This window comes from Trifolium pratense, linkage group LG1, assembly GCF_020283565.1.
Source record: "Trifolium pratense cultivar HEN17-A07 linkage group LG1, ARS_RC_1.1, whole genome shotgun sequence".
Classification (NCBI taxonomy): Eukaryota; Viridiplantae; Streptophyta; class Magnoliopsida; order Fabales; family Fabaceae; genus Trifolium; species Trifolium pratense.
The window spans coordinates 44,782,199-44,851,646 of record NC_060059.1 but is presented as its reverse complement, the minus strand read 5'-3'; the positions used below and the strand labels follow the sequence as shown (position 1 = coordinate 44,851,646).

General features: G+C 34.3%; 10 protein-coding genes and 2 long non-coding RNA genes across 18 annotated transcripts in view; 8 read left to right on the top strand and 4 right to left on the bottom strand.

Moving 5' to 3' along the window:
- LOC123921202 (importin subunit alpha-9) overlaps positions 1-2,732 on the bottom strand; it is a 6,532-nt gene extending 3,800 nt beyond the window's left edge. The window contains exons 1-5 of the mRNA XM_045973642.1: positions 2,548-2,732; positions 2,158-2,374; positions 564-717; positions 342-444; positions 1-56 (exon numbers count right to left, since the gene is read on the bottom strand). The exon at positions 1-56 is cut by the window's left edge and continues 129 nt beyond it. Of these exons, the coding sequence (XP_045829598.1) occupies positions 1-56; positions 342-444; positions 564-717; positions 2,158-2,374; positions 2,548-2,599 (582 nt within the window). The 5' untranslated portion in view covers positions 2,600-2,732. The remainder of the gene's footprint in view (positions 57-341; positions 445-563; positions 718-2,157; positions 2,375-2,547) is intronic.
- An 8,313-nt stretch (positions 2,733-11,045) lies between these two features.
- Positions 11,046-13,042, top strand: LOC123894870. The gene is made up of 2 exons (XM_045944954.1): positions 11,046-11,223; positions 11,337-13,042. The coding sequence occupies exons 1-2, from the start codon at positions 11,046-11,048 to the stop codon at positions 13,040-13,042; spliced, it is 1,884 nt and encodes a 627-aa protein (XP_045800910.1).
- A 3,386-nt stretch (positions 13,043-16,428) lies between these two features.
- On the top strand, positions 16,429-20,845 carry LOC123898764 (lipid phosphate phosphatase gamma). The gene is made up of 2 exons (XM_045949780.1): positions 16,429-17,243; positions 20,544-20,845. Exon 1 carries the CDS (start codon positions 16,559-16,561, stop codon positions 17,234-17,236), a length of 678 nt encoding a protein of 225 aa, XP_045805736.1. The 5' UTR covers positions 16,429-16,558; the 3' UTR covers positions 17,237-17,243; positions 20,544-20,845.
- Positions 20,846-24,462: 3,617 nt separating this feature from the next.
- On the top strand, positions 24,463-33,603 carry LOC123912717 (protein IQ-DOMAIN 2-like). Of its 2 annotated transcripts, XM_045963282.1 has the most exons (5): positions 24,463-24,876; positions 24,976-25,107; positions 29,476-29,694; positions 29,821-29,940; positions 32,617-33,603. In XM_045963282.1, exons 2-5 carry the CDS (start codon positions 25,030-25,032, stop codon positions 33,265-33,267), a joined length of 1,068 nt encoding a protein of 355 aa, XP_045819238.1. In that variant the 5' UTR covers positions 24,463-24,876; positions 24,976-25,029; the 3' UTR covers positions 33,268-33,603. The 2 variants fall into 2 exon arrangements, with proteins under 2 accessions (XP_045819238.1, XP_045819232.1); XM_045963276.1 differs by lacking the exons at positions 24,463-24,876; positions 24,976-25,107 and adding an exon at positions 28,811-29,179.
- On the top strand, positions 30,663-32,193 carry LOC123912733. The gene is made up of 2 exons (XR_006811455.1): positions 30,663-31,795; positions 31,892-32,193. It is a non-coding gene; the product is annotated as an uncharacterized LOC123912733 (long non-coding RNA).
- A 1,572-nt stretch (positions 33,604-35,175) lies between the features above and the next one.
- LOC123885773 (mitochondrial import inner membrane translocase subunit TIM14-3-like) lies at positions 35,176-38,753 on the top strand. Its single transcript, XM_045935095.1, has 3 exons — positions 35,176-35,369; positions 35,940-36,136; positions 38,261-38,753. The coding sequence occupies exons 1-3, from the start codon at positions 35,367-35,369 to the stop codon at positions 38,415-38,417; spliced, it is 357 nt and encodes a 118-aa protein (XP_045791051.1). The 5' UTR covers positions 35,176-35,366; the 3' UTR covers positions 38,418-38,753.
- A 576-nt stretch (positions 38,754-39,329) lies between these two features.
- On the top strand, positions 39,330-42,988 carry LOC123885748 (interactor of constitutive active ROPs 2, chloroplastic-like). 4 transcript variants are annotated; one of them, XM_045935079.1, is made up of 5 exons: positions 39,332-39,375; positions 39,904-39,957; positions 40,093-40,189; positions 40,885-41,059; positions 41,256-42,988. In XM_045935079.1, exons 3-5 carry the CDS (start codon positions 40,170-40,172, stop codon positions 42,819-42,821), a joined length of 1,761 nt encoding a protein of 586 aa, XP_045791035.1. In that variant the 5' UTR covers positions 39,332-39,375; positions 39,904-39,957; positions 40,093-40,169; the 3' UTR covers positions 42,822-42,988. The 4 variants fall into 4 exon arrangements, with proteins under 4 accessions (XP_045791018.1, XP_045791035.1, XP_045791041.1 ...); XM_045935085.1 differs by lacking the exon at positions 39,332-39,375 and adding an exon at positions 39,409-39,789; XM_045935062.1 differs by having other exon boundaries at positions 39,330-39,375; positions 40,093-41,059.
- Positions 42,989-44,548: 1,560 nt separating this feature from the next.
- Positions 44,549-46,232, top strand: LOC123899542 (40S ribosomal protein S23). Its single transcript, XM_045950710.1, has 4 exons — positions 44,549-44,701; positions 45,454-45,609; positions 45,704-45,830; positions 45,959-46,232. The coding sequence occupies exons 1-4, from the start codon at positions 44,697-44,699 to the stop codon at positions 46,097-46,099; spliced, it is 429 nt and encodes a 142-aa protein (XP_045806666.1). The 5' UTR covers positions 44,549-44,696; the 3' UTR covers positions 46,100-46,232.
- A 2,587-nt stretch (positions 46,233-48,819) lies between these two features.
- On the bottom strand, positions 48,820-53,251 carry LOC123894867 (ankyrin repeat domain-containing protein 17-like). The gene is made up of 9 exons (XM_045944952.1): positions 53,116-53,251; positions 52,812-52,967; positions 51,881-52,150; positions 51,262-51,293; positions 51,086-51,172; positions 50,780-50,933; positions 50,033-50,676; positions 49,513-49,809; positions 48,820-49,275 (listed from the first exon to the last, which is right to left on the bottom strand). Exons 1-9 carry the CDS (start codon positions 53,249-53,251, stop codon positions 48,820-48,822), a joined length of 2,232 nt encoding a protein of 743 aa, XP_045800908.1.
- A 2,938-nt stretch (positions 53,252-56,189) lies between these two features.
- On the bottom strand, positions 56,190-56,845 carry LOC123902290 (PWWP domain-containing protein 5-like). The gene has a single exon (XM_045951978.1). It carries the CDS (start codon positions 56,831-56,833, stop codon positions 56,393-56,395), a length of 441 nt encoding a protein of 146 aa, XP_045807934.1. The 5' UTR covers positions 56,834-56,845; the 3' UTR covers positions 56,190-56,392.
- Positions 56,846-59,901: 3,056 nt separating this feature from the next.
- LOC123902289 (PWWP domain-containing protein 5-like) lies at positions 59,902-63,470 on the bottom strand. Of its 2 annotated transcripts, none has more exons than XM_045951976.1 (2): positions 63,249-63,470; positions 59,902-63,129 (listed from the first exon to the last, which is right to left on the bottom strand). In XM_045951976.1, exon 2 carries the CDS (start codon positions 63,114-63,116, stop codon positions 60,504-60,506), a length of 2,613 nt encoding a protein of 870 aa, XP_045807932.1. In that variant the 5' UTR covers positions 63,117-63,129; positions 63,249-63,470; the 3' UTR covers positions 59,902-60,503. The 2 variants fall into 2 exon arrangements, with proteins under 2 accessions (XP_045807932.1, XP_045807933.1); XM_045951977.1 differs by having other exon boundaries at positions 60,203-63,122; positions 63,249-63,429.
- A 1,532-nt stretch (positions 63,471-65,002) lies between these two features.
- On the top strand, positions 65,003-68,967 carry LOC123902964. 2 transcript variants are annotated; one of them, XR_006807788.1, is made up of 5 exons: positions 65,036-65,326; positions 66,459-66,549; positions 66,642-66,757; positions 68,070-68,185; positions 68,803-68,967. It is a non-coding gene; the product is annotated as an uncharacterized LOC123902964 (long non-coding RNA). The 2 variants fall into 2 exon arrangements; XR_006807789.1 differs by having other exon boundaries at positions 65,003-66,549.
- Positions 68,968-69,448: the final 481 nt, after the last annotated feature.

The following is a 69,448-nucleotide window of genomic DNA, read 5'->3' as shown; positions in this document are numbered from 1 at the left end:
AGCCACATTTCCTAGTGCCCAAGCACACTGTTCGGCAACAGGTGAGGAACTCTTTTCTGCATTTTAAAGGTAAAATTATCAAATAGTTTTAACTTTCAAGAATTTTGTTATAACGCTGGATATAGTTGCAAAATTTATGAAGGTGGACATTTTGGATAAAAGAACGAGATGCCAGTAGGTCCAAGTTCCCTCCATCTCATTCTTTCCATAGATAATAGATATCTTGCAATGCTTTAACAATTAAGGTTATCAAAATTCCTCTAAAATAATTTATACAAATATCAGTCAAAAATATTATTTAATTTCTTGAATACAAAAGGAATCTCAAAGTGATCACTCACCCCCGAGGTGAGCAATAAGCAAAGGCAATGCAGGAAGCAAAGCTTTTGTTTCTTCTGGATTCCCTGCAGCAATATTTGTAAGACACCAGGCAGCTTCAAGCAACTGCAGGAGACATTTGACGACAAAAAATGAAAAATAGTAGGAAAGTTTCTTGCCAGTGATGATTAATGATTCCATAAGTACTGCATAACATGCACAGTCACAGATATATGTGGTCAGACCTGTTCATCTGGAGAACCAAATGAAAGACATTGTGCTAGTATGGCAACAGCTCCAGCTTTAAGAGCAGACTCAACAGGAGGGAATTCAGATCTTGACAGTAAACGCCTTAATTTTTGAAGGGCGCCTACTCTTTTCTGCATTGCACCCTTCCCCCTGTCAATTAAAAATATATATAGTGTAACAGTTATGCCAAAGTTAATGAATATGTGAAGTTGCAATTGACATAATTGAAGATCCAGTCTGTGCAGAAAATATGGTCAATACATTGCCAAAGATTTAAGTGAAAACACTATTCTAAGATGATCAAAGAAGAAAACAACATAAATCTTGGTGCCTCATCAGAAGATCCTGCATCTGAAAGCATGTGAAATTATCACATGGTTAAGAACTTCCCCTTCTAAATCGGAAGATTCAGAACTCTTGGTGACTTATTTTTCCTCAAACCAGCAAAATAATCTGATATTCGTATGTCAAATATGGTTGTAAAATAGAAATTGATATGAACTGCACAATTTCAATTGAACAACTCTTCAAAGGATTATACAACTATGCCTCCATTTGCTAGCAATAGTCATCTAATCTTTGTTCATCATAAACTAAAAATGTTTTGCTGGAAATCTGTTTTACCCACAGCCAACTAGTCTAATAGAGCAGCCATGAAGTTCAGATTCCGGTAGAGCGTGTTATGTACTAGACCGCCAGCATTTATTTAACGACCTAAACCACCAGCAAGTTAAACAGGAAACAAATGAGGTCCAAGATAGGATATTATTAGTTCAAATCATGAGAGATCTTAGCAACAGGGAGTAAATTCAAAAGGGGTACTGGAGTTCAAATTCTAGGGTTTTGTGAAATTGAGAACCAAGTAGAAGAGTAAAAGAATGTGCCGATGATTTCATTAGAATGGGAAATCTAATTTACATGAACACGACACCAGTATTTATATTATAGCGACACAAGTAGCTTGCTTAACACACTAACAAGTAACTGAACTCCAATAAAACTGCTCAAGTCAAGAGTTAGTTAAACCTACTAACTGATTCTAATACATGAGAAGCTACATTATAGCAGCAACACACACTATGATCCAATTTCGATTGGCCTCTAGCCTATAGGGGAGAAAAACTTATAAGCTCATAGATGTTTAGAAAGAAGTTAAATGAAAAAACCTATAAAAACAAATGAACACTATGACCCAATTTGGATTGGCCTCTAGCTGATGGGATCTTCACCTACCGGAGAAAAAAAAACCTTATACACTCATAGATGTTTATAGAGAAGTTAAATGAATAAAACTATAAAAGCAAATGAGATGCTTAAGCTGGTTTCAACTTATACAAGAAACTGTTTGGATTGACTTATTCTAGTGTATCTACTGGTATAAGCATTGGAGAGACTATCTAGGAGAGTTTTGGACAACTTACGACATGTCCATAAGTTGTTTCCAGCTAATTCCATAAACTCTCCAAGATAACTTATGAAAACAACTTATAGCTTATATCAAAACAGTTTGACTTTATTTTATATATTATTAAAGAAATACTGGTAGCTTATGCATAAGCTGTTTATTCAACCAGGAACAGAACAACTTACTGATAAGCAAGAGCAGATTTCAAATTTTGAACTGCCAATGAAGTTTGAGACTCCAAAATAGATTGTTCTTCATCAATCATCATATCACTTTCAACATCAACTTCAACATCACTAATTCCAACCCTACAAAGTCGTTTTGCCCGAACCAATGATTCCCTCCTTTCTTTCCCAACTGTAACTGCATGTTCCCGTCTTCTTATACCCGCAGCATTCCCAACTGAAAACAAAACACGAAATTGAATCCATATAGCTTCCAAAAGCATAAACCTATATAGCTAAGTTGTAGTTCCATCTAGTTCTATCAAATTGAATAGATATAAGAAATTGATTACAGTATGAAATGAATGAAAATTGAAAACACGGTGGCTACAGTGTTGGATAGAAGTGTACCAGATGATTTAATTGGGTCCCTTTTGGTGCTAGAGAAGCCGGGATCGGCCATTGAAGATGAAGAGAAGGTGAGACGAATGCAAGTGTTCGGAGACGCTGAAAGAAGTTCTAGATTTTATCACGGTACAGCAAAATGGGATCGACGGCGGTATTCATCATATGTATGAATCTGCTCCGGTATTCATATGCTACAGCTTTCTGGGTTTTTTTTTATGGATGAGTGACACGTTGAAAAAAATAATCAACGGTTCAGATTTAAGGGAACGTTTTCAGTTTAAAATGTATTACAAAAAAATAAATAATAATAAATAGTCCAAAAATTCTTATTCAACTAGCAGAAATGTCAAAATTGTTAGTATGGATAGATATTTTATGGCTTATCATTTCGTCTATCTACAAAAAAAACTAACGAGGCAGACATCATAGCCCCAAATATCGTTGTATGCTTCATTTGCCACACCCCTCACTTTCTCAATAATGTTTGGCAATTGAGCTTTTATGCAATGTTATCATTGAGATTTTGATGAGTTTGTTATTTCTAAAAACTAAATGGGTTTTGTGATTTGAATATATTATCTATTAAAATCGAATTAAGATAAAGGTTTTGAAATTCTTATTGAAATAACATCAAAATAAAATTATAGAATAAGAAACGGAGCCAACGACTTGCGACGGAGTGGTGTGCTTTCACGACGGCGGCGAGCCAACGCTAAAGAAACAAGATGGTATGTTGAAGGGAGAAGTATGTTGGTTGTCAATGGGGAAAGGAATAACTTTCATTGATAGAAGAAAAATTGAGGGTGTTGTTTAGATCAAGATGAATTCATTCCCTATTCCTATTTGATAATATGGCGTTATATTTTCTTGCAACTATTTTTATTATCACAACAGGTTAACCCTGATACGGTGAAATGTGCTTTCGTATATTAAAACACTTTATGCAACAGAAGACATTGACCATCAACACCAATAAAAAATCATGCAAGCATTAATTTTGTGAATGTTCCTTTGCAATTATTTCTATTGTTTTTTATTTTTATACATAGATCATATTTTTATTTTGTTCATTTTTATTGATAGAGTAAAATTACAATTAACTATATATAACTTAAAATACTATTAAAATTGGTGAGATAAATTACTTGGTAGTAGGGTTGGGAACAAGCCAGACCTTGATAGGCCTGAGCCTGGCCTACGATTTTTCTTTAGGTCTGAGCCTGACCTACGACCTATCAAATGTTATTTTTTTTGGCCTGGCCTGAGCCTTTTAAAAGCCTGGCATGGCCTTGTAGCCTATTTAAAAGTCTGTTACATTAAAGCTTCTCTATATAGTCTTTTTAAATAGGCTAAACAGACCTTAAAAAGTTCACATTTAATTTTTTATAGTTTCTACAACATTAAGAAAAAACTAATAATATGATTAGCACAATAATTAAAAACTACTAAAATAACAAATACGATTACGACAAAGTCGCCATAATACAAATTGTTTGCTAAGTGTAGTCAGCAACAAGCTAACAACCAAAATATAGGATGAGTTGCTACTTGCTCGAGAGAATGAGAGATGGAATGGAGATAGGATTTCTACTTTTAATTTATATGCATGAAATATAAAAACAAATATATTTTCTCTGTTTTGTTAAAAAAAAAATATTTTCTCTAATATTTTGTATTTATATAAATAATATTTTTTTATAAGATATAAATAATAATTATTATAAACAGGCCGGCCTATCAGGCTTCGTAGGCCTTTTTAGAAGCCTAAGTCTGGCCTATTTATGTAAACAGGTCGTTTTCAAAGCCTAAGCCTGACATTTTTAATAATCAGGTCAGGCCAGACCAGGCTTATACAGGCCAGGCCGAAAGCCCCTGTAGGCTGTTTGGCCTATTCCCAACCCTACTTGGTAGTAATAGTTGTATAGAAGTAGATGTATACTTTCTAAATATTTTTTTTAAAAAAAGAAGAAATAGATGTATAATATATGTGTATATATATTCACACATTTCTAAATATATACCCTTTTTGATGATGTATGTATCCGGCGTAGGGTTGGGAATAGGCCAGGCGGCCTACAGGGGCCTTCGGCCTGGCCTGTATAAGCCTGACCTGATTATTAAAAATGTCAGGCTTAGGCTTTGAAAACGGCCTGTTTACATAAATAGGCCAGACTTAGGCTTCTAAAAAGGCCTACGAAGCCTGATAGGCCGGCTTGTTTATAATAATTATTATTTATATCTTATAAAAAAATATTATTTATATAAATACAAAATATTAGAGAAAATATTTTTTGTTGGGTTTTGAAGATTGGCTACAATTTTGCAAAAACATCATAAGCCAACTGTTGTACCTAGATGCTGCAGAATGCCTGTACAGCATGTGTCTCTAGGAAAACAGAACGCGCTATAATTACGTTTTCATATCTTTTGAAGATTTGATCTACAAATATGATTGTGCTTATCCAGCTAGCCAAAACGCGTTTGTTACTAAAAGATATTAAAAAAGGCGGTTTGTTTTATTTGTTACAAAAATATATTTCAATATTTTTGTTTCAAATCTTTTTATTGAAGAAATGTTTTTTTTTGGAGTAAATCTTTTCTCTAAAATATATTTTTGGGATTGAAGAGTTTGTTGAAGATTTATTTTTCCAGCAAATCTTGCGAGCTGTCATTGAAGATTTGATCAAATAATTATGAAGATTTAACTTGAAGACCAAGGTTATTGAAGACTATAAATACATAGGACTAAACGATGTATTCTTTATGTATTCTAAACCGTGTTCTACAAAGTGTGAGTGTTAGGGTTTAGAGAGTTGTTAATTGTGAGCCTTTCTTGTGTCACATTGATGCAAGCTTAGGACTAGTTTAAGTTGTAAGTTGTGTACTTACTCCGAAGCTTTTAAGCAAGGAGGTAAGGTACGATTTAAAGATTCAACCTTAAGCTTTTAAGCACGGGTTGTTATCGTTTGTGTCTTGAAGGGTGACTTCGCCATCGTTGCAGTTTGTATACTATCACAGGTTGTGTGGTAGTGAAAAGGGAGTGAGCAGTAACTCATATCTAGGAGTTCCTAGGTAGAATATAGCACGGGTAGTCGCTAGGTGATAAGTCGTAAACTTGAGAGTTTGCTGAGGGCTTAGAACTAGGACTATTATAGTGGATTCCTCCTGGATTGGTATCCCCCAGATTAGGTGTGTTTACACTGAACTGGGTTAACAAACCTATTGTGTTCATCTTTAAATTCTGCACTTTATTACTCTGTTTTGTCTGCTGTGAGATACAGACAACTGCTGCAACATCTGTTATAGCACTTGTCCACTACGTGCCAGGAATTTCAATTGGCATCAGAGCAGGCACCCTGTTCTGTTTGGGTGAGCTCCAGGGAAGATATTGCTGGCAATATGGACAAGGAAGGAGGAATTGTGAGCAGGCCACCCCTGTTGACTGGTACCAACTATGACTATTGGAAGCCACGTATGGTAGCTTTCCTAAAATCAATTGATAGCAGGACTTGGAAAGCCATACTAACAGGTTGGGATCACCCCAAGATAAAAGATGCTAATGGAGCTGATACAGAGGAATTAAAACCAGAAGAAACCTGGACTACTGTAGAGGATACAACAGCTCTTGGAAATTCTAAAGCCTTGAATGCCCTGTTCAATGGAGTTGATCAACACATGTTCAAACTACTCAAAAATTGTACTGTGGCAAAGAATGCTTGGAATATTTTGAAAACCACCTATGAAGGAACTGCCAAAGTAAAAATCTCCAAACTGCAGATGCTAACCAGAAAATTTGAGAATCTCTCAATGAAGGAAGATGAGAGTATTCATGACTTCTATATGACAGTAATGGAATATGCCAATGACTTTGACATGCTAGGAGAAAAGCTAGATGATGAAAAACTAGTCAGGAATATTCTTAGATCACTCACTAAGAAGTTTGATATGAAAGTTACTGCTATAGAAGAAGCTCAAGACATCTCCAGTATGAAGGTTGATGAACTGCTGGGTTCACTGCAGACTTATGAAGCATCAATCAATGAAAGGATGGAAAAGAAGAATAAAAGCATTGCTTTTATGTCTAATGCTGATGAAGAAGAAACTGAAATTGATATAGATTCCACTGATAGCATATCTGAAGCTATAGTTCTACTTGGAAGACAGTTTAATAAAGTTCTAAAGAAGATGGACAGGAGGCCAAAATCCAATAGTAGAAACTTTACTCAAGATATCAGAAAGGGTTTAGGAATTCCTAGAAAGCCAAAAACTGATGACAAACCTAGTCATAGCAAAGGGATTCAATGTCATGAGTGTGAAGGTTATGGGCATGTGCGAGCAGAATGTGCCACATATCTGAAGAACCAAAAGAAAAGCTTGACTGTCTCTTGGTCTGATGATGAACTTTCAGACAATGAAGAAGGAATTGAATCAGCAAAGCAGATTACAGCCCTAACCGGAATATGTGCTTCTGAGACAGATTCCCGCGAAGAAGAGCTGACCTATGATGGATTAGCTGACTCCTACAGAGAACTGTGCTTGAAAAGTGAAGAGGTGTGCAGAACTCTTGAAAGACAAAAGGAAACTATCTCCAAACTTCAGACAGAGAAGCGTGACAACATATCAAAAATAAATGCACTACAGGAGAAGGTAAATTATCTTACCTCTGATCTAGAAGAAGCTAAAGATGTGATAGACAAACTAAACACAGATAATTCAAGATTAAGGAAATTTTCTGATATGCTATATAAAGACGATAATCACATAGAAGGTCTTCACAAAGCAGATGAAAGGTTAGAAGAGATTCTGGAGAAAAATGTGTTAAAACCTAGACACATTGGTCTGAGCTATGAGAAAGTCAACAAGCTTAAAGGATATGATCCCAATCTCATGTATACCCAGCCAAAAGGTACACAGACTGTAAAAGTATTTAAGCAAAAGTTCTCCCATTCCAAGCAGCATCAGGGAAACAGGTCTAGAGGAAGAACTCATCATTGGGTATGTCACTATTGTGGTAGAAGAGGTCACATCAGACCATTCTGTTATAAGCTGTATGGATATCCTGAAAGAAAGTCTCAACCAAGACCTGTACCTATTCAAAAGAAAGAATGGAAGCCTAAGAGTGAAGATGCTGAGGTAATACCAAAGAAAAATGAAGTCTGTCAAATAGCTCATACCTCACTTAGAGTCTCATCAAAAGAAGATTGGTATTTTGATAGTGGGTGCTCTAGGCACATGACTGGTGCTGACAAAATGCTGGCAAATATAAGATCTTACTCAACCAGCTATGTAACGTTTGGTGATGGAGCAAAGGGGGAAATTGTTGGTATAGGAAAGTTAATCAATAAAGACTTACCTAAACTGGACAATGTTTTGCTTATGAAAGGGTTGACAGCAAATCTCATCAGTATTAGCCAGCTATGTGATCAAGGAATGAAGATCAACTTCACTCAATCTGAGTGCTTAGTCACTGATGATAGAGGTGATCTAGTAATGAGAGGTTCAAGGTCAAAGGACAACTGTTACCTTTGGGTACCACAAGAAGAAACCAATCTATCCATCTGTCTCATAACTAAAGAAGATGAAGTTAAGTTATGGCACCAAAAATTGGGACATCTGAACCTAAGAAGCATGAAAAAGGCCATATCAGAAGAAGCTGTCAGAGGGATACCAAAGCTCAATATTGGAGAAGGCAACATCTGTGGTGACTGTCAAATTGGTAAACAGACTAGAGTGCCACACCAGAAGCTGCAACACCTGACTACAACCAGAGTCCTTGAACTTCTACACATGGATCTCATGGGTCCAATACAGGTTGAAAGTCTAGGAGGAAAGAGGTACGCCTATGTTGTGGTTGATGATTTCTCAAGATACACATGGATAAACTTCATTAGAGAAAAATCTGAAACTTTTGACGTGTTCAAAGATCTATGTACTCAACTACAAAGAGAAAAATACAATGTTGTTCTGAGGATTAGGAGTGACCATGGAAAGGAATTTGAAAACTCAAAGTTCTCAGATTTCTGTGCATCTGAAGGAATTGTTCATGAATTTTCTTCCCCTATAACACCCCAACAAAATGGTGTTGTTGAGAGGAAAAATAGAACTTTGCAAGAATCAGCCAGGGTGATGCTACACGCTAAGAAACTTCCTTATATGTTTTGGGCAGAGGCCATGAGTACTGCTTGTTACATCCATAACAGAGTGACACTAAGGGCTAATACAACTACTACTCTGTATGAACTATGGAAAGGGAAGAAACCTACTGTCAAGCACTTCCATGTATTTAGAAGCAAATGCTACATCTTGGCAGATAGAGAACCAAGAAGGAAGTTGGATCCTAAGAGCGAGGAAGGAATTTTCTTAGGTTATGCAACAAATAGCAAAGCCTATAGAGTGTATAACTCCAGAACTAAAACTATGATGGAATCTATTAATGTGGTTGTAGATGATTCAACAGAAGACAAGACGACAGATGTGGCAGATGATGCTATAGCATCTGACTTACCAAGTGTTGAGACTGTAGAAGTAAAAGAATCAGAATCAGATACTGAAGCTTCTATTCCAGAACCAACTAAAACACCAAAGAAAGGTCCTTCAATCAGAATTCAGAAGAATCATCCTATAGATCTAATTATTGGTAATCCAGATCAAGGAATAGCTACTAGAAGGACAAATGATGTTATAACTAATTCTTGCTTTGTGTTAAAGGTAGAACCCAAAAATGTGAAGGAAGCTCTGACTGATGAATATTGGATTAATGCTATGCAAGAAGAGTTGGGACAGTTCAAAAGGAATGAAGTTTGGGACTTGGTGCCTAGACCAGAGAATGCTAATGTGATTGGTACAAAGTGGGTTTTCAAGAACAAGTCTGATGAAAAAGGCAATATTACTAGAAACAAGGCCAGACTTGTTGCTCAAGGATATGCTCAGATTGAAGGAATAGACTTTGATGAGACATTTGCTCCTGTTGCTCGTCTTGAATCCATAAGGCTGCTACTAGGAGTTGCTTGCATTCTAAAGTTCAAACTGTTTCAAATGGATGTGAAAAGTGCCTTTCTGAATGGGTACTTAAATGAAGAAGTCTATGTGGAGCAACCCAAAGAATTTGTGGATCCTAATCTCCCAAATCATGTGTACAAATTGAAAAAGGCTCTATATGGCTTGAAGCAAGCCCCTAGAGCTTGGTACGAAAGGCTTACTGACTTTCTTGTCAAGAATGGTTACAAAAAGGGAGGGAATGATAAGACTCTCTTTGTAAAAGAAGAAGGAAAGAAGCTTATGATTGCTCAGATTTATGTAGATGACATAGTTTTTGGAGGAATGTCTGACCAGATGGTGCAGCACTTCATACAACAAATGTACTCAGAGTTTGAGATGAGTTTAGTGGGTGAGTTAACGTTCTTTCTTGGTTTATAAGTTAAGCAGATGGAAGACTCAATCTTTATCTCTCAGAGTAAGTATGCCAAAAACATTGTCAAGAAATTTGGTATGGAAAGCTCCATTCATAAAAGAACTCTTGCAGCTACACATCTAAAACTAACTAAAGATGAAGCAGGTGTAGATGTGGATCAAATCATGTATAGAAGCATGATAGGAAGTCTTCTATATCTCACTACAAGCAGGCCAGATATTGCTTTTGCAGTTGGTGTTTGTGCTAGATATCAAGCTGCTCCAAAAATGAGCCATCTAACTCAAGTGAAGAGGATTCTTAAATATGTAAGTGGAACTTGTGATTATGGTATGATGTACTCTCATGGTGAAGGTTCTATGCTAGTAGGCTATTGTGATGCTGATTGGGCAGGTAGTGCTGATGATAGAAAAAACACTTATGGGGGTTGTTTCTTCCTTGGAAATAATTTGATTTCATGGTTTAGCAAGAAACAAAATAGTGTATCTCTCTCTACTGCTGAAGCAGAGTATATTGCAGCTGGAAGTGGTTGTTCTCAATTGCTATGGATGAAGCAAATGTTGAATGAATACAATATCAAGCAAGATGTCATGACCTTATATTGTGACAATTTAAGCACCATAAATATTTCAAAAAATCCAGTTCAACATAGTAGAACAAAGCACATTGATATAAGACATCACTTCATTAGAGAACTCGTGGAAGATCAAATTGTGACTCTAGAGCATGTTGCTACTGAAAAAAACTAGCAGATATTTTTACTAAAGCATTGGATGCAGTCCAATTTGAAAATTTGAGAGGCAAACTTGGTATTTGCCTATTTGAGGAAGTATAGCAATTAATATGTTGGAGGCGTGCAACTACTTTTCCCTCTCTCCAATTCAAATTGCACGCTATTCAAGGAAAGTTAGGATTGATTTTCCTAAAACACTACAACTTCACGCCACCAATCACTCAACCATTTTACTCTCTCCTCTACAGACCCAAAGATTACTTTCTCTCTCACACATACAAAAATCTCCCAACTCTCCGAATCCCAAATCCCTATTTCTCTGTTACTATTTTTGTTCAATCAAAGAAAATCAAGATCATCATGTCTAAATCAACAAGATCGTCCACTGCGAAGAACAATCAAGGATCACCGGCACCAGACAACGATTCATCTGCCAAAATCACTCAAGTCGATCCTATTTCAACTGTGTTCCCTCAAAAACCCAAGAAGATGAGGATAAAATCTGTTGCTGTAAGGCCTAAGAGAACTCCTATTACGCGTAAGTCTTCTACTTCCTCTTTAATGAGAATTGGAGAACAAAATCTACGGCCAATAGAGATAGGAATGTGCCTAAGAATAGTTTTAAAAGTACTGAAAACCCTAGTGAATCAGATACTGAAAATCATGGTGCTACTGATGGCACGAATAAAAATGCTGAAACCCTAGGAAAGGAAAATCCCCAAAAAGATGAATCCCTAGGAAAGTCCTGTTTGAATGTTGATGATAGTACTAATGTAAAGATGGCATCGCCTGCTGGTGGTGTATCTGAGAATTTGGCTGGTCCCTCTAGTGTCAAATTCTGGTCTGATGATGAAGATGTTGAACCTCCTGAGAATGTTGTCCATAAAACCCCTGAGGCTTATGTTGTAAGTGACAAGAATAAAACTCCTCATAATGTAATGCATGATAATGCATTTGAAACCAATACTGATGCTGACCCACCATCCAAGGATGTGCATACTGAACCAGATGTTGTGGAAGTTAATGATACTTCTGAAGAAGAAGATGGTGTGAGAATAAGTATTCCTGTTACAGATAGGTCTAAGAGACTTAGAAGTAACTCGGGCAAGGATGTGGCCACTCCTAGTCAGAAGTCCAACACACCAAAGGAAGGAAAGAAAACTTCAACCCCTGCCAAGAAAGCTGTGAAGTTTGGACCACCTAGAAGTGCCAACAAGGTCACTACTTCTGGCAAAGAAAAGAAAAACTTGAAAAGGAAAGAACCTGAGTCTAGTGAGTCTGAATTTGAAGAGGAAACTGTCAAAATCACAAGTGGTGGATCTTCAAGAAAAACTGTAAAGGGAAGAAAAGTACCATTGAATGTACCCTCTGCACCCCTTGATAATTTCTCTTTCCACTTTGAAGATGGCCCAACCAAGTGGAAATTTGTGTTTAATAGAAGACTTTCAGTAGAGAGGAATTTGAGTAACGACTTTCTACAGTGTAAGGAGCTTATGGAACTGATCAGTGCTGCAGGCTTAATGAAAACAGTGAAAGCCCTTGCGGTGTATTATGAAAAGCTAGTCAAAGAGTTCTTAGTGAACATAGGAGAAGACTGCATTGATCCTACAAGCCCTGAGTTGAGAAAAATCTTTGTTAGAGGAAGGTGTGTCAATTTTTCTCCATCTGTTATCAACCAGTACTTGAGAAGATCAATAGATGAGATTGCAGATATGGGAGTTAGTCAGGATGAGGTATGCAAGACCATTACAGGAAACTCTGTGCAAGCATGGCCAAAGAAGAACAATTTGTCTGCAACAAAACTGACTGCAAAATATGCTCTGTTGAATAAGATAGTTGCTGCTAACTGGGTGCCCACCACTCATTCAAACAGTGTGGCAACTGGTTTGGCCAGGTTCATTTATGCAGTAGGCACAAAAACCTCTTTTGCTTTTGGTTCGTACATCTTTGAGCAAACATTTAAACATGTTAAGTCACTTGCTGTACAAATGCCAATTGCTTTCCCTACTCTGCTATGTGGTATAATATTGGATCAGCATCCAGATATATGTACTCCTGCTGATGTGCCTTGTGCTAGAGAGGCAGACTTGTCTTTTGACTACAGGCTGTTTGAAGGGTCACATGCTGCAGACATTGCTGGACCATCTGGCAAGAAATCTGCTAACACCTTGAGCAAGAAGCAGATGATAGCTGATCTAAAAGAGACCAGCAAGGCTCTGGAGGAAAGGAAGCTGTCTATAGATCGTGTGATTCAGGCCTTGGAGGCTGAAGTGGCTGAGGAAGGAGGTATGGAAGGTGATGGTGCTGCTGGTGAGCAAGTGCAAGTGGAGGACTCTGATGAAAGTGCCTCTATTTGATTTGTTTTCCTTGTACTTTTAAATTTTCTGGATTTCTATGTTTCTGCGTGGGCTAGGCCCTGATTTTGGAGCACCTGCGTGTGCCACTGGTTTGTAACATGCACAATATGCTCCTTATGCTTTGATGACTCCAGGTTTTATGTGCTCTGACTTTATTTGTCAGAATTTTGAGCTAAAAAGGGGGAGTAATTCCTGATTTTGATTTTCTGATATGCATGATGTGAAGACAGATGCTACAGCATCTGACATATGCGTAGTAAGTGTGTGTGCGTACTACTATGATGAAGCATGACTTTAGGGGGAGTGATGCATGAAGTGAGGGGGAGTAGAATTTATTTTTCTACTACTCTAGTCATATGCAAAGTGTGCGCAAGTTATGTTCTATCCGCTGTCAAACGCCTCTGATTTTACTTTTCTTCTTAGCTGTGTGTTCAAGTTGACTTGAAGGAAAGGATTCTCTATATCTCTCTACAAAGATTGGTCTAAGATTGTTTTAGCCAAAATTTGCCAAAGGGGGAGATTGTTGGGTTTTGAAGATTGGCTACAATTTTGCAAAAACATCATAAGCCAACTGCTGTACCTAGATGCTGCAGAATGCCTGTACAGCATGTGTCTCCAGGAAAACAGAACGCGCTATAATTACATTTTCATATCTTTTGAAGATTTGATCTACAAATATGATTGTGCTTATCCAGCTAGCCAAAAGCGTTTGTTACTAAAAGATATTAAAAAAGGCGGTTTGTTTTATTTGTTACAAAAATATATTTCAATATTTTTGTTTCAAATCTTTTTATTGAAGAAATGTTTTTTTTTGGAGTAAATCTTTTCTCAAAAATATATTTTTGGGATTGAAGAGTTTGTTGAAGATTTATTTTTCCAGCAAATCTTGCGAGCTGTCATTGAAGATTTGATCAAATAATTCTGAAGATTTAACTTGAAGACCAAGGTTATTGAAGACTATAAATACATAGGACTAAACGATGTATTCTTTATGTATTCTAAACCGTGTTCTACAAAGTGTGAGTGTTAGGGTTTAGAGAGTTGTTAATTGTGAGCCTTTCTTGTGTCACATTGATGCAAGCTTAGGACTAGTTTAAGTTGTAAGTTGTGTACTTATTCCGAAGCTTTTAAGCAAGGAGGTAAGGTACGATTTAAAGATTCAACCTTAAGCTTTTAAGCACGGGTTGTTATCGTTTGTGTCTTGAAGGGTGACTTCGCCATCATTGCAGTTTGTATACTATCACAGGTTGTGTGGTAGTGAAAAGGGAGTGAGCAGTAACTCATATCTAGGAGTTCCTAGGTAGAATATAGCACGGGTAGTCGCTAGGTGATAAGTCGTAAACTTGAGAGTTTGCTGAGGGCTTAGAACTAGGACTATTATAGTGGATTCCTCCTGGATTGGTATCCCCCAGATTAGGTGTGTTTACACTGAACTGGGTTAACAAACCTACCGTGTTCATCTTTAAATTCTGCACTTTATTACTCTGTTCGTTTTACTCTGTTTTGTCTGCTGTGAGATACAGACAACTGCTGCAATATATGTTATAGCACTTGTCCACTACGTGCCAGAAATTTCATTTTTTTTAACAAAACAGAGAAAATATATTTGTTTTTATATTTCATGCATATAAATTAAAAGTAGCAACTCATCCTATATTTTGGTTGTTAGCTTGTTGCTGACTACACTTAGCAAACAATTTGTATTATGGCGACTTTGTCGTAATTGTATTTGTTATTTTAGTAGTTTTTAATTATTGTGCTAATCATATTATTAGTTTTTTCTTAATGTTGTAGAAACTATAAAATTTAAATGTGAACTTTTTAAGGTCTGTTTAACCTATTTAAAAAGACTATATAGAGAAGCTTTAATGTAACAGGCTTTTAAATAGGCTACAAGGCCATGCCAGACTTTTAAAAGGCTCAGGCCAAGCCAAAAAAAATGACATTTGATAGGCCGTAGGCCAGGCTCAGACCTAAAGAAAAATCGTAGGCCAGGCTCAGGCCTATCAAGGCCTGGCCTGGCCTGTTCCCAACCCTAATCCGGCGGGGTGTTTTCGCATCTATGAAGTACGAATACAGACACGGATACTAGACACAACACAGACACTGACACATCAATATCGATGAAAATTTAGAAAAATGACATAATTTAGTGTAATTATAAGTGTCGGTGTCGGTATCCAACACGGACACGCCTAATATGACGAATATGGGTGCTTCATAGGTTCGCTTAAGCTTCCCTCTTTTTGTAAAAAAAAAAAATAATAATTCAAGGGGAAATAGTCATTTTAGTCCCCGAATGTGCAACTCGCTGTCATTCTAGTCCCTGACCGAAGAAAAAATACAAAATAGTCCCTGATTCTGCAATTCGTTAGTCACTTTAGTCCCTGACGTTAAAAATGACTGTTAACTTTACGAAAAAGCTAATGTGGCATCTTTTTGGGGACACGTGCCACGCTGAGTAGACATAAATTGGACAAGTGATATGATGATATGGCTAGGGACGAAAATGACAATACAAGAGACCAAAATGACAGTATTTTTTTTTTTTCATTTCTTCATCTTCTTCCTCTCACTCCATCTTCATACATTTATCAATAAAATCCATAATTTTAAACCCAAATTTTTTAAAAAATCATCAATAAAAATTAGGTGTAAAGAAGTGATGATGAGTGATGATAATTGGTAAAGAAGTCCATGAGGTGCTCTTTCTTGTTTGTTTTGTACTTGGAAGTAGAAGATGTTGTGGCTTGTTTGGGATGATTTTAATTTGTGGGAGGGAAAAATGAAAGTGCATAAACAATTGGATGTAGTCGAGAGCAGGAAAATGAATTCGTTTGAGAAAAGAGGAAAAATCAAAGAGAATAATGAAAGTTGGAAAAGAGGAATAATATTATGATGATCTATTGTTATGTGTTTTGGGTTTGGTGGTATTTAGATGATGGTGGATACGAGAAAAGACAAAGTCGCTTTAAAATTCTGGGTTTTATTGACGAATGTATGAATATGAAAAGATGAAGAAGGATGAAAGGAAGAAAAAATGAAGAAATGGAAAAAAAAAAATATTGTCATTTTGGTTCCTCGTATTGTCGTTTTGGTCCCTCGTCATATCATCAGTCCACTTGTTCAACTAATGCCTAGTCAATGTGTCACGTGTCCCCAAAAAAAATGTCACATCAGCTTTTTTGTAAAGTTAACCAGTCATTTTTAACGCCAAGGACTAAAATGACTAACAGATTGCAGAATCAGGGACTATTTTATATTTTTTTTCCGATCAAGGACTAAAATAACAGCGAGTTGCACATTCAGAGACTAAAATGACTATTTCCCCTTAATTCAAACATAGAACCACATCCATAAAACACAATGTGCTTGTTGATCATCAATAATTCATTTCTTTAATCATCAATAATTCATTTCTCCTTAAAAAAAATATCATCCATAATTCATCACTCACCAAAAACCACCGGTGTCATCTCCGATCACCTGAGCTGAGATCTGAGATCACCTGACAGCATGACAACAACAATCCCAAATCCGCTAAAAGCCGTAACACTAACTCACGTCCGTTACGAAAGAGGCGACAAATTAGGCCACTTCTTAGCATGGATATCCCTAATCCCCGTTTTCATCAGTTTCGGCGGTTTCATTTCCCACTTCATCTTCCGTCGCGAACTTCAAGGTATCTTCTTCTTCTTAGGCTTACTCGTTTCACAGTTCATCAACGAAGTAATCAAATCCTCCGTTCAACAAGCTCGTCCTATAACATGCCAGCTTCTCGAAACGTGCGATTCACACGGTTGGCCTTCGAGTCATTGTCAATACATGTTCTTTTTCGCAACTTATTTAACGTTCTTGGCTTCTAAAGGAATTGGATTTTCCAAGAATATTGCGCTTAATGTTGTTACTTGGTCTATGGCTTTTTTGACCATGTATTCTAGGGTTTATTTGGGTTATCATACTGTTGCTCAGGTTTTTGCTGGTACTGCTTTGGGGGTTTTGATTGGTGCTGGTTGGTTTTGGATTGTTAACAATGTTTTTTTCCCTTATTTTCCTGTTATTGAAGAAAGTGTTTTTGGAAGGTTGTTTTATGTTAAGGATACTTCACATATTCCTAATGTGTTGAAGTTTGAGTATGATCAAGCTAGAGCTGCTAGAAAAAAGACCGACTCTGATGATTCTAAGTCTGATTAATTAATGGGTATGTTTAATCGGAATCATTTCCCTTTTTCATAAGGTTATTATTGTTTTCTATTTTGTGTCATTGGTGTTGTTTTGATGCAACTTCTTAGGATTGGTGGGAATATTGTTTGTAGACTTGGATTTAAAAATTGTATGAATCGAAATTGTTTTTAGAGTCATAGGAAATAACTGTGTTGTTGGTTTGTGTTATGATCTGTATTTTATAGTTTGTTTTTATTGATGATGTTAATTTGATGAAGAAACGAAGGAAAAAAATGTTCATTGTTACGATTCTAGAGACAGATGACTCAAGTAGTTCTAGAAGGATCCATGACTTGGCATTTGAATTAATCGGGTGTCTAGAAGGTTGTGAGGTGGGAAGGAATTTACCATGCTAGGTTATCTGTTAGAATTGTAGTTGTTATTCATAATTCGGTTATGCAGCATTGAGAGGCGGATGTTCCATCAATGCCTGTATAAACCTGTATTTCTTATGAGTATCGATGAATGAAGAAATTAGTCACTTTCCTTCTCTTATTATCTCCCTAGGAAGGTTTTGTGCCTTGAAGTACAGTTTCCCATTTTCCCACTCCTAGCATTCATGGTTGTCATTCTGATTTGTTTGTGTGACATGACAGGATTCATTGATTTTGTGAATGTTTTACATTTTAATCGGATTTACTTTTAATTTTGGGAATACTGATATGGTAGAGGAAGTAATTGAGAGGCGAGTATCATTTTGCTATTGTGCTTTTTTTACATTGGCAAAGTGTCCGTTTCTGTTATAAGCAAGTATCTCTGTCTTGTGTTATTCAAGCGTAATGTGATCCGTAAATTGAGTAAACTACATGTTAACGTGTCAAAGTAAAGGCAAAAAATCTTGTGAACTGGAGCTCTAGGTTATTTGATTACGAATTACTACAATCCTCCTTCTTCCAATTTAATTTTGTGACAATGACACCTTAGTTAATCATGATGCGCTCCTTGTCAAGAAATGACTAGAATGATGAAATTTATTGAGTATGTTTCTAATTTATATTTGTGATATCGATTTTTTTGAATACTTGTTGAAACATTTGGGATCAATTGCACGGCATAAAATAGGAACTTGATGTGGTGGTTTGGTTCTCACTTCTCAATAATGTGTCCTGACACTTCATTATCCATTCTTATCATCCTCTTTTTGAATATTTGCCTCAATTATTTGAAGTCACCAGCCTGTCCTGTCATCTATGATAGGTTTATCAGACTGAAACTTCAATTAGACAGTAGGGCATACATATTTCTGGGTTTGGAGTTCTGCTCGTGGCATGTAATTGTTTCTTAGAATAGGCTAGTGTTGAATTGGAGAAAAAATATATGGGGTAAATCTATGCTGATGATAGTAGTTAGTAGTGCTAGCTATTCTTAGTTCAATGGTAAATTGTTTCTTTGTTGGTGGTCACGTAAAAATTGTTTATGCTATCACCACTCTGTAATGCATATTCAATTCCTATGAAGTGTGCTTACTCTTGTCATAATGAAGATGTTAGATTAATTTTTATTATGATATTTTGAGTTTAAGTCTACTTCCTTTCCATTCTATCGTGTTCTATGTAAAATGCTTTTAATTATTTTAATTTAAGAGAATATAAGATAGTTGATTCAGGGCAATGTTGATAGAGAATTGAGCTTGGATGGGGAAATGAGTGACCAGCCCAAGATATGGAAAGTTTATGAGAGGAGGAGGGGTAAGACAAGTAATAAGAATGCTGACTTGGCATTAGTTGTAACAGATTGATAGTGGGAAGGGAGAATGTGTTTATGTAAGGGGAGTGAGCATTGAGAGTTTTTGAAGCTCAAGTTTTGTCCCGCATAGTCACATGATTCTGAAATATCTGAGAGATATTCCATGTATAGGTTGATAGTGGGAAGGGAGAACGATATGAATTTTGTTTTAATACATCTTGATATCTTTTGAATCGAGAATGAAAATACTAACTTTAAATCAAACATTTAAGCAGCCAATAACTCCACTTTTCATTTTCTTTTGAATAAAACTGGAAGTGTTGAATTGATACATGTGTTAAAATGTGCTATTTGCAATGACCATTTTATTTCTGAACTTGAAGTACAATTAGTAAAGATGTATTTAAGACCCTCTTTGTTAGTGTGGAGTGCTTAGTGAGGAAGATGTGTATTGATGAGGTTGTGTGAAATATTTCAGGGTTGCTCCTCTATTGTTTGGTGTATATAATCAATTTCATATACTTGTATGGGAGGGTCAAGTAGGATCACCTTGATAATATGTCATGCTAGACTCTTTTAGTTTGTATACGGGTCATGGATCTTGGCAGAGGATTGGTTTAAATGATGGAACAAAATAGGTGAAATGTGAATTAATTTTAAAGGGTTACTCCCTCCGTCCCAAATCCTTAGTCCTTTAAGCTTTTTAGTTTTGTCCCAAAACTTTGGTTCTTTTATGAAACCAAGGTACAATTAATGATATTTTATCATTTGTAACCTTACAAAAACTAAGACATTCATTAAATGAATTTTCTCTTTCTTAATAAAGTAAGAGTAAAAATGACTTAGCTTATCATTCTTTATTATTTCTTAATCCATGTGCAAAACTCTAAAAGGGCCAAAGTTTTGGGACGGAGGGAGTATTACATAAGAAACAACGTAGAGAATTTTTGTCTTAACTGATTGCTTAGTACTACAACCTAAGAATTTCATTAATGAAGACTGTTTCGCTCTTTGCCAAACAATGTAGAAAATTTACGTTTTAACAGATTGCTTGGTAGTTACTAGTTAGTACAACCTAAGTGTTACATTAGTGAAGATTCTATTGCTCTTTGCCAATGGCTATCTTGGTTCTTGCACCTTCAATTATGAATTCTCCTGGCAGTCCTGCTACTTAGGAGCAAGATAGCACTGATAATATACCAATACTGCTGGTCTATATGTAGCTGTAAATGTAATAAGCAATCAGTTAAGTCAAAGGACAGTGTTATTTAGGACTGATGATATACCAACCTAAGTGTTACAGCAGCATTATTTATAGGATACAAAATAATATCCGGTTGTGGTTCTAATCTTCAAAGGACAGTGTTATTTAGGACTTATGGTCATCTTAACTATTGTCAATAAAAAATGCATGCATATGAAGACAGTATTGTGAGTCTTGTATCCCGTCTTTTAAATTCAATATTCTCTTTGAATTGAGAATTTGAGTTTCTATCTTATGTGGAAGGCAGAAATATTTTAAGTTATCTCTATTAACTCTATTCTTTACACATCATTTGGTAACTGATCTTGCTTCTTTTCCATTTTCCAGGCAGCTTGCTCCGGGTTTCTTTCAGGATTTGTTTTACAGGAATTTAGAAGCCATCTTGCTTAGGTTACCAATGACATCTATGGAGAGAGCAGCAAAGCGCACACTGATATTTTAGGCCTGGGATGATGATGCCTGTGAAATTGAAACTGAAATGATGTAACAATAGAATGTGTTATCACATGCTATAGATTATACAGACTTGAATATTTATCCTGTTTTCTATTCGGGTTGATATAAAGATACATAGATAAATTCAAATACAATACACACTCATAAATCAAGGAGTTGTCTCGTTAATGATCCTTATTGTTATATATAAGCATATCGGGCTTCTTTTTCTTTCTTTTTTTTTTTAAAAAAAAAAAAGAAAAAAAAAAGAGGAGTAGCAAAGGACTACTACCTCAAAATATAAATAACCAATATATATATATATATATATATATATATATATATATATAAGCTTATGCAAATATATAGGGTTTGTTTGGATTGACATATTTTTAAGCTTGTGCAAATATATAAGCTTTTGTGTATTATTCAAAAGCTTGTCAAAATAGTTTATAAAAAAAAAAATAGCTTATGAAGATGCAATTTTTGTTGGTGAGAACTTATGAATTAACATAAAAACTTATTTATTTGTATACTGTATGTTTTTTTTTTTGTTGATGAAGTATATGTTTTTTGTAATCTAAAAAATAAGCCAAATCAAATGGAATCGTAATATATAGGGTGCTTTTGGATTGTATTTTTTAGCTTATACAAAATAACTTATACAAATAAAGAAATATTTATGTCTTATTCATAAGCTTGGCAAAGTAGTTTACAAAAAAAACAGTTTATGAAGAGCCTAATAACTTAGTTAATGTGATCGATATATAAGGGGAGTTTATTAATTATTTAAGAAATTAACTTAGTTAATGTGATCAATATTTTGGTAGTTTGGCTTTACTATACCTTAATGTATGAAACTAACAAATGAATAGAATATTTTGGTTGGCCTTGAGGTCTTACTTAAACCTTCCAAGAAGAATCAAAGAATAATTAACGAACGAATCAAAGAATAAAAGTTGTTCAGTAAAATTTCCTACTTTTTAATTGATGAAGTGCACCCTAAGAACTAAAGGGACTAATAGTTTTTTTTATAAGTGGTAATCATGTTGTCCCTGGCCAGTTCCAAAATTTCAAAGTCTTGTTAAGAACAATAAATTAATATATGAATGGCCACCCTGTCTCGGTTCTATTATGAGATGGTGTACCTTAAAATCCTTAATTATCAGAATATTTCAATAGTGGAAATTGCAATTTAACATATAGCAATGTTCGAAAGGATATGAATAGTTGTAATCAATATAAAAAGGTTATAGGGTCCAGCTTGTTGGTCGTTAGACTTTCATTCATATTATGGGAGGAGCCAAGTCCCATCAAGCCTGAACAGTTGTTCGGGCTCTGACAAAACTTTTGGTACTTTTAGGGTTAGTTTAGGGTAAAACTCGAGATTTTTAGGGGATTTGTTAGAAATAATATAAAACCATTGATATGGCTCTATCCTAACACCTTAAGGTTTTGAGATAATCGGTTATTTGACATGGTATCAGAGCCTCTATGACTAAGTGGTCTAGAGTTCGATTCCCGCTCCCCTCACTTTCTAATTAAAAAGTGGAATTTAAGCATATGGTAGGTGGGCCTATGCATTATCCACGCTTCAAGCCCAAGTGAGCTCTTGCGTGAGGGGGCGTGTTAGAAATAATATAAAACCATTGATATGGCTCTATCCTAACACCTTAAGGTTTTGGGATAATCGGTTATTTGACAGGATTAGTTTGGGGCAAAACTGAGATTTTTTGTTGGCCTATTTATATATTACGTCACATGTGAAATTCTACACAGACTCTAATTTTTCTGACTTCGCCACTGATTCACATGTGACTCTCCCGCTCAATCCCACTCAATTGACTACTAGTCTTTTGAATTTTATACTCTCTTCACATATTTATCCAAAACCCTAAGGCGTTAAGTTTTTAAGAATCATCTCATTTAAATGTTATCAAATCTTTCAACCAACGTAAAACTTAACTTACATTTGATATAATTGTTTATGAATTGATTATTATGTTTTAATTTAAGTGGCTTGTTCGACAAGTAACCACGTATTGAAACTTTTCAGTTTTACATCAATTCCATTTAGTAAAAGGCGAAAGTAAAGTTTGCTAGAAATTCCTTTGTTACGTGAATGCACATAAAAAACAATGATAATAATATTCATCTTATGCATGAAATAATTAGCAAACACAAAAAGAAAGAAACGTATATGGGACCGATTTATTTTTTATGTTATTGTAGTATCGGAAGAAGATTCACATTCACAAAAGTACTTTTGTCAAGTTTTATTTTCAGGAAGAGAAAAAAGTATCATAATTTAAATACCTTAATGTTATTTTGTCAAAAGCAATAATATTATTCAAAGTTTTTAAGTTTTACATTTATAACAAATGACTTAAAAAATAAATAGATCTTTAAATTTATAACTTATTGCACATTTATCTTTCTGTTAATTTCCTCCAATATATGTGCATTTTTCATCAAATATTCCTCATGATGAAAGTCGACCTTAACAGTGACAGTGCAACAAGAAAATTAAAAAAGATAACGGTGCAACAAGTAACAAATGTATCTCCCGTAGTTGATCAAATTATATTTATTTCTTAATTTAGTTCATAGGGCGAATAAGAAATATTTCATCTTTTATTTTCTTCGATTGGTGTAATGACCCGTTGGTTTGTCTACAAACCATCTAATGGTGTTCTAATAAACTATAAGGGTAAAATACACCTTAATCTTCTTATAATTCATTTTTTTATTATAAAAAAATAAAAAATTGAGATATCCTTTCAGGATGCTAACATATTCAAAAGAGTGTAATTAGTATGTACTATTTTCTGAAAAACATTACATCACATTAAATCACATTCAATATGAAAATATATGTGGAGATATTTTGAGTTAATATAATATGTGTCTCACTAACATGTACTCTCACGACATATATTTACAGGATTTAAAAATAAAAATTTAGTATTGAAAAACAAATTTTAAAAATTTTAAAAATTTGGACTTAATCTCTAATATATATTATTTTTATTTTTGGTTTCTTACATGTCCTATGACATATGTTAGTAATTGTCTTTCTTAAACTTTTGGATGGGAGAAGCTTGCGCTCCACAATACTTCAAATTTCAAATAGATAAAGAAAAAAAAAAAACGAGAGAGAAGGGATGTGCAACATGGGACATGGCCTCTTAAAAATGAGGTTTCAAAAATAATTATATGATAGTAGTATTAGTAAGTGTAAAAATTAAATATATTGCAATACCGTAAGGTCCAACCCAATTTTTCTAAAGGAAAAAAAATAAAATAGGAATCCCTTGTTTTCAATATATATTTTTTTTTTACAATAGTTTTCAATTTTATTTAAGAAAACTCTTTATTACTAATTTCAAAATGACAATGTTTCTTGTCCTATTTGGTTTAATATATTTGGATTAATATTGATAATTTATATGTTTACAAGAATAAGAATGATTATTTTTTTTTTTTGTAAAAAAAAGAATGATTATTTTTTTATATTATATGCAATTTAAATCGATGATTTTTTTTTTTTTTGAAATTTTTTGTTTTTTAATTAGGGCACTTTTATATTTTGGACAGAGTCTCAAAAAAGTCGGAGACACCCCTGTAAGTAATTTATTAGTTTTTCTTAGTAAAAAATATAAGATTGTATTGGTTATTGAGTTATTGACAAGGGATGCACGGTAACACTTGATCAACTCTTTCTATAAAACCTCTATTGCAATCAATTTAAGAATCGAACAACAATCATAAAAAAATGCAGCAGGTAAGGTAAGGTAAGACAAGGCAAGGAAATGAATTGAATAATTTAGCTAAGAGGAAAATGAGACAGAGAAGTGACTAAGCAACCAACAACAAAACAGAGAAAGAGGTGAGAGATCATTGATACGAATCGCAACCATTTACTTTTTTTTTTTTTGTGAAGCAATCGCAACCATTTACTAACTTACCACCGCTTTGAGTGGGGCCAACATCAATATCCATTGGACACCGTTAACAACAACCACATTGCACATGATAATTGGATGGGCCCCATATTCCTCATAACGAACCACCTCTCTCGTTGTTCTTTCTTTCTTTCTTTCTCTCTCTTGATATGATTGAACAGAGAATAGAAACCACTTTGTCCCTTCCCAAGATCTAATCGCATTTCTTACTTTTCAACCGTAATCTTCAACTTCTCTTCTTCTCTTTGCTTTCACTTCAGGTACTTCCATTTTCCCTCTCAGTCATTCAACTTACTATTTTTGTGTTATGATCGTTGATACAGATCTTCAAATTTACATGTTTTCATTTTATAATTAAGGCTGGCTGGCTGGCTCAAACCTGAGTGTGAAAGGAATTAATTAATGCTAACAAAATGATGAACAAGAAGCCAAATTGGTTTTCCAATGTGAAGAAAGCTCTTAGCCCTGACACAAAGGAAAACAAAAACCAGGTTTGGATTCTAATTCACTTATTTCACCTTTTCTATTATATTATCTATTCATATAACCACTGTTAGAGCATCAACTAGTAACAAAAGAATGAATATAGAAACCCAAATCGCAAAACAATGGAACACCAGAGCAATTGTACTTCCATATAATTACTTGATAAGAATGTGAGATGACACAAGGCTTTATAAGCAAGAGGCAATTCTCAACTTACAAGCCGTTTTTTAGGGTTGAGTTAGGCTCAACACCAATTTCTAAGATGGTATCATAGCCTCCCACATTGGATGTGAAATGGCCTGGACAAAACTTTATAAGCAAGAGGCAATCCTCACCTTACAAGCCGGTTTTGTAGAAATGAATTAGGCCCAACAACAATTTCTAAGATTACTTGAATGAATTCGGATTTACATTGTTACAAGTCATATGTATAATACTACGGTCAAGATTACAACAATACCCACTGAGCCGTGCCGCGGGGGGCTATCAGTCCATATATATAACACTCGCTATGCTCTCTTGCCCCTCTTTTGTGCCTATGAACCATACTCAACAAGCACTTCTGAGAATATTTGGCAAAGCTTATGAAAACAACTTATCGCTTATATGAAAACGATTTGACTTTATTTTATTTCTGTAATAATATAGTTTATACGCACATAAGTAGTTACTATATGATAAACTTTTATGTTATAAGCATTTAATTAAGCTATTTATCCAAACAATTATTAATTTGGGATGTTTCTTATAGTGTTAGCAACTGATTTTGCAGAATTCAAGTGGATCAAAGAAGAAATGGTATGGGAAGAAAAAATTACACACTTCAGACTGATAGAAACTGATGAATTCAGAGAATGTAGAGAAAATTTTCATTGATTGAAAATGTGTATTTACAATGATGTGATTCTAACTTTATATACTAGTGTAGATAGAATAGAGTTTGTTACAGATGTAACTGACTCAGACTAGTGTAGATAGAATCTAGAGTTTGTTACAGATGTAACTAACTCAGTTAGGCTAAACAGAAAGCTAACTACTTATTACAATAACTAACTAGAAGCTTCTTAGCTCTAACACTATATACTCTAACATTCCCTTGCTGAATCTGATGGTGTCTTTGCCAAGCTTTCCTTGTCGAACACTCTAAGTTTGGCACGAAGGGGACTGAACTTTGCAGCAGACAATGGTTTAGTAAGAATGTCTGCCCACTGATCCTGGGCTGGCACATGAGACACAACCAGACTTTTGTTGAGAACTTTTTCTCGAACAAAGAATATATCAAGCTCCATGTGCTTAGTTCTGTGATGCAGAGTAGGGTTGTGAGCTAGAGAAACAGTGCTCAAGTTGTCACATAGGATCTTGGGAGTATAGAATCTACAACTCAATTCAGTCAAGAGAGATTGAAGCCACAGTATTTCAGCAGACAGATTAGCAAGGCTTCTATATTCTGCTTCTGCACTGGAACGTGCCACCAAAGTTTGTTTCTTTGACCACCATGAAACAAGATTGGGTCCAACATATATGCAAGCTCCTGAAGTAGATCTCCTATCATCTGGGTCAGAAGCCCAGTCAGCATCACAAAAGCCAATCAGAGATAAGGGTTGATTTGTAGGAGCAGCTTGTAGCAAAAGACCATGATTAGTAGTGCCACTAAGATATCTAAGTATCCTCTTTACAACTTTCCAATGGTCTTCAAGCGGGTTAGCAAGAAATTGACATACTTTGTTGACAGAGTATGAAATTTCAGGCCTAGTTAATGTAGCATACTGTAGTGCTCCAACTATGGATCTGAATAATGTAGGATCTTCAACTGGTGCTGAACCAACCTTAGACAGTTTTAAACTTGATGCCATAGGAGTTGTCATCCCATTTGCAGTTTCCATATTTGCTCGTGCTAACAAATCTCTAATGTATTTGGCTTGAGAGAGAAGAAGACCACCATGTGGTAAGTGAAATACCTCAATGCCTAAAAAATAGTCAAGAGAGCCCAACTGCTTGAGAGCAAATTCTGCATTAAGTTTAGAGATAAGCTGCTGTATATGAGAGAGGGAGCTGCCAGTGATGATTATATCATCAACATACACCAGAACCAACATTTGCAAAGTAGCAGAGGTCATGATGAACAAACTGGGGTCACATTTGCTTGCCTTAAATCCATAAGCAACCAGTGCAGCTTTAAGTCTGTCAAACCAGGCCCTTGGTGCCTGTTTTAAACCATACAGGGCCTTGTTGAGTTTGCATACTAAACCTTTCTCTTGAACTTCAAAGCCTGGTGGCTGATGCATATATACTTCCTCTTCCAAAACTCCATTTAGGAAAGCATTATTAACATCTATTTGTTGAATAGGCCACTTGTTTGTTACTGCTATAGTCAAAACAGTTCTGACAGTTACAGGCTTAACCACTGGAGAGAAAGTTTCAGTAAAATCTGTCCCTGCTCTTTGATGAAAACCTTTGGCAACTAGCTGTGCCTTGTATTTTTGTATAATACCATCTGGATTTTCCTTGACTCTAAACACCCATTTGCACCCGATAGGTTGTTTGTGAGAAGGAGACGGAACTAGTTGCCAAGTGTTGTTTCTCAAGAGTGCTTCATACTCTTCTTTCATGGCTGAAATCCAATGGGTGGACTGGAATGCCTGTTTAACAGTAGTAGGTTCAATATGTGTTAGCAGAAGGGTGGGGTTGGCCTTGGTTTTGGATCTGGTTAGCATAGAATGACTGTTTAATTTCTGTTTGGTAGGTAAAGGAGGAGGAGGAAGAGGAGGAGGAGGAGGAGATATGGATGGTGACACTGAAGTGGGTGAAAAAATGTGTTGAGAAGCATTGGACCTTTGAATGGGGGGACTGTTGTCAGAGTTATAAGAAGATAAGGGTGTGGATGGTGATGTATGCAGTGAAACATCATTATGAGATTGATGTTCTGATAGTGGTGTAGATGGTGAAGAATCAGGTATAGTAGATGTTGCAGGGATGGTTGTGAGAGGTGTAGGATTCAGAACTTGGGTTGGGGTAGGTGTGTGGGCTGGAGCAGGTATATGGGTCTGGATAGGTATAGGAATTGGTACTTGTGATGATGAGGTAGAAGGTGTAGATGAGGCAGTTGTAGTAATAGGTTTGGTAGTAGAAAAGAGATGTGGATAAGGGAATCTCTGCTCATTAAACAAGACATCTTTGGACACATAAATGCGACCATCAGAACTAAGACACTTATAAGCTTTGTATGTGGAGGAATATCCTAGAAAAACACATTCTTGAGACCTGAAGGCTAATTTAGTTGTGTGATAAGGTCTAAGAAACGGAAAGCATGCACAGCCAAATATTTTAAGGGCTTTGTAATCAGGTTGTTTGTTGAGTAAGACATAATATGGTGATTTATTTTGAAGCACATGGGTGGGGAGTCTATTGATAAGAAAGGCAGCTGTGATGAAGGCATGATCCCAATATTTCATAGGTATGCTGGCTTTGGATAACAGTGTAAGGCCAGTCTCAACAAGATGCCTATGTTTTCTCTCAACTAAACCATTTTGATGGTGAGTGTGAGGGCAGGTTAATCTGTGGATAATGCCAAGATTAGCAAGGTGTTGGGTAAGGGGTCTGAATTCACCACCACCATCAGTTTGAACTTGTTTAATCTTACAATTAAATTGTAATTCAACCATAGATTTAAACTGGATAAATTTGCTAAAAGCATCAGATTTTAGTTTCAAAGGATAGACCCAAACAAATCTAGAAAAGGCATCAACACAAGTAAGAAAGTAAGTGAAACCACTAGAGGATTTGACAGGGGCTGGGCCCCACAAGTCACAGACAACAAGTTCAAGGGGTGAACTATAAGTTGTTCAAGCACCTCCTTTTCATCCACCTGAGGAGGAGATTATGTTATCTCATGTTGAGAATGAAAACAATCATGATCATGTAGAAGTTGTAACCGATGTGGATGTTGAGGTACCAGTTCCTGATGTTCAGATGCAAACTTCCGAGGTTCGAGCCACTCCAATTGTTCAGTTTAGCAGTAAACCTCCAACGGATGAAGTTGCGGCAATCAAGATTCAAACCGCTTTTCGGAGATACATGGTATTTATATTTCAACTTCTATTTATATCTATATATTAACTGTTCCATTCATCTTTTTTCAGTTATGTATTGAAAAACCTTGGTCACAAAATTGAGTGAAAAACCTCTGTCACAAAATTGATATTTCACTTTCTTGTTTACTGTACACTAACAGTGAATCGATTCAAACTCTTGTTTAATGATGTGAAGTTATGTTGTCAATGTCATTAGTGGTAATCAACAATTGCTGCAAAAGAAAGCTTATTAATTTAATGATTTGCTACTTTCAAACTGAATTTTGTTTTGATATCATCCAGGCAAGAAGAGCATTGAGGGCTTTAAGGGGGCTGGACAGGTTGAGATCGCTAATGGAAGGGCTAGTTGTGAAACGTCAAGCCATTAGTACCCTTCGCTCTATGCAGACTTTAGGTCATGTGCAATCCCAGATTCGTTCGAGGCGGCTCAGGATACTAGAGGAGACTCAAGCTCTGCAAAAACAGCTCTTACAGAAGCACACAAAAGAGCTAGAGATACAGGTCTCTTGAGGGTTAAATTCCCTGATATACTTTAGAATAAGTATATTGACACATGAAATAAATCCATTTGAATTTTAACTTATTGATTATGGAATGATTTTAACGTGTTTCAAATTCTCATAACAGATTGGGGAGGAATGGGATGAAAGCATACAATCAAGAGAACAAATTGAAGCCAAGTTACTAAGCAAGTACGAGGCTGCTATGAGAAGAGAAAGAGCAATGGCTTATTCATTCACTCATCAGGTTTTCTATTTCTCTTTAGAAGTTGCATTCTCTTTAGATGACTGAAACTGAAAGATAAAATGGAAAATGGTTTAGTAAGTTAAATTAAATTACATAAAAATTATAGTACACAGTATAAAGCATAGTTATCAAATTGAGATTTCGATCATAAATCAGAAGATATGTTTTTCAAAGGGTTCTGCTGACATGTGCCCTAAGAGCATATTTTAAGGTGCATTTAATTAACTAATATCTCATTTAATATACTTCAAAAATAGCAATAATCAACTTTATTAATTAAAAGATATAGTCCACTATATTTATTACCCATTTAAAAAAATTGCATAGACAAAATATGATACTTGCCAAATACTTGATGTATGATCACGCGTTTGGTAAAAAAAAAATTTGCTATTAATATTCGGTCTTGTTCACCGAGAAAAAGCAAAAAACACAAGTCATCATTAATTAAGTAGTATTACCAGGAGTACTATAAGCCTGATTGTTAACAAACAAAAACAAAAATTGGTATCATATAATTATGGTTGTATAATCATGCGCGTCATCATAAATTAAATTTGGCAGCATATAATATTTTTTCTTTCCAATTCTTTTAAATAGGTAATAAATATAGTGGATCATATCTTTTAATTAATAGAGTTGATTATTACTATTTTTAAAGTAAATTAAATGGAATATTAGTTAATTAAATGCACCTTAAAATGTGTCCTTGAGGCACATGTATAAAGCATAGTTATCAAATTGAGATTTCGATCATAAATCAGAAGATATGTTTTTCAAATTGTGAGTCAAATCTTATTATGAATTGTAAGATACATTACCGATAAAGAATGGCAATTTTATAAAAAAATAAAATAATAATTGACATAGCAAAATTGGGATTCAGTAGAATAAATTGGGATTTTTCATAGTGAATCAGAATTCATCACAATGAATCAGAATTAAATGTGGGATATAGTGAATCAGAATTCATCACAATGAATCAGAATTAAATGTGGGATATAGTGAATCAGAATTCATCACAATGAATCAGAATTAAATGTGGGATTCGTGTACAAAATAGATACACACACTAAGGATTTGTATCGAATGGGTCATGTCTTGTATCAAATTGAGATACGACTTGCAAATATCGTACGATACTGATAACCATGGTATGAAGTATCAAAATAAGAACCCCAAACCTTATTATCAAGTGTATTGCCACACCCTCAAGTAGGGCTGTGCAAAAACTGTTGACCCGCCCGAAACCCGGTAAACCCGACAATGGAAAAGGGAAACGGGCGGATTGAAGTGGGTCACGGGTCAACTATGTACATTTTTCAGTTTCACATGGGTGGAATTGGACGGGTGCGGTTTGAAATTTTTTGATCCGATGGGACTCAAACCCGACCGAATGTGACCCAATTAGTATAATAGAGTACTAGTATCTTTATAAAATGTCCAATCACAATGTATGTAGAACACAGCTATATGTTCCTTGAAACAAGAAAAAGCATACATTGGAACCATAAAAGTAAATGTTACTGCTACACGTTTAATATTTTTGCAGAAGTCACATGCCTACATTAGCTAGTACATGGAGAATGGGCATGTTCAATTTATTTATTAAATATATAATATAGAAATCAATGACACGTTTAACACTTTAACTTATAGAAACTTAGAAAGTACTACTAGTAGTAGTATTTTCACATTAAAAAATACAACTAATAAAGCATTATTTTTGATATAAACTAAAATACACTTCTTTTATAATTTTTAGTAAACTTCTTCAAAAAGAGTTATGCAGAGACTATCCCATCTGATTTCAAGCTTTGCCACACTCCCACCTATCTCTTCCATCTACATCCCGGTGATCCTAAACTCAATCTTCCCCTCATATCCATTGTTGCTCATTATAAACAATACTGGAATGGTGATAATCAACCTTCTTATTCTTTTTTTACAGTTCAAGCTTCTTATTCTTCGCACTGTTCATATTGCTTTCCGGTGAGCAACTTTCTGTCATCATCTTGCTCAGTTTCGTGCAAAATCATCCTATTAAAATTATAAATGGAGAAGATACAAACCGAACTAACCGAGCCGTCCAACCCGCCACCGATTTCAACCGCACCCGACTAAACCGTTGCTCTTGATGGTCGGAAGTGAGTCTGTTTTTGTCCTCCTCGGTTTCATATCAGATGGGGTTTTTGGGACCGGATCCGACCGATGCCCACCCCTACCCTCAAGGATTAGGTCCACTTTTTACAGGTCAGTGGAATCTCTATGCTCAAAACCCCGATTTGAGTAGTCATTTATTTAGTACTTCGCAAGGTGCAGGAACTGCCATTCTAAGTTTCTAACACTTCTTGGGGGATTCCACCCTCAAACGCATAGTTTATGGCTGACCGATATGGCACATCATCATTACTATTGCAATTTTTTTTCTCACTGCGAGTCATATGTATAGAACTAACTTCGGGATTGGGCACAGTATAAAAGATATTAAGAACTTTTTGCTCAGTTTCCATTCAACAAACACATTATTTCATTGGCCTAAATTCTATCAAGTTTCAATTTAACCTTTTCCCTGTCAAAGGGGGAGTATTTGATTACTGGTTTGAGTTTGTTGATCTTTTGAGCAAATTAAGTTAAGAGTTTGATCTGAGATAAATATGTACTTGTATTTGACAGAAAAATGGGAGGAATTCATCGAAATCTATAAATCCTATGTTCACGGATCCAACCAATCCTGCTTGGGGATGGAGCTGGTTGGAACGTTGGATGGCGGCCAACCAAAGCCTGATGGAAAAAGAGAAAAATTCATCTGCAAAAAGTTCAATCAGCGGGATCACCAGTGCTGAAATCAGCAAATCATTTGCTCGTTTCCAGCTCAATTCTGAAAAGCATTCTCCAACAGCCAGCCAAAATCCGGGTTCGCCTAACTTCCAGTCCATTCCAAAGCCTCCCAAGCCAACAGTCGGTAAGAAACTGAACAAGGCAAGCCCAAAGGAAAGCTTTATTATGGACAATGATACCAAAAGCATGACGAGTGTGCAGTCAGAGAGAGTCCGGAGGAGGCACTCCATTGCTGGATCAACAGTGAAGGATGATGAAAGCCTTGCAAGCTCTCCATCAGTTCCAAGTTACATGGTGCCAACTAAATCTGCAAAAGCTAAGTCTAGGTTGCAAAGTCCATTAGCTGCAGAAAATGGAACACCAGAGAAAGGGTCCTTTGGAAATGCGAAGAAACGTCTCAATTTCCTGGCTTCGCCTGCTAGATCAAGGCGCCATTCTGGTCCACCAAAAGTAGAAAGCAGCTTAAATGCAGAAATCACCGTTTGAAATGGTGTGGCTGGTTGATTATATAACCAGAAATCACCTCATTATCATTGAAATTTCCATTTTTTTATTTATCCAAATTTATGTGTAACTTATCATTTCTTCAAAGCTGTTGATTTGGGGTGGGGGGGTGGGCAAAAACTGCTTCCTTAGTGTGTTTATGTATTTGTATTTTCTGTATTTATTTGTTCACAAATGTGGTCCATGGTGGTAATATGACAGAAGAACAAGTCAGGTGTAAGAAATCATTTGGGAGCTTCCCATTTCGGACTATTATCACTCTGTTTCCTTGATTATTGTGAATTTGTGATATAAAATGTATATTTGATTTTTGTCTCATTTCTTTTATGTTAGATTGTTTTGGTAGCCATGATATTTATATTGATTATTGAAGCGATATGATGTATAATAAGATGCTAGGATTTGTGAAGAACACAAAGAATATTAGTTGTATATCTGGCAAACAGAGTCGTGTCTCTAGTCTCTAGTTACATGAAAGCCATATAAAACAATTTAATTTGAAGAATGAATGATGATAAAAAAAAGCTTGGACAGATAAAAATCTTAGCTTCAAATAGGGAAATGGATTAGGCGCGGTCGCTTTCCGTGCGGTCACAATATTTGTGGCTGTTCGATCCCGATCTAACAGTTCAGAAAATGCAGATTTATGTTTATTTAATAATACTGGATACACTATGCTTAAATCTTGATCGGGCGGTTAAAAACACCTGAATGTTTGACTGCAGGGAATTTATGACTGCACAGAATTCAGGACCTTCAAATAGGGTGGTATTTCTTATAAATAGAGCACATCTCTATATGGCCGGCGGTATGATACTCGTGCCCGTTCGAGTATTCATTTTTTCGCTTTATACTTTAGTTACTTTAGAGAATTTAAATAAAATAAACATATTTTAATTTGGTCAAGTAGTTTATTGGTTAGAATTTCACCTTAAAGTGAATAAATAGGGTATCTGACCCTTGCATATATTATGTGATGTCTCTACCAACTGAGTTAAACTTACGGGAGTAAAATAAATTAATATTTTAATACTCAAATAATAAGAGTAGGATGATTAGTTAAAAAAAGATTTTTCAAAGGTCAATTAGTTAAAATTGTGAGAAAAATAAAATAAAAAAATAATTATAATTTATTACTAGGTACACTTACAACATATATAAGCTGCAATAAAAAATATTTCTAGATTCTACTAATTCATCACATTGTTAATTTGATTCTTACATTCTAAATTTTGATAAATTTTTAAAAAGTCCTAAATAACAATAACAAATTTTCACAAAACATTAATACTCCCTCCATTTTTTTTAAGTATCTTTTAACCTTTAACATTTTTATATAACTGCAGTTTTGATATTTTAAGTGTACGATTTGTCATTATACTCTTTGTCAATTACTCTTATCTTTCCCAATAAAATTAATTAATGCTATATATTTGGAAAATTAAAGTTTGTTTTTTTTTAATTTTTTTTTTTTGTACATAACATATTAATTTTTTTTTACATAATATATTAAATTTATTGGAAAGGTAAATTGTGTACAAAAAAAATATTATTGGTGGATTAAGATGAAGATATAATAGAAAGATAAGACGTAAAAATACACCGGTGTTACTGTTCTAAAATAAACCATTTAAAAAAAGAAGGGAGTAATTTTTTCAAAGTGTTCCTTATAAAAAGGACCGGAGGTAGTAGTACTCACTATAATAGCTAAGAATTTTGTATTCAAAATCAAAGCCGATTCTAAATAAATAAATAAATAAATAAATTTCTTTAAAAAATAAAGTCGTGGCTTCAATTTCAAACCATAACATAACATTGATAAAATTAGGCTGAAATTTTACACTACTTTTGTAATAAATTCTAAAAGAAAAAAAAAAAACTAATTGCCTTGGCGGCGAGGAAGCTTCGAGAGAAATCAGAGACGTATTGAGCAAGGCAAGAAAAATAAATAAAAACCCAACTTAGTTCATTCAATTCCTATTCTTTATTCATTCATTCATCACCACCCTATTTGCTCTGTTCCTTAATTCATTCCACTCTTTTTTCCAATCCAAGGTTTTATCAACATCATCATTATTATTATGGTAACCCCTCTTCCTTCAAATTTTAAATCCCTCTTATTTCGATTTCGTACCTTTCTCTGTTTATGTCTGTAGTTTCACAACAAATATCACCCTTTCAATTTTCAATTTAAAAAAAAAAAAAACTGATTTTTCAATGTTCAAAAATACATTGTACGTACCCATAATTTGTTGTTGTATGATAGTGCAAGTTACATAATTTGTTTTACTGTGTTGGATTTTTTTTTTTTTTTGTTTTTGCCTTTGAGGTTTGGTGAGGGTTTGTTGTTTGAGGTTGTGGTTGAGGTTTATGGGATTGGGGGAGCTGGAACAACTTGATGTCAAAACTGACCCCGAAACAGATTAAATAGATTATACTGGTTGTGAAAGCAAAAAAAAAAAAAAAAAAAAACTAGCATTTGCCATAATTTAGATTTTAGTTTTCCTTTTCATAATCATAGCCCCCTTCTTATGATATAACACATGAATCAACCATTGAAGGGTTTTCTATTGATTTGGGGAGTATTTGAATTGATTTTCAAATTATGTTTTGTTTTTGTCATTTTGTGGAACTGACATTGAAATTTTGTACAGGAAACCATAGAATCAACTCGGATCCCAAAACCATTTATGACAGGTTTGGTTGTGGCTGCTGCAGCTTACGCCGGTAGATACGGTATCCTGGCTTGGCAAGCATTTAAGGGTAGACCAGCTGGGATGCGTCAATTTTATCAAGGTGGTTTCCATCCTAGCATGAATAAGAGGGAAGCAGCTCTCATACTTGGTGTCAGGTATTCACATTGTTTGTTTTCTAAGATTCTAATGTTTTGATTTCATGAACTTGTTGTGACGATAACTTACAAGAAAATAATCCCTAAAATATTGAATTTTGTTTAATGGTGGCTGCCGAGTTGGTATTTATCAGTGTTTTGTTTGTTACCTTTCCTTTTGGAGATGAATTCATTAAATTAATTTATGATTTCAAAGAATTTGGCTTTTCTTAAGTGAATGGTGTACTATATAGATAGAGTAAATTATAATCATTGACAAAAATATCGAGTAGGATTTGCAATATTCCTCTTTCTTGTTATAAAGGTTGAATCTCTTAATGTTAAAATCGCATGATGGAGGTCCCATCCTAATCAATGTTTGTGTTTAGATGTTGGTGTTGAAAAGTTTGTGTTTACATGCAGCTGTCAAGCATGTGTATAAGTGTTAAGCTGTGTCAGTGTGGCTCCCCTTCACATACAGACCTTTACCTTGAGTTTCTTCCTCTACATTTTTTCTCCTTTGAGAATAAGACAAGAGTGTAGCAGTAATTACATTGAGATTGATAGTGTCTTTCCCATAGGTAAGAGTAGTCACCAAGTGATTGTAAGAGCTTGGTAACGAGCACAACAAAATAACTGCACTGTCATCGTCATTGACCTTCACCACAAGCTTCACCACAAGCTTCACCACAAGCTTCACCAGATCGGTGATTATGTTGTTGAAGGTATTGACATGTTGCAAATTGGATCCTGCCTTAATCTTCAAGCTGTATGGTGGTTGTTTCGCAAACAATTTGTTCATTCGCGTCTTGGACCAATACTGACGTTAAATCCAAGACATGATACATTAACTCAACTGATACACATAGACATATCAATCATGTGGCCTTCTCCTGCAGTTCTAACCAATCGACGTCCGCCATGTCTGCCGGTTTCGTCTCATACAGTGCCTTCTGTAAACCTTGCTGAGCCAATAGATCCGTAACCCTCCTATGTCATAGTCTAAAATTGCTCGTTCCGTTGAACCTTGCCACTTCGAATTTCACACCAGAGTCATTTATCTTGATCAAATGAGAGAGATCGAGTTACTCAATTCAGCAGATCGAGGGCTTCTTGGGCGCATACCATTTTAGCACCACCTTCATCCATATTCGTTTGTAGGGTTTTAGGGTAAAAATTGATGAATCGATTAAAAGCTAAAACCAAAGTTGCTTTTTTACGTTGTGCAATATAAAAAATTATGAATTTATTTCTGTATTGTTAAATTTAATATTTTCGTCCTCTGGATTGGTAAATGCGTATTACTACTTAAGACATCCATGATGGGTTTTGAACTTATGCTCCCTCACATGGTAAGGGCGATATCAAGGTTTTAAATTGCGGTTGCGGTCGTGGATGCGGTTGCGGTTGCAGGTATTGCGATTGCGGCTAATGCGGACACTGCGATGCAATTGCGGCCGTTGCGACGTGAAATAATTTTTTATCCGCACAAACACAGAAAAAATACTATAATTATTGTAATTCCTTATATATCTTTTACTTATAATTCTATATAAATTTTAATTCATTTTTAAGTCATCGAGACATAAGAAGACAGAAACTCTAAAATGAAAGGACATAAAGGAAAAAATAAAGGTGAGATTCTCTGAATTTTTACGAAAAGGAATATCGGATTGAACCGTTGCGGCCGTTGCAGTCAAAACTCCGTTGTGTTGCGGTGAAATGTTGTTGCGTTGCGGTTGTGTTGCGGCATCACGTGTGATTTGAGTTCACACTGCAATTGCGGTCCGATGCGGTTGCAGTGCCTACCGCATCCGCAATATTGCGGCCGCATCAGGTGATGCGGTCCGCAATTTAAAACCTTGGGCGATATATGCCAGGGGCAAAAATTCAGGAATATGTATTGACTTTATCAATAGATTTTGTACAAGTTACATAGACAATTTAAATTACTTCATTCAGATTTTAGAGTGCTAATTTAGTCGTATGAGTTGAAGTGTGTCACTTTGTCTATATTTCCCTCTTATGTCTTCCAATGGATTGATTATGAATGAATTTTGTTCTTAGTCATGCTCTTGCCAAAAAATATCCAGAAATTTTTTCATGTTTGTCGTACTGATTTTGAATTCTACGTCTCTATTGCAGAACGACCCATCCAACCGATAAGATTAAAGAAGCACATAGGAGAGTGATGGTTGCAAACCATCCAGATGCTGGTGGTAGCCATTATCTTGCTTCCAAAATCAATGAAGCAAAAGAAATCTTGCTTGGAAAGACCAAAGGTGGTGGGAGTGCATTTTGAAAACCTTTTAAGAACATCAATTCTATGCCTCTAGAATTAATTTTGTCAGCGGCAAAAGTGAAACCAAAGCACACAGCATGAAGATATATTAGCCTTCTGGTTTAAGTTTATGCCACTTAACCATCATTTTTTACTTTGAATTAATGTAATTGATTCTATACCAACTACAAATCCATATCTTAATTATTTGTAATAATAATATGAAGATTGTATATGCTATAGAATGGCTATTAATTTGCACTTCTGCAAACTATTCTGAGTTACATGAGAAAAAATTAATCCTTTTGTCTGAATTTTTTCACAGATTAATTAGGACACTATTCTATTTTTCTTTTATTTTTGTACATTGTTTTAGGATCTTTCTTGGCAGAGGCATCTTAATTAGCACTTTAGAATAATAGGTTGTCCATTGTTTGCGATATCGTTGCACATCATGAAAAGAGCACAAACCACACAAATATCATGTTGATGCTTCAATTATAAACAAAGCAAATGCCTTAATGCTTAAAACACATGAATGCATCATAATTATTATTTTACGCTTAATTTCACTTTTGAAGAAGTGATGAATACTATATTTGAGGCCTAAAATAATTAAAACTAATGAAATACGTATGATGTACAGTATGTATATGAGTGTGACAGAGCATGTACGAATTAATTAATGCTGCATGCCTGCATCATCGTTTGTTTTGAAACGTATTTTGCTGTTCCTCGTCACTCACTATTCACAAAAAACGAGTGACAGTGTGACACTCACACAAAAAGAAGCAGCTGAAGAAGAAGAAGAATATGAAAGAGAGAGACTCAATAGCTGTGCCTCAGAAACTTGAGCTACCTCGACGACACTCTACTTTCCTCACCTTTCTCCAAAACAACTCATTGTCTTCTTCATCTGTTAAATTTCTTTCTTCATACAATTTCACTCATAATTGGATACCATCTTTTTTCTTTGGAGGTATATTATACATATAATAAATATTAAATTAATAACATTGTTCTCACTCAAGTTCCTGCAAAATCATTTTATTTTTCTAGTTCTTCTCTGTTTAGCTACACTACACTTGTGGGTTTTCAGTAATTTGGTCTAAGACTGCATGTCTGCATCTAAATCTTCTCTTTTGCGTTTATGCTGCAAAATTAAACTTGAGAGTTTCTCTCTGTTTTCTTTTTTTTTGTCTTGGAACATGAAGATCTATGAAATTATGATTATCAATAAATTATAGTGATTAGTGTTTTCTTGACTCCATGATGATATCAAGTTAGTTAGTTAGTTGATGACTTGCATTTTAGTTTTAGTGCGGCTAGGACTAGGAGGATGTTGACAAGGTTATCATTGTTGTTTGTTGCTGGTCCACAAAGTGTGTAGTAAGTAAGTAATTGAGTAAAAGGGAGGAAAGGACTAAATAAATTTTAGTTAATAATACTAATTAATTTTTGGTACGTGGTTTTATTTATTCTAATTTTTGTATTTAAAATTTGTTAGGTGTTAGTGGAGTTGGTTTCTATGGAGTTTCTTTGAAGGAAGGGATTATATGCGGTATGTTTGTTAGATGTTTTGTTGGATTTGAATGAAGGATCCAATGTGATTCATGACCATCTAATAATCTAATGCAATAGCTTCTTCTCATCATGTTATAAATCAAATTCTTCGTTGTCTTAATTTCTTTTGCAGATTACTATTGCAGGAAGTGTGGGTCAGGGGCTTTAAACAATAGGAAGTTTGCTTTTCTATCACCAAGATATTAAATCATGCAGACACAAAAAGGAAGGTAACGTTGTCCTATTTCACACTTTTGCACCATTCTATTATTATTTTTCTTTCCTGTCTTGAGGCAAGTTATAGAATTTGGATTGCATTTAGTAAACAATCTTACACATTCACCCCGGTACAAGATTTTGGTTGTTGGATCGACATGAGACGGTCATGATTCAAGATCATATTTTAGATTTTAAAATTTCAAAATCTTCTTGAATGTTTAGGATTGCTGACTGCACAAAATCCGAATTCAAAATTCTATGGCATAATTAAGGGATGTATTGCTCTTATTTTTTATCCGGTAGGTTTGGTTGTATAAATTAGGCTATAATTTATAAGGCTTGTTCCTTTGCAAAAAACAAAAAATGTGAAAATTTAATTTGAGCCTATTTATTTTAATGGAATTGATTTAATTACAGAACTCCTTTTTTTTTTTTTTTTTTTGACAAAAGATTACTTAACTCATGGTAAGTCAAATTTCAATAAATATATTCAGTATTCAAACAATTATAAATAACATTGGGATCTACTAAATGAGGGATGAATGCTACCTTTGGTCTATTAGATACCTGGAAGTTTGCAAAGAGTTTCTTTCAAATGAACTCTTCAATTGACCAATACCTTACTATGATATACTATAGAAAATTTTCTATCTGCATTCAACTATTATTTAACCATGTTGATTGAAATATGGTTGGCTGTAAGCAGAAATGGTACTTCAGGAGTGCCTCGAAAGAAATCTCCTTCAAATCCCCGGACTGCTCGCAAAATGAAGACATCGGGATCTGATTCTAACTCAGTCTCATCGTCTCCAAATCCGGCAAGTAAGACTCCAAAAGATAGGAGCCCAAATGTCAAGCCAACACAAAGTCCAATATCTGAGGTACATTTTAAGTTCCTATTAGACTTAGCTTTGGTAATTTCATGGTTACATTGGTAGATAATAACTAGATACCAAGTAAAATTATAGAAGATCTTCATCAAATTTATGTACAAAATATAAATTATTTAGATAGTTATTGAATTTTTTAAAATATATTATTTACTCTATCTTCTTGACCTTTTTCATCTGTCTCTAGAAGAGCGGAACAAATAGGGTCCAGGAATTGGAGTCTCGGCTATCTCAACTCGAAGAAGATCTAAAGAAAGCTAAGGAACAACTTAACTCATCTGAGTCATTGAAGATAAAAGTTCAGAAGGAGGCTGAAGATGCAAAGAATAAGCTTTTATCCATGTCAAGACAGTTGGAGGAATCGCAGCAACAGCTTCTGGAACTATCTAATTCCGAAGACGGACGAATTCAAGAACTGCGTAAAATTTCTCAAGACCGAGATAGAGAATGGAAGTCTGAACTAGAGGCTGTCCGGAAACAGCATTCAATGGACTTATCTGCTTTAGCGTCTGCCATGAATGACATCCAGAAACTGAAAATGCAACTTGAAAGAGCACGTAAATCCGAAGCTACTCAGATTGACAATGCTGAGTCAGCCGAAGCTGAGATACAAGATTTGAGGGTGGAGCTTGATGAAACACTCTCTTTAATTGCTAAGCTTAAAAATGAGGTGAGCCATTGTAAAAAATCTGAATCACAGGCTTTGGAAATTGTTGCCAAAACCCAAATGCAATTGGAAACTTCAAATAAGATGGTGGAATCGCTCCAATTAGAAGGTATGAATGCATCACAAGCTTACCGAAACTCAACTTTAGAGTTGGAGAACTCAAGGTCTCAAGTAAAATCATTGGAAGAACTTGTGAGCAAACTTCAGGGTGATTTGGTCAGTGAAGCCGGTTTATCTCCTCGCTTACCTGCAGTGGAAGTTGTAGAAAGTGAGGAGATAAACCGGCTCAAAGCCGAGCTTGTCTCGGTCAAAGCTGAAGCAGGGAAGTTAAAATCCGCATTGGATGTTGCCGAGGTAAGTTATCAGGACGAGTACATCCGAAGCACAATGCAGATTCGAAGTGCCTTTGAACAACTGGAGAACACGAAATCAGAATCTATTCAAAGACAGGCTGAATTATATGAGGAATTGAAGAAAGCTAAAGCCGATATTGAAGAGTTAAGGGGGCGCCTGATGAACAAAGAGTCCCAGTTGCAAGATGATGATGTAGCTGAGTTGAAGGCAAGATTATATGACAGAGAGACCAAACTACAAAATGTAACTGAAGAGAACAATACACTTAATAAGATGGAAATAAAGAAAGAGGAGTTAGAGAAGAATAAAATCACCGATGAGGCTATTGCTTCCGCCGAGGCAGCAAGGGCCGCAAATCAGGAGGCTTTGACAAAACTCGGCTACATAAACAAAGAAGTTGATGAAAGTAACAGAAAGATAGCACGAGTAACTGAGGAGTTAGATGCTGCGCAGGCATCAAATTCGGAGTTAGAGGCTGAATTAAGGAGATTGAAAGTGCAGTCAGATCAGTGGAGGAAAGCAGCTGAAGCTGCTGCTGCGATGATATCGTCAGGAAACAATGGAAAAATTGTGGAGCGAACTGGTTTAATCGAAAGTGGCTACAACAATTCTATTCCTGGTAACAAGATGAGTTCACCTTATTCAGAAGACACTGATGATGACTCACCTAAGAAGAAAAATACAACAATGTTGAAGAAGATTGGAGTATTGTGGAAGAAGAATCATCAATAGATAGATAGATATATCATATATGCAAGGTTGTGTATGTATCTATGTATAATATGCTTCATTACATACTTTTGTTAGTTACATTGTTAAGTAAATGTTCTAATCCATGTTTCATTGTACTTGTTTGCTTTCTATTATTATGTATGTGTTTGGTTTTGCGATGGACATAATTGATTTTGACAGAATTGAGTTTGACATAATTGATTTTGATAGAATTGAGTTTGACATAATTGATTTATGTTTGGATATAATCATACAAAAGTGAGTTGAACAAAGAATTTGAGTGTACAAATCAATTCTAGAATCAGAAGCTACGATTTCTAGCTTCAAGTAGAATCAATTCTGGAGGCAGAATTAATTCTAATTTTGAGAAACCAAACAAGCCAGAATCAATTCTATACGTCTAGAATCAATTATGGCTGCTCCAAAATTGAAAGCAAACATACACTATATATGTTGGGCATCCTATGATTTTATCACCATTCAAGAAATCCTTGGTTGAATATTTGCCTTAAGAAAGTAGTGTCACAAACATTGTTTTGATCATAGTTTGTTCTTCCTGTTTTATATTATTTTTACATTTTTTGTTCTTCCTGGTAAATTAAGGGAAATAACAGCATGATTGGATATTTTAAAAATATAAAATTCAAGTAAGTTTATGCTCTTTTGCCTGCTACTTTTTGTCTATTATGTGTATATATATTACATTGATTATCAAGATCAAAAAATTATTATCAATAAAAAAATTTGATTTGTGGAGTCTTTGAGTCTAGTGAGTTTTTTAAATTTAAGTATTTATAAAGTGAATAATTTTAAAAGGGTTAAGATCAAATGAAACACACATTAAAAAAATATAAGTGCAGTTGATTATTTTAGTATTTTATTGAATTGAAATGTTGTAAATAGACAATTGTGCCCCTAAGTTTAATAGTATATGTCAAAAAATGAAAAAGGGATAGATAGGTAAAATCATATGTATGTTCTTTTAATAGATTTATAAGATATTATCCATTCGAATTGATAAAATCCATAAAAAAAAACACATATCAAATCTGCCTACAAAGTTCGAAAATCAAATTCATCGAAATACCCATGCATTCAAATTTGGAACGTTGACTCTCAAGTCATAATTGCATTTGTAAATGAATCAAAGTTGATTTGTCAATCTAAACTAAATGAGCACCGCAACAAGTTGAAAAATTAGACAACTCTGAACCAAGACGACAAAATTGAATATATCTATAAACCGCTTATTTAATTAAAATGTGAGAAAAAACAATGCATAAAAGTGATCATGAGCAAAAAAAAAAAAAAAGTACCCCAAAACCACCCATCTTTTCAATGGATAAAGAAGAGAGGTGCACATGAAAATTGAAAGAGAGGTGAAAATTAATTTATTTTGTTGAATGCTTTCAATTTTTATCGAAACATTAATTTTGAAATTAAATTTATAAAAACAATTGTAATTGTGGGTAACCATTTTTTTCATACACAATAGTAGTTAGTGATCAAATTTTTTTTGGATGGTTAAATATTTTTTTACCACTTGAACTAATTCATTGTTTTTTTTTTTTATTAAAGTAAGTTTTTTCTAAAACAAAAAACTACAACATGCACAAAAGAATGCAAGTGTGTGTATGGGAGTAAATTAAGTATAATTTAGTGATCTAGAGTGCGGGTAGCAATCCTCATATGCAATACACCGGAGGCCCAAACGTTATCGTTAAACCGGCCCAAAATTTGGATATAAGAAACTGAGAACAAAACCCACTATATAACGCCACAACTAGCGATTAGGGTTCTGGTCTGCGTTGTTGCTGCCTTTTGCCGCTCGAGCTAAATCCATAACCTCCGAGCTCTACACTCAAGAACGCAGCCATGGGGTAACTTAACCTAACCTAATCTTCCATTACGTTTTCATCACAATCTATTGTGTTTCTCTCTTGTTTAATTTTTCTGGTTTCTCTTTCCGAAAATCGAAACTCAGAACGATGAAGTTATTTTTAACTAGTTTTATATGCTCTGATTTTGAGTTTGTTAATTTGTGTATTCTTATGGTGGATCTGTTTCAAATTAAACTTTTCTATGGCTTTATTTTGGTTAGAATTCTGTTATTATGTTATTTTGCTTCGTACTGTTTAGTTTTTCTACTTTTTTTTATTATATCTATCTATGTTTGATTTGTGTTCGCTATAAGGTCTAGGATTGCTGTATTCAAGGAATTAGGTTTTTGTATATTATATGTAGCTGTGTAAGATCGATGAGACTTGGTTTTGTGTGTTTTTATTTTAATTATCTGGTTAAATTTTATCTCTATTTAAAAAATATGGAATGAAAATTCAATTTGAATAACTGAGTTATGAGTACTTTTTGGCTACCACAGTTGAATATTTAGCTGAGTTGTTGATTTACAAGTACTTTTTGTAGAACATAGTTGAAAATTGAGATAAGTTGTTGAGTTATGAGTGCTTTTTTGAGACCAAAGTTGAATATTTACCTGAGTTGTGAATATTTTGAGACAACAGTTTTTTGTTAGGAATGGTTTAGGTTTACATCATTTTGCCAACTGTGGTTTAAGATCTGCTTTATTTATCTATGTATGAAAGCTAAGCTAAACCTTATGACTTCCCTACAGAAAGACAAGGGGAATGGGAGCTGCCCGCAAGCTGAAGTCCCACCGCAGGAGGCAAAGGTGGGCTGACAAGTCATACAAGAAGTCTCATCTTGGTAATGAATGGAAGAAGCCTTTTGCTGGCTCATCTCACGCAAAGGGAATTGTCCTTGAAAAGATGTAAGAGATATTAAGCTTGGTTTTCATTTATTTTACTAAACTTGTTTAATTTGTGCTTGTGATGCTAAAAATGCATGGTTGGTTTATCTGTCAGTGGTATTGAGGCTAAGCAGCCCAACTCTGCTATTCGTAAGTGTGCCAGGGTTCAACTCATCAAGAATGGAAAGAAGATTGCTGCATTTGTTCCCAATGATGGTTGCTTAAACTACATCGAAGAAAATGTAAGAATTTGCTCATATTTTTTAGTTTGATTTTCTACTCTTAACTTTAATATCTTGAATTGTTTTTCATTTCTTTTAATATTCATATTGTATTTGTATGTGTAATATGTTGTGCTTGGTTGTTGTAGGATGAAGTTTTGATCGCTGGATTCGGAAGAAAGGGTCATGCTGTTGGTGATATTCCTGGAGTTAGATTCAAGGTTGTCAAGGTCTCTGGTGTATCTCTTCTTGCTCTCTTCAAGGAGAAGAAGGAGAAGCCTAGATCTTAAATTCTTCAAATTTCTTTAAGTTTTATAGTTTCCCAGTCATGTTGATTTTGGTTTCCTGTTGAATGGGTTTTATCGACAATTTTGTAACTTCTCATGTTATTTTGTGGAACTTCATTTTCCCTTTTTAGGAACATTTACTACCTTGCATACTTGTGTTTCTTCTCTATCCTATTGCTAAATTATATTGGTCATGTATTGAATTAATTTCGTCTTTTGCGCACTATTTGCCTAGTTAATGTTCTGTTAGGTTTAACTTTCTTGGTCATGAAATGAATTACCTTCATTTAACTTAATGTTCTGATTCATTTGTTGCAAATTTTTGGGTTTCAAGAAATGAATTTAAACACTTCTAATGTCCTGTTTTAATTTTGATCAAACTATACTTTTTTTCTTTTGAGTTGCACTATATTTTCAATAACCTTGTTTACAAAATATTTTCACAATAGTTGTTAGACTCAACTTTCAGTTAGAAAATAGTTGGAATATGATTGTTTTTGATTTATTTAGATAAAAGTTCTGATTAGTCACTTGCAGTTTACTTTTAATGTGTTTACGAACTTGAGATATTTACTAATTATCTCATTGAATATTTGCAAATAATTTTATTTTACAATAGATAATTGAAGATATTAGCACAAAATAAATCCCATATATAATTTCTATATTTATAAGCCACTGTATCTCTGTCCAGAACATTGCCGTGTTACAAATTCGATAAGCAAACTGAAGTACAATGCTTTATAAAATTTTAAAGCAATACGCTTAACTGTTTTCATAGGTTTTATAATACGTCGTACCACAATGGGGATGCCAAATCTAATACTCATCTTTTTTTTTTGGCTTTCACCACCAGTTTAATCTGGTTTGGGGGTCAGTTCTGGCATCAAGTGGTTCCATCCCCCTCTTGATCGCGGTTGCGGGGGATCGAACTGCAGTCCTCCCTACCAAGTTCAGCGTCAATTACTACTGAACTAACTTCGATTGATATCTAATACTCATCTTTAGTCACCCATTAAATTGCATATATTTTGCGTTTTTTAAATATAATTATTTTGCATCAAAGAAAATAAGAGGAGTAGACAATGATTAAATTTGGATCTTTTGTTAATCCAAAGGTTTGATTGCCCCAAAAAATAAAAAAAAGAACATAGTAATAGAGAGAAAAAGATAAACGAATGACCATGATTATAGCATAATGGATTTGGAACAAAAAAAAAAAAAAATAGCATAATGGATAACATGAAAGGAAAAGCTAGAGAGGATCTTGATCCGTGTACACCGTGTAGGTATTTGGTGCACTTTTAGGATTACTTGAACAATGAAACTAGAAAATAAGATGATCACCATAATGATGACTCCACAGAGAATTTTTTCTTCCATCTACGTCCCCACGGGGAGAAAAATTCCCAACTTTGAAGCGCTCCAAACAGATAATCTCCACAAGAAACTCTACTATGAAAGGGTCACTATAATAAATTTCACTAATAACTTTATGGTATCTATTAATAAATATGTATTATTATATTTTAATATTAAAAATGTTTATAGAGCTAAGCCACACATTGAGATACTCTCTCCGTCCAAAATATAAGCAAAAACGTGTCGATGAAACTTGATGTATTTGGTTAAAGATTTGTACCAAATACATTCAATTTTGTTGACAAACTTTTGCTTATATTTTGTGACGGAGTGAGTACTTAGATAGTATTTTGCTGATAGAGCTAAGCCACACAATGTGGGAGGTCTTAGATTGCTTGTACTTGTACCATTCTTGTGTGAATCGGCAGCATAAGATGCCAGACTAGTTGTGCCAAACATATAGTTTTACAAACTCTTGTCATACCTAAATTTCCAGTATTAGGATTTATTTTTTTTGGATTATTAGTATTAGGATCTTTAGCTGTGGTCTTTTTGCATGTTAAGTGGCTCAGGTGAAAAGTTATATTCAACATTTGCAGTGATGATTCACTACTATGAATATTTCAACCCGGAAAATTGACATTTTGAACTGTGGTAATGATCGAAAGTTGTCACATAAATCTCATGTATGGGAAAAGCAAAGCACCCTAACTCTAATTAGAAAATTTGACAAGTTTCACTTAACACTCAACACTAGCATTGTTCAAAAAAAAAAAAAAACACTCAACACTAGCAATGCTAGCGACACATGTGTTTACTACTCTACTGTCAATATAGGCAAACGGAAAGGTGAGCCTGCAATAATATGTATAGTGGTAAATGATTCTTATTTCATCCATATTTTGTAAGCTTTTTATTCAATAATCTAACTGCCACATCAATATATCTATGCCAGTGCTACACGTACCAAACATCTTCATAGATATAATATAAAATAAAATAAAAAACTTCAAAGATATTGATTATCTCTTGACAAACCGGCCAAAAGAGTGAAATTTAAAAATTATGAGGATTAAAATCATAAATTAAGAAAAGGAGAGATCAAAATCCATTTCAATGAAGAAAAATAGGGAGACTAAATGTACATTTAAGCTACTAATTAATATTTCATCACCCACTTGATTCTTTGTCCAAGGAAAAAAAAATCCACTTTGTTCTAATGTATAAGATGTTAGTTCAAATATATATGTGCCACTGCCTGCTGGTCGCTGGGACTGGGAAGATTGCGTTTGTTAATCATTGGTTCTTCAAAATGTTCACTGATTCTATAGAAAACATTACTACATTAACATTAGTCAAGCCTATGTTTGTGTCTTCAAATTTATATCCATAAGTTCAACTTGTCTGCTCAAACAATCAACTTGATCATCATCATACTGAGAATTTCCCTGTGTAAAGCCAAGACTTGGATCGTGTTCACGTCTAATGTGCCCTTCGACTATGGTGCTATTGGCATCCAAGTTACCTACACCAGCTTTAAGATACATTTGATTTCGAACATCCATGGGTGCAACAGCAGAGCTTTCGACATGAGGTAGAGCCATAGAAGTCTCCACATCTGATGATTTATTAAGAGGAACTGGATGCAAAGATTGCTGGTTAACGAACTCTTTGTTTTTAGTTGATATAATTGATCTTGGTGATTGCAGCTTTCCAAGTTTTGCTTTGTTTTGATCTTCAAAAGGACTGACCCTTCCTTGTGGCGCAATAGTGCGTGGTTGCATCCCCCCACGTGGACAGCGGACTGATGATTTCACCTACATAACATAATGATACAGATGAGATGTACTAGTGATGAAGAAAACAACGAGGAATGAAAAAAACACCATTCCAGAAACATGTATTCCACTCGGCAAAACCAATACATTGCTTTTAAGCTATGTGGCTTAATTCATAATTTCGTGATGCAAAGTTTGATAACATGTCCATGAACATTACACAGACAAAATTAGCACCTAAATATATAGGTGAAATCACAAAAAAACAACACTGACCCCTTCAAAGAAGCCAATCTTGGGTGATGGTTGTGGAACATCCACAGGTGCAACAGCGGAGCTTTTGGCATGAGGTAAAGCCATAAAGGTCTTAACATCTGATGATTGATTAAGAGGAACTGGATGCAAAGCTTGCTGGTTAACAAACTCTTTGTTTTTAGTTGGTATGATTGATCTTGGTGATTGCAGCTTTCCAAGCTTCGCTTTGTTTTGGCCTTCGGAAGGACTGACCCTACCTTGTGGCATTATAGTCTGTAGTTTCATCTCCTTGTGTGGAGTGCGGACTGATGATTTCACCTACATAACATAACATAATGATACAGATGAGATGTACTAGTGATGAAGAAAACAATTGAGGGGAAAACACTATTCCAGAAACATGTATTCCACTCCGCTAAACCAGTACATTGCTTTTAAGCTACGTGGCTTACTTCATACAAAGTTTGATAACATGTCCATGAACAACATTACACAGACAAAATCAGTTCCTAAATATATTTATCACAAAAATAACACTCACTCCTTCAAAGAAGCCAATCTTGGGTGATGGTTGCCGTAGGCCTAAAGGTTTCTTGGGAGAGGGGGTAAGAACCATTCCTGCAGCAGCAGTCCTTACACACTGACCGATGGATCTAGCATCCCTAGTCTCCTTCCCTTCCATGCTTGAACTACTCGGAGATATTTTAGAATTTGAAATATGTTGAGCACCATTCTCTGGTAAGTGCTTTCTGTTAGAGATACTGTGAAAGGTAGTGCTTGAACTGTTAAACCTAAATTTAGTCATAGAAGATGATGACGATGACTCTGATGACCAATCACTTGTAGATTTAGCAGGCGAAATACAAGGAGAGAACTTGGTGGCAGACACCAAGCCTGAAAGACTAGAATTGCTAGACCCAATTTTATCTCTCGAAGCAATTCTTGGCGGTGTTCTGATAACTGAGCAAGAAGAGGGTGACTTTTTTGTTCTTTTCAAGGAAATCAATTTTGATTTGCTAATATTATGGGATAAGTTGCTGCTTGAAGATGGAGATATTGATGATTTTGTTTTTGTAGCAACTGATGGACCTAACGGGGATTTGGATGATGTGATAGGTTTAAGCTTGTTAACTTGAGAACCCTTAATGACAGTTGTAGTTGTGTTCATCACAGAATTTACCTTGCCTGAAAATGCCCAAAAAAATTGAAGCGAACAACAATTGAGAACAAGACAACCTCTATAACAAAAGAAGACGAAAAAAGAATCACGCTTGAAGCAAATTCTAACCGCAATTGTTTTTATTTGCCCCGTCCTTTTCGCTTTTGACATGAAGATCGCCAAGGGAACTTCTATTGGATGATATTGTTGAACTTGGACTAGAATTTCCTAGCGTCTTTGGTTGTTTTGAAATACATGGCTCTTCCCTTCTAGCAACAGGTTTCTTTGAAAAAAATAAACATAGAATGAAAGATATGAAGTGACTAAAATTCAATTTCCTGATATACGAAGTGGCTATTGTCTCCCAAGCAAATGCATCAGCTATCATAAGTACATAAACACAAATTCTTCTGAAACATTTCTTTATTTGCTTACCCGTGAAAGGTGTGGAGTAATAGGATTCTTCTTTGGTAACTTCTGTGTGCCTTGCATGCCTGCACTAGGACTCTTGGAGCTTGGAGACTTCATCCAAAACCCAGAGTTATTACAACAGTTTTTCAATTACACCAAACTACTACAACAAAACAGTTACGGTTAACTAATCCATTTACCTTACAAGAAGCCATGCCAACCGCTGTCAAAGCTGAAAGGAGCAGAAGGAAAAACTTAATATGACTAATGTAAGATAAATCAGTGCAACATTAGAATATAGGCAGAGTAAATTAAATAAGACTCAATCTAATTGCTTTTATCTCATCAGAAAGTGACAGGGCAAGATAAAAGATAATAAAAGTCACTTCATGTCATTGCAACTATAATAATAATTAACGCGGTCAATTTAATGTGAAGATAGAAGTAGAAGCTTCCTTGACTTGCATCATTCAGTTTGGGTTTGGAGATGATTGTTTTTATAGGAAAAGTAAAAATTATTCCAAAAGTCCCGCAACTTAATTAAAAATTTCGGATTGGTCCTTCTCAATTTGGTCTTCACATTAAATTAGCCGGTAGAGATTGAGGCAGCCAAACTGCGAAAGCATAAAGCACAAAAGATCCTCCTTGGAGAAAAATCTACTAAAACCAATCTATCTAGCTCTGTAAACCCATGCTATATTTATCTTCACAGTTCAAGACTTGGACATACAAACAAAAATAAATAGATAAATAGATTGCAAGGATGCCAACCGCAGTTGATCAATACCAACTAAGTACTAGGTGCAGATGAAGACTTACAGCCACCAGCTTGAAACCTAGATGGAACATTTCTGTTTGCCCTTGCCAAATCAGACATCCTGCCAAAGTTCTGAATCGAAGCTCTTACATCCTGAAACAAATCAACATCCTCTAGACTCTCCTGAGTTAAGCTATCGTTGCTTCTAGAGGTAGAGATAGACTCACATGAACCATGCACATCCTCTTGAATCGCCGGTAATGATGATGCGCGCTTGTCAGCCTTCTCAACACTACCTATCATACTACTCAACTCCTCAGGGTCCAAAACACCTGAGCATACATGACTCTTATTCTCTTGAACTGAATAACACAAAATAGTAATAATTGCAATAACAAGTATAACATCAATTGTGATAATAAGGATTAAAAATCATTTTTGATGTTCTAATTATGCTTAATTGTAAGCTATTTTCAAAAATCATTTTCTTGAAAATGAAATAGCTATGTTGATTTCCTTTTGAAGAAAATCATTTTTAATAGAAGAGAGAACAAAACATAGGCATGTTTGTTTCAGATTTTTCAGCTTAAATAAAAAAAAATCATTTTTTTATTATTTTACTTGTGTTTGTTTCAGATTTTTTCAAAAATCATTTTTTTCTTCAAAGTGAAAAACTATTTTCAATAACTTTTTTCAAAATCTATTTTTTTGTAAATCATTTTCTAAAAAAATAGATTTTTATAATTGTAAACAAACGAAAAATAGCTTTAGATTTTCTTCAAAAGATTTTTGTCAGAAAAAATCATTTTTTATAAAGCTTAAACAAACATGCCCATAATTTATGGAGTCTATGCTTTTTCAACCATATTAATGGAAAAACTATTTCAACATGCGTAATTTTCAACTTGAATGTTTTTTCAATCAAGGTTTATACTTATTTTTAAAAGTCTCTAAAGAATAATTTCTAAATAATAATAATAATAAGTAAAGTACCGGGACTTGTAAAAAATGCAGTATCCCAAGCTAAGCTCTGGCGCATATTAATCTTGTTGTTTTGAATCTCATTTGGGCGAGATTCCCGCTCCCACTCGTTGATTTTAGTAGCAGCATCGTGGAATTCGTCTTTGGAATTTGGAGTGAAAAATTTACCTAAAGAAACAAGAAGAAGAAGAAGAAGAAGAAGAAGAAGAAGAAGAAGAAGAAGAAGAAGAAGAACAATGGCAGCGTGTGAAGATAATGAAATTCCAAAAATGTATAATGAAGTTCAGAAAGAAAGAAAGAAAGAAAGAAAAGAGACCTGATGAATGATTATGGTGGAAGGGATTGGCGATGAGAGAATCGTCGGCGGAAGAAATGTCGATGAGACTGAGACGTCGATGATCGTCGTTGTTAATGTTTGTGAAAGAATCGTCGTCAGTTTTGGAGATTGTCATTTTCGGTTTGATGTGTATTTGGAATTGAGGATTTTCAGTTGTGTGAGAAGAATACAATACAAGTAGTTTTTGAAAAGAAGGAAAAATGCGGTTTCGCGGTTTTGAATATTGGAATTATGCAATGCTCGTTTTGCTGTTTTTCTTGAATATTGGAATATGTGTAATTGGATTGGGGTGGCGTGGGGTGGCGTGGGGTGGTAATAATCAATCCACAAATGTTACAAAATATTTCTTGTATATAAGAAAAAATTTGATTTTTATATTTATTATAAAGTTAATGTATCTGGACAACATTTTAATCTAAATACATCAACTTTTTGATGAATCTAAAAATTAAATTTTTTTTCTTGAGTAAACAGTCACTTTCGTCCCTGAAAGTGTCACTCGCCGTCAAACAAGTCCCTGAATCATCGAAAATTAAAAAAGAGTCCCTGAATGTTAATTCAGTTAGTCAATTTAGTCCAAAATGTTAAACTTCCGTTAACTTATGATGATGTACCTTAGAACATGCTGATGTGGCATGTTGACTCTAATATTTTAATAATTTGTTGAATTTTTTATGTCCACTTGTCTTTTACATTAATTTTTAAAAAAGATAATAATAAAACACAATAAAATTCATACCAACTATCTACAAAACTGGAAAAATAATATAGTCATCCAAATCTGGAAAATACAAATTTGTTAACTTGTAAACGTAATTGACACAAAATACCAGAAAAATCACCACAATAACAACAGCACTTCGGGTGGTAAGCATACATGAAGCCGCTCAAAAATCTACTAACTTGTTAAGGAATGAAGTTTGGATGAAAACAGTTGGGGTTCTCCGGAAAGTTGCTGGATCTGGTTTTCCGTAGTAGTTGAGTTTGGGAAAATGAGTTACTTTCATGTGCAAGTTTGATTGTTGATGAAAAATAATTGATTTTTGTTTTGTTCTAAGATTATAGGTTGAATGTGGTGCTTCAATTATTTATTGTCTTCATTTATTGAAATGGGTATTATGTTTCTCTTTTCTTTTTCTTTTTTCGGTATGTGTTTTAAGAATATGGGTTTGACACTATAATGATGGTTGATGAAGAAGATGAAGATTTGTGTTTGTTCATCTTTAGTGTATTTGTTTTTATTTAAAAAAAAAATTGATTTTCAATTGTCAATTTGATCCTTGCATAGATGGCTGAGAATTTGAATAAAAAATTGCAACATATCAGTCCAATGTATCAAAGTTTGTGTCAGATCATCATAAACAGACAGAAAAATAACGTTAGGGACTGTTTTGACTAACAGAGGTTCAAATCAGGGACCTTTAAATGTTTTTTATTGATTCAGGGACTATTATGACAGCGAGTGACACTTTCAGGGACAAAAGTGGCGGTTTACTCTTTTTTTCTTATATATAACACCGGAGGTATATACAATGAAATTATACCCCTGTTGATTTATACCCATTTTCCATTTTATTTTTATATTTTAAAAACACAATAACACATGTGAATGATGTCATTGTCACTTATTCTTTTAGCAATTTTTTTTGTTAAGTAACCTAGTGACGAATTTCACTTTTTAAAATGAAATAGTGGGAGTATCTGGATTCGAACCCCGACCGCTAGGAAGAGACTTTCCTTCATTGTGTTTTGTGTTTAGGATTGTACCTTCTCAAGAAATCATCGGCACCACATTGGATTCAGTGACCCGACTTTCTTCTCATTATTGGACGCACGTGATTGGCTAAAGGTCGGTTCCATGGGTCCCCAAGCTAACTCCTCCTCGGCTAGTGTTGATGTGTTTAAACAATAATGAATCTTGGTCCCTAAATCGACTATCCTTCCACATGTGTTATTGTAAGGATGTAGGAACCGGAGGTCAAACCCTATTACCTTAAAATATATATGAAATTAAGCCACTAGGTTTGGTCTAGTGGTGAGGGGTTTGAGTAGTATGTTATAGATCTTGGGTTCGACCCCCAGTTCATTGTAAACCATATATATATATATATATATATATATATAACCGCTAGACTAGGGTCTGTTTGGTTCAGGGGTTTTGGAGGGGAGGCGAGGTGAGGGAATATTTTAAAAAAATTGTGTTTGGTTCAATTTTTAAGAGGGAAGAGGAGGGGAGGGGAGGTGAGCAAAATCCCTCCAAAGACCACTTTTTGCTTCCCCCCAAATTGGGGGGATTTGGAGGGGAGGGGAGGGAATGAAAGATTTTATGATTACAATTCCTAAATTATCCTCAATTTTATTTTTAAATTTCAAAATTATCCTTTTTAAAATTAGGTTATCTCTATTATTGTTTACCTATATAAATTGCTTTCGTCCCAGCCTGGGTGAATTTTCTAGAAATATGTTTGCTAGAATCTTTGATTTTTTTTTTATGCTTCAGCCCTTCATTTCATTATTTTTTTTTGTTATTTATTTTACTCTATTTTGTATTATGGGTATAAGCCAATCGATGATGTAGCTTTTCCGCATTCGTTTTTCTTTTGCTACTACTATTATTATTATGTGGCATTGCGTGCTGGCCATGGCTTGCCTGGAGCAAAGTAAATAAAGTCCATGTCCACGGCTTGCCATGGTGAGATGAGTATCTAACATATGATTTGATTTCTGATAGTGTCGAAGATTATAAGGATTATGTGTGGTTGTAAGATTATAAGGATATAAATGTAATTTAGTTATAAAATCTCCCCCCCCCCCCTCCTCCTGTGAACCAAACATATTTGTAATTAAAATGACTCTCCCTCACCTCACCTCACTTCTTTTGAACCAAACATGTTATATGTAAAAAAAATTACCTCCCTTCACCTCCCTTCCCCTTCCTTCCATTAAAATCCCTCCCCTCCCTCTCAGTTGAACCAAACAGACCCAAATGAAAAAAAAAAAAAAAAAAAAAAAGAATAGACCAGCGATGATGGTTGAGCCTCATAGAAAGATACTAAGCTATATAGTATATATCTTTCACAATCATACAATAAACGGCTCAAGTTCTAATACGAGAGACATTGATAACTCATGGAACACAATTATCAAAATACTAGCTAAAACTAAGAATGTCTATAAATAATCGACATAAAAATTAACAATATTAAGATTTATTGATTAAAAGAAATAAAACCAAGAACTTGAGGTAGAAGAAGGATCAATGCGTGGTGCAACAATCTGCAACTACATCCTGATCGAAACTTGTTTGATTTTTCCTTTTTCTTCCTCTCTTTCCTGTGCCTTTCTTTAGTGTATTAGGCAGAATCTTGAGGCGGAAACTTTGAAGTGAATCTCCAAATATGCTATTCAACTCAACACTACTAAAAGCATCTTCTGCGTCGCAACGTCTTTGGAAAACAATTTTTGCACGTTTAGTCTTCTCTAGCCGTTCAGTCTTCCATTTAATTAGAGGCCCAAATCGGACAAAGATATTGTTGAGAGACATCGTTGAAGGAATTGAATCTAGGTGTTTTTTAAACTTAAGAGTAAGAGCCGTCGGAGAAGACTCGTAAACATGTTTTCCGGCAGTATCTTGATGCATCAATCCCAACTTTGGACTAATTTCAGTAGCTGGTAAAGGCTCCATTGGTTGAGACATGTTTGTACTTTGGAGGCATTATATTCCTTTTATATACTGAAATTTTAATTTTAGTAATGATCATTAAGTTCCTTTTAATTTTTATAAAGGATATGTTACAATATTTTGATTTTTTATTAAGGGATTACATTATTGATGCTGTAAATATGAAGATTTGGTGAGTGGTGATTTTTTTTTTTTAAAGAGAATTTGGTGGCATTCTTTATTAATTTTGTTTCCGCCGAATGTATTTCATAATAATATTTACAATATATATTTCACTCAAAATTACTAATTCATTACCTAAAATCGGTTAGGCCAACGGAATATTGTTAATTTTGTTGTCTCCTACTAAAAAAATTAATCTGGTCGCCGTATTCTCTATCTCTTTTTTTTTTATAACATAAATGATATATCATCGCGTAATGTAAAAGTCAATCTCTCAAATTTTGTAGACTCCAAATTAACTGTAAATCTTCTTTATTTTTATTTATTACAGATATGCTGCAATATTGATTTTTTTTAAAGGGATTACATTATTGATCTTGTAAATATGCAGATTTGGTGACATCTTTTTTTAAGAGAATTGAATTTGTTGACATTCTTTATTAATTTTGTTTCCACCGAATGTATCTCAATCTCATAATAATATTTTACAATATTTATGTCATTCCGAATTACTAATTCATTACCTAAAATAGATTAGGCCAACCGGAATATTGTTAATTTTTTCACATCCTACTTAACAAAAAGTTAATCTAGTCACCGTATCTAGGGTTGAGAATAGGTCAAGCGGCCTACAGACGCCTTCGGCCAGGCCTGTGTAAGTCTGGCTTGACCTATTTAATAATTATTATTTATATAATATTATTATTTATATTTTTTTGACAAAGAAAAAATATATTATCCAGACATAATATTTCACGCAGCACACAAATAGAAATTAGAAACCCTACCTTCATCTCTCGTATTTGTTATTTTATTAGCTTTTAATTACTGTGCTAATCATTTTATTAACTTTTTCTTAATGTTGTAGAAATCATATAAATTTAAATGTGAAATAATCTTTTAAGGCTTGTTTAGCCTATTTAAAAAGACTATATAGAGGCCTTTATGTAACACAGACTTTTAAATAGGCTGCAAAGTCAGACCAGACTTTAAAAAGGCTCAGGTCAGGCAAAAAAAAAATAACATTTGATAGGCGGTAGGCCAGACTCAGGCCTGAAGAAAAATCGTAGGCCAGACTCATGCCTATCAATGTCTGGCCTGTTCCCAACCCTAACCATATAGCTCTCCAATAAAAATCTTTTTTTTCTTTAAACATAAAATCAAGTATCACCTGCGCACAAATGTAAAAAATTTAATCCTTCAAATTTTGTAGTGATGTTGCATATTCAACTCAAGAATTGAACCCGGACTTGAATTTTACCTAGGACTTGAATAAAAAAATTAGTAGTATATGATATTAAAAATAAGTTATTTTTCTTTTAATTTGTATTAGTTGAAATTTCATTTTCTAAAAATCATGGTTTTTTTTTTAAATTCATAATAAAAATTGATATTTTTATTAAAATAAGTATGGTTTATTATTAAAATTCATAGTGAGCAACGTGAATTATTTTGACGGTGAGCAACTTCAAATTTTTCACATAAATTGCGTACTGAGCACTAATCATAGTTTATTAAAAAAAATGAAATGGCTTATATAAATGTAAAATGTACGGCTTTTATTTAAAAGAAAAATGTTAAATAGTGTCTCCGGGACACTGACTAAGCATATAAATAAGAAAATTCTATCTTTGAACTTCTGCATTTAATACATTGAAATTGTAAAAACTTATCTTATCAACATTAAAGTTTTTCTTTTATTTCTATTTTTGGTATGCTTAACAAAGTCCATCCGTTTTTTTAGTGTCCATTTAAAATAGTAACATCAAATTAAGAAAGTATATTTTTACACTTTATCTTTCTATTATACTCTAATTTTAATCCACCAATAAATTCTTATTTTTTTCACACACTTTCTCTTTCCAATAAATTTAATATATTATTAGTACAAAAAAATAAAATTTAATGTTGTGTACCAAAAAAAATAATTTAAAAAATTAGTTTTCCAAATATATAACATTAATTAGTTTTATCGAAAAGATAGTAATCGACAAAGGGTACAATCGACAAATCATACCCTTAAAAATACCAAATGGACAGTTAATTAGAAACGCTAAATCCGACAAAACTGAACAATTAATAAAAACGGAGGGAGTAATAAATTATAAAGGGTAAAGTTCAATTTTAGATAAAATAAGGGTAAACAATAGAAGGAAAAATGATAAGCTATAAACTATAGGCTCAAAAACTAAATAACGTCTGAAAAATAAGATATAAGTGATAAAATAAGCTATAATTTCATGATGAAAAACTATTACCAAACAAATTTTTTAGCTTATAAGCTATAAATAGATCCATAGATTTTGGTTCTGATCCCTGCTATATGTTCACACATATTCTTCAATGACTTTAATCATCATATTGATCACAAAATAGTACAAATAGATCTAGGAAGAAATGGTATGATTTATAAGCAATAGCAATTGTTCGTTTAAAAAACTACGAAAATGTGCCATATATTATGTATATATGATTTTTTTTTTCTTTTCAAAAATGTGCATTGCTAATTTACTTAGCAATTTACACCTAAGTGAGTGTATTTATGATAACATATAGCACCTTTATGGACTCACTTTTGCTTTAAGGAAATACACTGACTTAACCATAAAGAAATTCTATTACTCCGTATATGTTATCTATTATGTAGCAAAACTATTTGCTTTAAGGATGTTCAGAAAGGAAAAGAAAAAAAAAAGAGACCTGATGAATGATTACGGTGGAAGGGATTGGCGATGAGACTGAGACGTCGTTGTTAATGTTTATGAAAAAATCTTATAAACTGCCTTGAAAATCTTATAATAATACATAAAAGCTTATTTATTTGTATAAGTTGTTTCTCATAAGCTCAAAAATAAGTCAATTCAAACGAGCTCTATGTATATTTCATTAATAACTAATAGCCAATAAATAACAAATAACTAATAGCCAATAAATTCACCAAATAAAATAGCCAATAAGTAAAAGAATAGACCAACAATGGTGTGGTTGAGTCTAAACGAAAGACACCGTAAGAATTGCTCATAAAACTATATTTAGCAACAAATTCTTAAGAGGAGACTTATAGGTTGAACCTAAAAAATATATATTTAAAGAATCTAAGTGGAGAATATGGTATCCATGAAAAATGAAGGAATGGATATGAATCATGCAATACAATTTCGAATAACGCTTCTTCAAAAAAAAAACAAACAATTTCGAATAACTATAAAAATTTGAATAGGAAGATGCAGTATAATCAAACACCTTGGGTTTTCAGAATAATAATGCACCAGTCTTAACAAATATAACTTGTCAAACAAAAGTCATATACTAACTGAAACTTCAAACTTTGTTCATATTAGTCCCAAAATATATCCATCATCATAATTAAATGGAATTGATACTATCCCCAGAAGATTTATATATATCATCAACTAGTGAGCTACTCAATTCTATGTATTAGCATGCTAGCCAAATTAATAACTCATCAAAATACTATAACTAAACTGATATTCACATAAACTCACTGATAATTGTCAAGGAATCAAACTGCGGCAGCATCCATGGAACTTTTTTCTTTTTTGCTTTTTCTGCCTCTCTTTCCTGGAACTTTGTTTGGTGTTCGAGGCAAAATCTTGAGGCGGTAACTTTGTAGTGAAGGTCCAAATATGCTATACTTTCCAGCACTACTAAAAGCAGTTTCTGCATCACAGCGTCTTTCAAAAACAACTCTGGCGCGGTTAGTCTTCTCTAGCAGTTCAGTCTTCGATTCAATTAGTGGCCCAAAGCGGCCAAAGATCTTGTTGAGATCCGTTGTTGAAGGAACCGAATCCAAGGATGTAAATTTCAGAGTAAGAGAAGTCGGAGAACTCTCGTTCACATGTTCCACAAGGTTTGAAGGTTCTGAACCCATATTTTCATCAGTATCTTGATACATTAAACCCATATTAGGGCTAATTTCAGCAGCTAGCAAAAGTTCGTCTTTTTCTTTCTGGTTTTTTAACAGTGTCTCCTCTTCAGAAATGCTTTGAATTACTCTGTCAGTCCAATAAGAATCATTGCAACGCTCCATCGGTGTTGGTGGTGAAATAGAAGCTGTAGCAGCAGCTTCTGTGGAGGTTACTACTCCAGTCTCACCCCCATGCTCTTGTTCTAAAGACAATCCCTGCTCCAGAAAAACAGAATCGTTACGGCCGGTGAACTTTTTAAATTCTAGAAAGAAATGTATCATGTCATTGAAGCAACTTTCATCTGCAGGATCCTTGGCAGCTAAGCATAGTTGTGACCGCATCTCATCTAGTGATACATTCTGTAATTGGATGACGTTTCCAGTTTGGGAATTATTGAAACAATCATCAGAAGTATTGTATGCTAATTTCCGTTTTCTTCCACGCTGTGAATTATGGAAATAATCGTCAGAAGTATTATAAGCTGCCTTCGGTTTCTTTTCACGCTGTGAAGTTGATTTATCATCATCAATTTGGGAATTATGGAAATAATCATATGAAGTATCATGTGCTGCCTTGCGTTTCCTGCCACGCCGTGAAATTGTATTATCACCAGCTTTCTTTTCTAACATACATTCACCATTTGGAGTCCAGGAGTTCCCCTCAGACATTAAATCTGACAAAAGTTTTTTCTTTTTGTCGGTCTGCTTCATATTTCGAGAGATGTACTGGGACTTCTGAGAAAATTCTTGGTGGGTTTTCATCAGAATTTGCTCATTAAATTGATCCATATCATTAGCAAACAACTGACCAGGCTCTGCAAACTCAGGCAGTTGAGAATAGCCTTTTGAGTGATAGAAAGCCGACAATTGAGCACGAGCACTTACAAAATCCAGTCTATCAAATTCAATAAATGGTGACTGGGCTAATGATTTAACAAAATTGACAAGTTCCGTCGGTTCGAAAGATGATGCAGCATTAGCAATTACTTGTGTTTTCAGCTTAGAAGACACTTCTCCAGGCGTACGACAAGACAAGCCAGACTCAACCCGTCTCGAGGCCTCTTCTAAAGCACAATCAACAGCATGGCGGAAAATTTCCAAATCACTCTGTTTCTCCATTTCTGAGAAATGTTTGTGAAATGGCTTTATCATTGACACATCATTCCAAGAAAATGTTTGATCCCCAAAATATGCTACCAGGTAACAGTTTTCCTTAAGGTGCCTCTTTGCCTTCTCCGATGCAACTGACGGATCATAGATCTGACCAGGCCACCAAGGATGTTCCCTAACCTTTCCCCATACAAGATCGGATACACGGTAAGCAACTTCAGAAAATACTGATTCCGTAGGCACACTATCCTCCTGAGTGTTTTTGAAAGAATTAAGATCTACCACAAGATCAAAATCACGACCATTGTATTGAATATTCTCGGAGATACCTGCACCAGAAATATTGATATTTGTGGTTTGATTCTGAGTCAAATCTACTTGTGCATCTGACAGAAAGGCTGGCTGTTTCAACTCATAAGAAGAATCAATCTCGTGACAACATATCGAAAATGAATGTTTCACATCCAAAGGCTCTGCTGCATTGACATCCATGTGTTCAACATACGGAAATCCATCCTGTAACTGGTAGGTTGCAAAACCCAAGGCACGAGAATCTTCAGGATTGTCTTTATTAACAAAACTACCAACACCTTTTATAATGCCATCATCCTCTGCAACTGCGGATAATTTTGCCAAAGCAACATTCATAACCTTGTGGTCGCACTCAATAACATCATCTTCAACTCCTGGAACCTCATCACTCAATGCAAGTGCAACTTTCCCCACATTCTCACACTCTTGTTCAATCTGAATAGCCTTTTTCTCATCTTCATTCTTCACCAACCCACATGAAAATTCTCCCAATTTCCCATTACACCCTCCATTAACAACATCAATTATTCCCTTTCCTTCACAAAAACCCTCTTTTCCACCATTATTAATCATAATACCACACCCTGAGTTCATATTATTCCTCCCAGAAAGCATGTCCATTGAACCATTGGTTCCACCAACATGACTAATTAGGGTTTCAGAAAAAGAGACACCAACATTATTAACAATAGACCTTGTTGTAGAATTAAAACCCAAAACCTGATTCTCTTTATCAAATAAAACAGCATCGGCATTTAAATCAATTTGGCCAGAATTGACAGCCATTGTAACCTAAAACCTAAAAATAAAATCAAAACACAAACATGTACATTGATTCATATTTAAACAGTATAAATCATAAAACATTATAAACAAAAAAAAAACAAGATCATCATATGAAAGATGAGAAATTCAAACCTGATTTTGAAACAGGGACTTTTTGTTGTTGTTTGTTTGTAGAGATGAAAGAAAGGGTAATTGTGAATGTTGAATTGATTGAGAGTGAAAGGAACGTTTAAAGAGTGTGAGAGAATCCAACAATATTGAGAGAGAGAGAGAGAGAGAGAGAGAGAGAGAGAGAGAGAGAGAGAAGAAAGCGTGGCACAGTTTGTTTCGGTTTCGTACCAGAAAAAACGCACTTGTAGCAATAGCGAGTGTCAGTGGTTAAATCCAAATGTTTGACACGTGGCCTCGCTGCCCTTTTTTCGTAATTTTTGTTTTTATTATTATTATTATATATATATATATATTATTATATATATAATATCCTTTAAACAAATCTTTCCGTTAAAACTTATAACTTACCCAAAAAAAAAAACAAACCTTTCCGTTTGAACTTTAAAAAATCCTTGAGTTCGTAGTAATTTATTTTTATTATAAGCGCCATTAATTATTGTCTTTTGAACTTCAATTCACTTTAATTTTTGCTCTCATATTGATATGTTATAATAATTTTAATATTTATTTCTCAGTATCTTCTTACTTTTGTAATTTACCGACCTTTAAATTAAAAAAAGACAACAAAAAAGAAAAAATTGAAAATAATCAAAATTCTTACCCATATTTTTTTTTTGTTCTTTGGCGAAAGGTCCGAACGTTTATTTATTTATTTGACAGAATCTTGATACATTTATTGTATCATGGTCTTAAGAATATTTTTTCCGGAGATATTAAATTATTGATGCTACAAATATGTAGATTTGGTGGAAATTTTGTTTTTTTATTCGAAGCATCTAATAGTGATTTTTTTTTTAAAATATCATATTTCTATTTTTTTATTTTTTTGGTACATATCTCTATTTTTTAAAAGTTTTCTAAAATATAATGCCATATCGGTTTCCACCAAAAAAAATTCTTTATATTTGATTCAAAATTAATAATTCATTATTATTATATTTAATTTCCACCGGCTGCATAAGTGAGCTGACCGAAAAGTCAATTCAAGACCAAACTAATGATCATATGGAACCAAAAGTACCGTATAAGGGAAATAAGTGTAGAACCAAAAGTACTGAGTAACCTCTCACACCCACAACTGTCTCCTCCACTCCCACGCCTCCCCACCTGTCTTCCCACCCTAACTGATACATTTCTTCACATACAAAGAAATCTCACCTAGCCAGGGATCAGTCCAGAAAAAATTATCTGACCCGTCACCCACCTTTTTCGAAACACATTCTCCAAACCATTCACCTCATATCTCTCCTAAATCGTCCCGGATCTTCACGATCTCCCTCCACCACATAGATCCAATCCTCCCTCCCTCTGTCAAACTGCCTCTCTCCACCCCATAACGGGCTGCCAGCACCCTAAATCAAAGACCCCCTCTACCCACCAATATCATCCAACACCATTTCTCTAACAGAGCAATATCAAGCTCCCTCAATTGTCTAACCCCAAACCTTCATACTCCTTACATTATTTTGCAAACTAATGCAGGATATTTTCCTAGAATCCTCACCCCATCAATCCAAACATTCACTACAAGAAAATAAGCACTTTGCGACACTTTCATTGCGACAATTTAAAAAAAACTGTCGCAATGTGATTTTGTAAAGACATTTGCAACGGTTTATGCGACAGTTTCTACAACCGTCGCAGTCTTTCTGTTCCCATGACCGAAAATTTCATCTTTGGCGCCTTGTTAAAATGGAATCCCTCTTTTTCCAAACAAAAAAACTGAAAAAAAAAATTGAAAAAGAATCCTCACACTCACACAAAAACACTTCATATGTTACAAAAAAAACACAAAACACTCTCCTTCGTTGTCATTGAGCCTGATTCCGTCATCACCGTTTCTTCACCGCCGTTTCCATCACCGTTGTTTCCTTCTCCGACCATAACCCTAACTGATTTCTTCATCACAGTTTCCTATCACGCCTAATCTACTCATTTTCTTCATCAACCCTAATCCCTAAATCGTTTTCTTCATTCCTTAAATCGCAAAATCGCAAACTGGTTCGTTGCTCTCATTTCAAAACAAGATGATGAACGGGGTATTTCGTTTTCTCTTCAATTTTATTTTTTTTATTCAGAGTCAATTGAAAATTGAAGAAAGAGGGATCTTTTGTGGTTTTGGTGTTTTTTTTTTCCTCTTCGTTTTTGAGATCGTAACTGGTTTGAATTGTTCACTGATTAATAATTCGTTGATAGGTATTTAGCTTATTGGAACTTTTGGGTTTTGTTGATTTATTGCATTTAGATGGAACTCTTGTGAATCACAATACCAAATATTTTTCAATTGGATGAGTTTATTTGTTATCTGTTTTAGTTTGATGAGTTATCAATTATCAAGCTGTACGGGTTTTTTTTATTTTTTTGCTTCTAATGTGTTGATGCTTAAGGCCCTGCACCTGGTGTGTGTGGGTGTTAGTGCCACTGTTAGTTTTTATTTTCCTTTGATATGTGGAGCCTTTGTAAGGTTGACCACAACCAATATTCCAACTGATGGGTGAGTACATCATGTGTATTTATTGAAAATTAGGCATAGTTGGTGCAATTATGTTCACTTGTTTTGTAGTAAAATAAATGTCTTGTTTAATATATGGCTTCATTCTTGCTTGAGTACTAGATTTTGGGGGTTGGGGCATTGCTAATAATTACTGAGCATGAGTGCAAGTTCCTAACTATGCTTGATTGTAAACTTTTGATTACTTTATATAGGTGTTGTGCAAAAAGGTTTTAATGCTATTTTCAGAGACTGTAATGGTATTTCCATTTTCTACTTAGGTTTTATTGATTGAAATTCTATGGTGATTGAATTTGCTTCATCGCCATTTTCTATAATAAGCACTAAATCCCTAATCGTCGACCTTAATCCCTAAATTGTTTTTTCCTTCATTCCAATCCCTAATCCCTAAATTTCCGACGAAGCTTCTCAATTTCCGGCTAGTGACAAAGCTTCTCTTTCTTTTTCTCATTGAACATAGTTCATTGTTTTCATCTCAGGTTACTTGTTCTCTCTTTGAGCAAGTTATCATTTGAAAAACAACTATCAGTTGATTGTATCATAGCTTTGCTTTGGATCTGTTTTTGTTGGTTGTGAAGGTTGAGAATTGAAATTTAAGATTTTGTATGATTTTTATGATGTTTTGTTTTGAGAAATGTTTGTTGGTTTTGTTTTGTGAGGTTTGCATGAGTATATCTGCTTCATACATTTAGCTACTTGCCTTGTGATCTTAATTTCATCGATCATCTAGTGACATTGGATATGGAAAGAGTAAGTTTTTCTATCATTTGTTATTGATATTGATTCTTGTTGTTTTGTTTCGGGAATGGAGATTGATTATTTGATGTGTGTTTGTTTATTAGAAACCAGTGTGCGAGGCCGATACTTGTTGATCCGGGGTAGTACATGAATAAGAAGCAAGATGTGTTTTGGGTTACATAGAGGAGAAGTAAACCAGCTGCTTTCAAACTTTTCACAGGTGAAGATTCTTTTTCTTGTCTTCTGGGGTTTTTTTCCTTTATAATTATATATATGTTGCTCTATGTTTGCATGGTGGTTTTATACTTTTTTCAACATTGCCAGCTTTTTAGTGTTAATTTTGGTTTAGCTTCTATCTTATGCAGCTTTTCAATTGAATTAAGTTTATGGTTCACCACTTGTTGAAAAGTCTTTATTGGTGTTCATGAAGAAGTTAAATGAGAGAGCTTTTGAGAAAATTGAGATAAAAAACTAATGTCAACTTATACAAGAAGCTATTGTTCAAAAAACTCGGTAGTTTTAGTAAGAATTTTTTAGTATTGCATTGGTTTTTGCATTGGAATGTTTTGAATAGGTTTGGGCAATTAAAATGACTAGGCTTAAGAAACCTTTTGTGTATTCATTTCACGGTGCCATGAGTGTCATCAGTTGGCAATTAAAGTGTTGAAGTTTAAGTAACCTTTCGTGCATTTATCTCTTGGCTGCATCTGTTCCCTGGTTGCCTGTTTGCTCAATTGTGTACTATTTGTGTGTTCCTATGTATTCCTTGTACTTGGTTCACTATTTTTTATAAAATTTGGCTTATTAAAAAAACACACACACACTTTTTTATCTCTTGCTTAATTTTGTTCTACCATCAAAGAAGAATTATGATGTTAGGTGTCTTCAGTGGGTTTTAACATAGTTAATTGGATTTTATTCTATTGACTTTGTATCGTAATTTCATACAACAATGATGAATTTTGATTCTAATAGCACCTAATAAGATTATTCATGAAAATGTCAAAAACTCACATAAGAACTTTGAAACACCAAATAAAAGGTAATATACAATTAGGGTTGATTTGTTAGTATATGTTTCTTGTTGCTTACATTTTTTCATTTTCCTCTTCTGTCTTTTGAGCTTCTTGTAGAGTCGGCTTTAGAGATTTGTTACAATATTGGAAGTCATGGTGTACATTGAAGCAAAATTGTATGGATGGAACTAGTAGCATATAAAAGGATTTCCAACTTTTGTAGAAAATGTGGTGTTCATTTTTATTCTAGAGTTAATACATTCAGTGGTGGATGCTTTCTTTGTTAACTTAAATTTTGTTCCTGAATAGTAAATGTTACTAGTAACTAAAACTTAAATATGAGAAACTTGACTAAAATATTGAGTTTCCCTTTCTTAGAGCAGAATCTGATTTAGTGTGCCTCCCTTTTGTTGGTCTGAAATACCGAGTTTCCCCAAGTTTCTTAATATATTTTTTTTGTTGTCTCTTGTTTGAGGGGTTTGGTCATTCATGCAATTCATTACTTTATTCACACAGATAGTGATTGGATTCAACTAAAGATAGAAGCATTTCTCATTTTGCGCAGCCAATTTCTTAAGTCTGCTGCCAAATTTTAACTCTGCTGCTGATTTTGTAACTCTGCTGCCGTTTTCGTAAGTCCTTTCGTCCTTTTGTCTCTTTTCTTTGTTTTCTGTTGCTTTTAGTTTGGGGATTAGTAGATAAATTTTAATCAAGTAATAAATGCATCAAGGGACTTACTATAATGGTGTAGGTACTGAACGCATTGTAGGAATTTGGTTGCTTTATATGCTAAATGAAGATAATGTATGAGTGCACTGCTATTGTATTGTTGTCTAGTTTTTAGGCTTGGTTTTTTTTTTTTTTTTGAACGGCTAGGATTTAGGCTTGGTATTGCTGACTTTTTTTTTTGTTATGAGACACTACTTGTGTCTACAAAACATATTTGCTCTTTGAAAATCCCTGGGGTTGACCATGATTTGGTTTGAAATTAAGATATTTATAACATTTTAATTTACCGAGTTCTATTTTTGTGAGTTAGAGAGTTTATCCTTTGTTTGCATAAGATATCATATTACTATGGTATTCTTGTTATCGGTTCATTTATTTGATGTGTTTAGAAAAGAGACACCATTATGTATATTTGAAGCTATGAACCATTTATCTTGTGGAATTATGCCATGGACTAAGTCAATTTGTTCAATACCGTTCGTTTTTTTAAGTATCCTAATATATACTTATGTTTTTTCAGGTAATTGAATAAGAAGAATCAAGAAATGATTAAGGATCATGAAGCAACATAACATACTAAGGATTAGTTTTTTTCCTTTTAGAGTTTCAAGTTATTTAATTAAATTTTTTATGTATGGATGTTGTCACTATTGAATTAATTATATGAATGAGATTAAGTTATTTATATACATGTGAATTTTAATTCTCGTAATCTTGTATCGATATTATAAGCCATCAAAAGGAATAAAAAAAATTAAAATCATATTTTAAAAAAAATATGCTTGCGACGGTTTTATAACCGTCGCAATCTTTGCTATTAAATATGTGGGGAAAAATATAGGGACAGTTAGGAACCGTTGCAAGAACAACTGCGACAGTTGTAACGACGGTTTTCAAAACCGTTGCAATGTTCTCTTGCGACACACAAATCAGCAACGGTTAGACAACCGTCGCAGATGTGTAATTGCGACACTTGAAACCGTTGCAAACTGCAATTTTAACTGTCGCAAAGTGTTTATTTTCTTGTAGTGATTGTTGTTGTGTTTTTTTGTTTTTTTTATATAATGCTTAATTACATTGTTGAGTAGATAATGTCATTTGTTTATATTTTTATGTGTATTCATTTTATTTTTTCTATATTCTCTCTATAATTTTTTTATTGATTA

Excerpts from the sequence above, each read along its gene's own strand:
- LOC123902289 (XM_045951976.1), bottom strand. The coding sequence starts at position 63,116 with ATGGCTGTCAATTCTGGCCAAATTGATTTAAATGCCGATGCTGTTTTA.
- LOC123899542 (XM_045950710.1), top strand. Across the intron at positions 45,610-45,703 it reads GGAATTGTCCTTGAAAAGAT|TGGTATTGAGGCTAAGCAGC; the intron begins GTAAGAGATATT and ends TTTATCTGTCAG. Across the intron at positions 45,831-45,958 it reads TAAACTACATCGAAGAAAAT|GATGAAGTTTTGATCGCTGG; the intron begins GTAAGAATTTGC and ends TGGTTGTTGTAG.
- LOC123885748 (XM_045935062.1), top strand. The coding sequence starts at position 40,853 with ATGTTGATTGAAATATGGTTGGCTGTAAGCAGAAATGGTACTTCAGGA. Across the intron at positions 41,060-41,255 it reads CACAAAGTCCAATATCTGAG|AAGAGCGGAACAAATAGGGT; the intron begins GTACATTTTAAG and ends ATCTGTCTCTAG.
- LOC123898764 (XM_045949780.1), top strand. The coding sequence starts at position 16,559 with ATGACAACAACAATCCCAAATCCGCTAAAAGCCGTAACACTAACTCAC.
- LOC123894870 (XM_045944954.1), top strand. The coding sequence starts at position 11,046 with ATGTCTAAATCAACAAGATCGTCCACTGCGAAGAACAATCAAGGATCA. Across the intron at positions 11,224-11,336 it reads TAAGAGAACTCCTATTACGC|ATACTGAAAATCATGGTGCT; the intron begins GTAAGTCTTCTA and ends CTAGTGAATCAG.
- LOC123885773 (XM_045935095.1), top strand. Across the intron at positions 36,137-38,260 it reads GCTCTCATACTTGGTGTCAG|AACGACCCATCCAACCGATA; the intron begins GTATTCACATTG and ends TCTCTATTGCAG.
- LOC123894867 (XM_045944952.1), bottom strand. The coding sequence starts at position 53,251 with ATGACAATCTCCAAAACTGACGACGATTCTTTCACAAACATTAACAAC. Across the intron at positions 51,294-51,880 it reads TAGGTTTCAAGCTGGTGGCT|CTTTGACAGCGGTTGGCATG; the intron begins GTAAGTCTTCAT and ends TGCTCCTTTCAG. Across the intron at positions 51,173-51,261 it reads TTGGCATGGCTTCTTGTAAG|TCTCCAAGCTCCAAGAGTCC; the intron begins GTAAATGGATTA and ends TTTTGGATGAAG.
- LOC123912717 (XM_045963276.1), top strand. The coding sequence starts at position 28,982 with ATGTTATCTCATGTTGAGAATGAAAACAATCATGATCATGTAGAAGTT. Across the intron at positions 29,180-29,475 it reads CCGCTTTTCGGAGATACATG|GCAAGAAGAGCATTGAGGGC; the intron begins GTATTTATATTT and ends GATATCATCCAG. Across the intron at positions 29,941-32,616 it reads CTTATTCATTCACTCATCAG|AAAAATGGGAGGAATTCATC; the intron begins GTTTTCTATTTC and ends TGTATTTGACAG.
- LOC123902290 (XM_045951978.1), bottom strand. The coding sequence starts at position 56,833 with ATGTCTCAACCAATGGAGCCTTTACCAGCTACTGAAATTAGTCCAAAG.